The sequence below is a fragment of the Nicotiana tabacum genome, chromosome 18 (assembly GCF_000715075.1).
Source record: "Nicotiana tabacum cultivar K326 chromosome 18, ASM71507v2, whole genome shotgun sequence".
NCBI lineage: Eukaryota > Viridiplantae > Streptophyta > Magnoliopsida > Solanales > Solanaceae > Nicotiana > Nicotiana tabacum.
The window spans coordinates 64,423,893-64,495,981 of record NC_134097.1 but is presented as its reverse complement, the minus strand read 5'-3'; the positions used below and the strand labels follow the sequence as shown (position 1 = coordinate 64,495,981).

The 72,089-nt window shown below is 36.9% G+C and overlaps 1 protein-coding gene across 2 annotated transcripts; it reads left to right on the top strand.

The window, feature by feature from the left end:
* The first annotated feature begins 38,485 nt into the window (after positions 1–38,485).
* Positions 38,486–70,923, top strand: LOC107830936 (exocyst complex component SEC3A-like). Of its 2 annotated transcripts, XM_075236939.1 has the most exons (25): positions 38,486–38,803; positions 40,613–40,683; positions 41,102–41,182; positions 41,263–41,330; positions 41,419–41,521; positions 43,177–43,325; positions 49,539–49,656; positions 49,980–50,084; positions 50,558–50,659; positions 50,746–50,883; positions 51,346–51,474; positions 51,565–51,645; positions 51,727–51,801; positions 59,871–60,044; positions 60,154–60,304; positions 60,381–60,445; positions 66,744–66,914; positions 66,996–67,075; positions 67,919–68,000; positions 68,339–68,436; positions 68,521–68,629; positions 68,738–68,806; positions 70,136–70,201; positions 70,277–70,366; positions 70,649–70,923. In XM_075236939.1, exons 1-25 carry the CDS (start codon positions 38,626–38,628, stop codon positions 70,757–70,759), a joined length of 2,664 nt encoding a protein of 887 aa, XP_075093040.1. In that variant the 5' UTR covers positions 38,486–38,625; the 3' UTR covers positions 70,760–70,923. The 2 variants fall into 2 exon arrangements, with proteins under 2 accessions (XP_075093040.1, XP_075093041.1); XM_075236940.1 differs by lacking the exons at positions 68,738–68,806; positions 70,136–70,201; positions 70,277–70,366; positions 70,649–70,923 and having other exon boundaries at positions 68,514–68,629.
* The last annotated feature ends 1,166 nt before the right edge of the window (positions 70,924–72,089 follow it).

Sequence of the window (72,089 nt, the reverse complement as noted above, 5' to 3'; positions counted from 1 at the left end):
AACAAGAAAGAAATGAAAGTGAATATTGTGTTGTTTTTCTTATTCTTGTTGGCAATTGAATTATGGCTTTTCTTTACATTCCTCTATTGGTATTCTGTTGTTATCTGATATTCCCCGCAACATGTTTTTCCCTCCCATCTTTAATTGTAAATATCTGCTTTTATTTCCGTTAAATATGATTAAACTGCACAGGTTTATTTGGTAGTCTGGTCCTAGCCTCGTCACTACTTTGCCGAGGTTAGGCTGGGCACTTACCAGCACACGGGGTTGGTTGTGCTGATACTACACTCTGCACTGTGTGCAGATCCCGGTGCTGCAGCTTTTGGACCGCAGTGAGGTTGTTGACTTCAGCCCATTCAGGCGACCCGAGGTAGTCCTGGAGTGTCCGCAGGCCTTGGCGTCTCCTTCTATCTTTCCATTCTGTTTCTTTTATGTATTTCAGAGACAACATTGTATTTATCTTTCGGACCCTTATTTGTAATATTCCTAGATAGTCTGTGATATTGTGACACTAGTTCTGGGTAGTTTATGTTATGGATTAGCATTGGTATCATTGTTAAATTGTTACGTCTCAGTCTTCCGCTTTATATATTTGTTGTTTATATGATGTTTGTTCACCATCGTTAAAGAATTAAAATATATGAAAAATGTTAAGCAATTAGAACAATTCACTTGCCTAGCTTTCACTAGTAGGCGCCATCACGGCTCCCGAGGGTGGGAAATCTAGGTCATGACAAGTTGATATCAGAGCTCTAGGTTACTTAGGTCTCACAATTCACGGACAAGCTTAGTAGAGTCTGAGGGATCGGTACGGAGACGTCTGTATTTATCCCCCAAAGGCTACAGAGTTAGGAAAAACTTCACATCTATCCTTTCCTATCGTACGACTTGATTTCTCAATGCTAATTGAACTTCTATTCTGTTCTCACGCAGATGGTGAGAACACATACCGTTTCATCAGCTGACCAGCAACTCGAGCCCCTAGTAGCAGCTCTTGAGATGGGCAGAGGCAGAAGCCATGCTAGGGACCGAGGTAGAGGCAGAGCTCAGCCCAAAGCTCGAGCAGCAGCACCAGTAGCAGAGCCCCAGGTTGAGTTTGACCAGGAGGTTCCAGCCCAGTCAGTTCTAGTGAGGCCAGCTTAGGTCCCAAAGGGGTTCATCGCCACCCCAGTACTTTATGATGCTCTGGTTGGTCTAGTGGGCCTTATGGAGAGTGTCGCCCAGGCAGGCTTGCTTCCTGTAGCACCAGCCGACTCTCAGGCTAGAGGAGGATCCCAAACTCCTGCTACTCGCACTTTGGAGCAGATGGCTCCCCAGTTTCAGACTCCAGCAGCTCAGCCAGTTAGGGTAGTTCAGCTGGTATTGTGGCACAGACCGGAGAGGGGCCATCTATGTATGCTGATGCCTTATGGAGATTGGACAGGTTTACCAAGCTCTTCACTACCACTTACAGCGGTGCATCTTCTGAGGATCCCCAGGATTATTTAGATAGATGTCATGAGGTTCTCAGGAACGTGGGGATAGTGGAGACCAATGGGGTCGACTTTGCTGCTTTTTGCTTGTGTGGATCTGCCAAGACTTGGTAGAGATATTATTGTTTGGCTAGGCTAGCTGGGTCACCAGCTTTGACTTGGGATCAGTTTTCTTAGTTATTTCTGGAGAAGTTTCTTCCTATCACTCAGAGGGAGTACTATCGGAGGTAGTTTGAGCGTCTCCAGTAGGGTTCTATGACCGTTACTTAGCACGAGAATAGATTTACTGACTTGGCCCGTCATGCTCTTATTATACTTCCCACTAAGAGAGAGTGAGGAAATTCATTGAGGGACTCGTTCAGCCTATTCAATTGCAGATGGATACGGAGACGGGAAGCGAGATTTCTTTTCAGGATGCAGCCAATGTGGCCAATAGAGTTGAGATGGTTCTATCACAGGAGGGTGGTCAGGGGTCTGACAAGAAACCTCGTCATTTTGGTAGGTTCAGTGGTGCCTCGTCTGGGGGCAGGGATTCTTTTGGTAGGGGCCATCCTCCCAGGCCATTTCATTCAGCACTTCAGGCTTCTCACAGTGCCCCAGGTGGTCGTGGTTCTCACATGCAGTATTCTGATCAGCAGTCCTATAGTGCATCGTCAGTTCTATCAGTACACCTATGCTCCAGAGTTTTCGGGGTCGACAGTTCCAGCAGCCGAGGGCTTGTTTTACTTGTGGCAACACGAGGCATATTGCTAAACTTTGCCTTCAAGCACCGAGCAGTTCTCAGCATCAGGGTTCCTGTGTCATGGTTTAGGCATCGAGTGTTCCACCTCCCGCTCAACCAGCTAGAGGTGGAGGTAGAGGTGTTAGAGGTGGAGGTCAAGCCGCTAGAGGTGGAGGCCAGCCAGCAGGAGGCCATCCCAGAGATGTATTATAGAGTGGTAGGGCCCAGCCCCGATGTTATGCTCTTCCAGGTAGGCCTCAGGCTAAGGCTTCCGATGCAACTATCACAGGTACTCTTTCGGTTTGTAGTAAGGATGCTTTAGTACTATTTGATCTAGGGTCTACATACTATGTGTCCTCTTATTTTGCACCGTATTTGATCATGCCTAGTGATTTTTTGAGTGCTCCTGTATATGTGTCTACACTGGTGGGTGATTCTATTGTGTTAGATCGTGTCCATCGTTCTTGTATAGTGATGATTGGGGGTCTTGAGACCCGAGTAGACTTATTACTTTTGGACATGGTTGATTTTGATGTCATATTGGGGATGGACTGATTATCACCTTACCACTCTATCTTGGACTGTCATGCCAAGACTGTGACCTTAGCCTTGCCGGGGTTGCCTTATTAGAGTGGAGAGGGACTCCTGGTCATTCTACCCGTAGTGTTATCTCATATATGAAGGCTCGGCAAATGGTTGAGAAGGGATGTTTGGCCTATTTGGCATATGTTCATGATTCTAGTGTTGAGGTTCCTTCTATAGATTATGTGCCTGTCATTCATGTGTTTCCTAAGGTGTTTCCTTCAGACCTGTCGGGCATGCCACCCGACAGGGATATTGACTTCTGCATTTATTTGGCTCCGGGAACCCAGCCCATTTCTATCCTACTGTATCGTATGGCCCCGCCTGAGTTGAAAGAATTGAAGGAGCAGTTGCAAGACTTGCTTGATAAGGGCTTTATTAGGCCTAGTGTCTCGCCTTGGGGTGCGCCAGTGTTGTTTGTTAAGAAGAAGTATGGATCGATGAAGATGTGTATAGATTACTGACAGTTGAACAAGGTTACAATCAAGAATAAGTATCCATTGCCGAGGATTGATGATTTGTTTGATCAGCTTCAAGGTGCTGAAGTATTTTCGAAGATTGACTTGAGATCTGGCTACCATCAGTTGAGGATTAAGGCATCCGATGTCCTTAATACAGCTTTCTACATTCGGTACGGGCATTATGAGTTCTTGATGATGTCATTTGGGTTAACAAATGCCCCAGTAGCTTTTATGGATTTGATGAACTAAGTACTCAAGCCTTACTTGGATTCATTTGTGATAGTCTTCATTGATGATATTTTGATTTATTCCCACAGCCAGGAGGAGCATGAGCAACATCTGAGAGTTGTTCTTCAGACTCTGAGATATAATCAGTTGTATACTAAGTTTTCGAAGTGTGAGTTCTAGTTGAGTTCAGTTGCATTCTTGGGTCACGTTGTTTCAGCAGAGGGTATTCAGGTGGACCCGAAAAAGATAGAGGAAGTTAAGAACTGGCCTAGACCCGCGTCAGCTACGGAGATCCGAAGTTTCTTGGGTTTGGAGGGTTATTACCATTGGTTTGTGGAGGGGTTTTAGTCTATTGCAGCCCCGATGACTAGGTTGACCCGGAAGGGTGCCCAGTTTAGGTGGTCAGGCGAGTGTGAGGTGAGCTTTCAGAGGCTCAAGAGAGCTTTGACTACGGCACCAGTGTTGGTTTTGCCCACAGGTTCAGGGCCATATACAATTTATTGTGATGCATCTCGTATTGGACTTGGTACGGTGTTGATGCAGAATGGCAAGATCATTGCTTATGCTTCGCGGCAGTTGACGATTCTTAATAAGAACTATCCGGTTCATGATTTGGAGTTAGCAACCATTGTTCACGCGTTGAAGATTTGGAGGCACTATTTGTATGGGGTGTCATGTGAGGTTTTCACGGATCACAAGAGTTTGCAATACTTGTTCAAGAAGAAGGAGCTAAATTTGAGGCAGAGAAGGTGGTTGAAGCTATTGAAAGACTATGATATCACCATCTTATATCATCCGGGAAAGGCCAATGTGGTGGCTAATGTTTTGAGTAGGAAGTCAGCCAGTATGGGCAGTCTTGCGTATATTCTGGTCGGTGAGAGACCGCTTGCTTTGGATGTTCAGGCTTTGGCCAATCAGTTCGTAAGGTTGGATGTTTCTAAGCCTAGCCGTGTGTTAGCTTTCACAGTCGCTCGTTCTTCATTATTTAAGCGTATCTGAGATCGGCAGTATGATGATCCTCATTTGTGTGTCCTTAGAGACACAGTGCGGCACGGTGGTGCCAAGCAGTTTGCAGTTGGGGAGGATGGAGTTTTGAGGATGCAGGGTTGTATTTGTGCGCCTAATGTGGATAGACTCCGGGAGTTAATTCTAGAGGAGGCCTATAGTTCCCGGTACTCTATTCATCTGGGCGCCACTAAGATGTATCAGGATTTGCGACAGCATTATTGGTGGAAGAGGATAAAGAAGGATATTGTTGCGTGTGGCTCGGTGTTTGAATTATCAACAGGTAAAGTACGAGCAAAAAAAACCTGGTGGTTTGTTCCAGAAGATAGAGATTCTTGAGTGGAAGTGGGAGCGTATCGCTATGAACTTCATTGTTGGACTCCCACGGACTCAAAGGAATACGATGCAGTATGGGTTATTGTTGATAGGCTGACCAAATCAGCACATTTCATTTTTGTGGCAGTCTCCTATTCTTCTGAGAGGTTAGCTGAGATCTATATCCGGGAGGTTGTTCGTGTTCATGGTGTGCCCGTGTCTATCATTTCTGACTGAGGTACATAGTTTACCTTATATTTCTGGAGTGCAGTTTAGCGTGAGTTGGGCACATGGGTCGAGTTGAGCACAACATTTCATCCTCAGACGGATGGATAGTCCAAGCGTACTATTCAAATTTTGGAAGATATGCTCTGAGCTTGTGTTATTAACTTTGGAGGCTCGTGGGATCAGTTTTTGCCTTTAGCTGAGTTTGCCTACAACAATAGTTACCAGTCGAGCATCTAGATGTCTCCTTATGAGGCTTTATATGGTAGGCGGTGTCGGTCGCCGGTTGGATGGTTTGAGCTGGGAGAGGCTCGGTTGTTGGGTACAGATCTAGTACAGGAGGCCTTGGACAAGGTCAGGATCATTCAAGATAGGCTTCGTAAAGCTCAATCTAGGCAAAAGAGTTATGCCGACCGTAAGGTTCGTGATGTGGCATTCATGGTCAGCGAGCGGGTGTTGTTTCGGGGGTCACCTATGAAGCGCGTAATGAGATTTAAGAAGAGGGGCAAGCTTAGCCCTAGATTCATTGGCCAGTTTGAAATTCTTGATCGAGTGGGAGAGGTGGCTTACAGACTTGTGTTGCCGCCGAGTTTATCAGTCGTGCATCAAGTGTTTCATGTGTCCATGCTTCAGAAATATCACGGTGATCCATCCCACGTGTTAGACTTCAGCACTATCCACTTGGACAAGGACTTGTCCTATGAGGAGGAGCCGATAGCTATTCTAGACCGGCAGGTTCATCAGTTAAGATCGAAGAGTTTCCCTTCTGTTCGTGTTCAGTGGAGAGGTCAGCCTGTTGAGGCAGCGACCTGGGAGTCTGAATCCGATATGCGGAGCCGATATCCTCATCTTTTCTCCGACTCAAGTACTTCCTTCTCATATCCGTCCGAGGACGAACGGTTATTTTAGAGGTGGAGAATGTAATGACCCAAAAGGTCATCACTTGTTTTGGAAATAAATTCTGTGTTCCAAGGCCTTAAAACCTCCTTTTTGTCTCACCTCGATTTGCATGCATAATTCGGGTGTGTATCCGGAAAGCTATTATGTGAAAATCTGGGAAAATGATGAATTTTGCTTTTAAAATGAATTTAAGTTGACTTTGGTCAATATTCTTGGTAAACGGACCCGGACCCGTGATCTGACAGTCTCGTAGGAGTCCGTAGTAAAATTTGGGACTTGGGCATATGCCCGGAATCGAATTTCGAGGTCCCAAGCCATAGAAATGAATTTTTTTTAAAATTATTTTTTGGAAAATATAAAGATTTTTAGAAGTGAATTGATGTAATTCTTGATGTTATCGGGCCCATATCCTTGTTCCGGAGCCCGGTACAAGCTTGAAATAATAATTAAGTTGCTTTTCTTGAATTTGGTAAGAATCAGAAGTGGTTTGGTATAAAACGGACCTATAGTTGAGAGAAAATGAAAAATTCAATGTTTTTGCGGTCTTCGCGACCGCGGTGGGATTTTTGTCCCTAATAGCATAAACAATTAGTGACAATCATCGTATCATCGTTATTTCACGTATGAGATTATTAGGTACCATAGAAAGTTCATCGCTAATTATTGACTTTTTAGGACAAAAGTTACAATCATACTTAAATGCACAAGTCACATACTTTAGCGACGAAATACATATTTCGTAGCAAAATTTTTATCTACTAAGGTTTTCATCAAAAAGATGGATTATCGGTACTTATTTAGTAACATTAGCCACAATATCATTATAAATTTTTCAGGATCTACAGCTAACCAACTCATTGCAAATTTGTTGCAGGAATTATTTTTATAGATTCATTTATTAGCAATAATTTCAAAAAGTCCGTAGTATATTTTCTTGTTAATTTCATCGTGGTTTGAATAATATATCTATACTATTATAAAAATAAAAAAATTAAAATAAAATATTGATCGACTTCTTGCTATTTCATAACTAAATTTTATGTTCTTAAAGTTGTAATTATATCGATTTATTTCTTTACTTATGTCAGGAATTGTTATGAATGCATTTGTATCTTAAACACAATTTTATTCCTTCAAAAAAAGATATTTTCCTTTTCTATTTTTGTTTAGGTATATTTTTAGGAGAAAAAGTTTTAATTTCTCTTTTTGCAAAATATGTGTTCCTTTTTTTTTTTTTTCATTTACATCTAGAATATTTGCAACTAGAAATAAATTGATCATCCTCTAGAAAAAGTGATATTGAATTATTGGTATCGGGTTAGATGATTTAATATTATTTAACTATTGGGTTATTGTTTTAAACTTTTTGATTTCTCATCTTCATTCTTCAGTTCATATTTCTAGTTTAAAACTTTTAAGGAATTAGTTTTTCAGATTTTTAGTTAAACATATTTAAGCCAAATCTTATCCAATAGTTGTGCATATTTAATAGCAAGTCATAAAATACTTTCCGCATCACTTGACATAATGACAAGCATTAATTTTATGTTAAAGTCATTAATGTGCTTATAATTTTAAAACATTGGATCCGTCTCTGTTTCCACTATAATAAAAGTATGAATTGACTATGTTAAATATTTTACACAATGTAAGATAATAATTTTTTGTAGGTTTTAATAAATGGCAGCAGTTTGGTTTAATTATTGGTATAAATACTTTTAATAATGAATTGCTACTTGTTAACAAAAAAATTACTCATGTGGTATTTTGTGGTAATACAATAAATTCAAAGTGTTAATAAATTTGGCAACAATATTTTTGCAGTTGGTACAGTAAAACTATTTTATCATTGACAAAATACTTAATTTTCTTTCATCATAAAATAAAATACTTAATTTTTGGAAAAAAAAATTGTTTCTATTTTTTCTTCAGTTTCACAAAAAGTAGCGGCAAGTTTCCCTCCTTTCCCACCCAAATCTCTCTTTTAATTGACTATTGCCGCCTATTTTTAGTTCCTCCCTATTTTTCCTCCTCATATCACGTTAAGTATCACTTCATCCTCCAAATCAAACCGCTTCCCTAGTAAAATCTGCAATTTCACCATCGATTTATCACCTCTCTCCCATGTGTCTGTTTTCCAAAACTATTTGTTGATTTAAAAGCATAGAAGATCAAATCTAGGATGATGGGCGTTTTAAGACAAGGTATATTACCTACTTTACTTTCTTTCAATATGTATTTAGGGCATTACAAATTAGGTATGTATTTATTAGGGTGTTCTTATTATTATTTTTTAATTAATTGTAAGCATATGAAGAAATTTTGACTACTCTTGTTTAATTTTTCAGAGATTAACTGCTCAAAAGTTTACCGTCCAGTCTGAATTCTTGTGGTAATGATTAAAGAACAATTGGAGAAGTGTCTCTATCAATACTTATTTCTCATTCTATAATTTCAATTAATATTTAATTTGTAATTATACGTTTACAATGTATTTTTTCTAATTCATGTGATAAAAAAGTATGTATTAAATTTATAACTTCTTTAACTTTTCGCAAGTACATGAAGATTGAAATTTATTCAAGAGTGAAGCTATTAGACATGCACTAGCATTTGGGGAAGCAACTTACTTCTTTTTTTTCAATAATCAATATTCATGTATTTCGATTAGATAAATTTTATTTATTTTATTTATGTGTTTTAATTTAGGGATTTGTAATGAGATATTATTTTAATATTGTTCTTGATTTTATGATCACGGCTGCAGATTTTTGTTATTACCTTGTATGTTTTATTATGTAAGTATTCCAATTGATGCAATGATAAATTTTTGGATTAACAAAAAAAATAGTAAAATACTAATTATAAGTAGTACCATTACGGATCGATACATAATCAAATGTTTGTAATTAGTAACCAAAATTTTTACCTTTAGTAGCCCTTTTTTATGAACGACTACATCATAATTCGACTATGAATTGCTTAGTTTTATGACAATTGTAATTGTCACTAATCATATGAAAATAATATTTTTTGTGATGAAATAATAGTTTTCAACTACAAAATTGTAAATCAGTTTTACAAAAGCAAAGTTGTCAGTAATTTTTAGGGACAATATACTTTTTTGTATATAAAAGGTAGTATTTAGTGACAAAATTGTGTTTGTTCAACTACGAAATACATATAGTTTTAGAGACGATCGATGTGGTCACTAATTAAAGTAAATAGTTAGTGACGAGGTAATTTCGTCCGCATTAACTTTTTTAGGGATGAAATCACACTATTATGTATGACTTTTTTATACTTTTTATGACAAACAAGTTCGTCATAAATACTACATATTTAGGGAAGAAAATAAATTTCGTAGTTAATATAATTTTATTTAGTGACGAAACACAAAGTTGTCTGTGTATACTATTAGTGACGGTGTTTTAGCGACAAAAATTTGACAAAAAAAAAAACTCGTCACAAAACTTCTTTGGTGACGAAAAATGTATTTTAGGTGACAAAATAATTTATCACTGATAATAGAATTTGTTGTAGTGCATGCACGCGAACCCTAATACAAAAACTTTTGTTGAGCCTATCCCTATGTGACATGCCATTGTTTTACATGGAGAACTTTTTGTCAAGTTTACAGAAGTTGAGGTTGATCATATGAATGTAACTGAAGGTTTACAATATGCAGTTGTTGGCAAACTATCATATGGTTGGCCAGAACTTCAAGAGTTACGTAGAATCATACCAAGTCAATGTGGAATTAAAGGATAATGTAGTGTTGGTTTCCTTAGAGATCGACATGTCTTGATAATATTGACGTTATGGGAAGATTTCATTAACTTTATGTCGAAAAATGCTTATTATTCAAAGACAAGGCTGGATATGAATATCAGTTGCGACTACTAATTTACGATGCAAAATTCAAGGCCGGGAAGAAACACCAATGCCTATGGCGTGGATTTCCTTTCCTGGTTTGCTGCCTAGCTTCTTTGTAAAGGAATGCTTGTTTTCATGATTAGCCTCAACTGTGGGGAAGTCATTGCATCTTGACATGGCTACAATTAACAAAACTAGGCCTAGTTGTGCAAGAGTTAAGTCCTAGTTGACTTGTTAGTAAATTTACCTAAGAAGGTTCGTATGGATATCGAGAATGAGGCTACAGGAGAGGTAAGGACTGAATGGGTGAAGATCAATTATGATTTTCTACCTAAGTATTGTAAGCAATGCAAAATACAAGGTCATGATCAGTTTGAATATTGGCGAATTCATCCAGAACTAATGGAGTCTAATAACAAAGTGAAGCAAACAGTTGCGGGAAAATAGGAACAAAATAAGGGTCCATTAATGATCCTTTCAAGTAGAAAAGTTGTTGGTAATGTTGATGATAATGGAAGGAAGTGCGAGATAATCGTGCCAAGAAACATGTTCAACAGGAACAAGCACAAGGCAACTGTGGAAAAGAAATTGTTCCTGTTGATGGTGTTCAAACGACTAAAAAGTTTGCTGCTTTGGTGGAGGATGCAGATGATAATGAAGAGAACAATCAGCTAGCTTTGGTGGAGCAAAATCAGGTCAATCGCAGCAATAGAAATCCTTTTGCTTGGGTTGAAGGAGAAAGAAAGAAAAAAATCCTAGCTTTAGGGGAAAGAGATTGAGGATAGTTTGACATAAGCAGGCATCCATTGTCACGAGTGAGCAGCTGCTTCTCCTAAAGACTGGGTTCCCAAGGCATAAGAAAAAGAGAAAGCGGATTAGGAAAGATTCAAAGGATTGCTATACTCATAGACAGGGTTCAGGTTAAGTACGCAACAAAGAAAAAGGAGAAAAAAAATTCATACTAAGGAGGTGGGAAAGGGCCCGAATCGGAGGGCTCTTCTTTCTTTGATTTGAAAAGAATAAATCTACTCCTACTGAAACTTGGAGAACCTTGAATCCAACTGCACCAATTTATAATCCTTCGTCACCTGGGATTGCAGCTCGTAAGGATATTGTCAAAGAATGTATAAACCAAAAGGATAAGGAGAAAGAACAAGCAATGTTAAAGGAATCCACAGCACAATGGGTCAATAGAGCCTTTGGAGGCAACAATGTTATTACTAATAATTCAGGCCAAGAGATCCCTTCACAAACATTGAACACTAAAGAAGATACTGTCAATCCAAGGAATGTCTCAAAGGGAATTGATGCTAGTGTGACTAATGAACAAGGAGGAGCATATGTGAAACAAATTGATAAGGCTGCTCAGTCGAACAAAAAAAAAGAATTTTCCTTTAGGAAGTCCACTGATGGGGAGATTATGGAGTCAACAGGTAGAGGATGATTCAGAAGAAGAAGAATGGAAATTACAATCAGATGACGAGCTAGACAAGGAGGTAGTTGATGGTCAGGAGTCTGAAGCTGGATTTCATTTCTTAGAGGAAGATCACGAACTGATGCGAGTAGATGCTGATGGAGATAAGCAGGAGGAAGCTAGTAATCTGATGCCTAAACTTCCTGATATCCAAAATTTATGTCCTAAACCAGTTGTTCTTGATGTAATCCTCAATCACAATGACCAAATCTTCACCCCATAAAATCCTAATCCTAACACTAACTCCAATCCTATCACTAGCATCTAAAGCAAAGAATTACAGGAAAATAAAGAACTGCAGTCATCTCCTTGTCGCGCCCTCCTTTTTTCTCGCGAAAATCGGGTTTGTGACATTTGGGAGACAACCCGTTCCCTTTCGAGAATTGGGTTTGAATTGAAGAGTCGCTACCTAATGATTTAAGTGAATTAGGACACTAAGAAAGGTTTGATTTGAACAACCAGAGATTGGGTAAGGGCTTGAAATTATCCCAAGGGGAAGGTGTTAGGCACCCCTCAGGATCCACTAGTGTGGTTCCCGGCCAAGCTATTATTGTGACTTAAGTGCAAATAACACATAGGCAAATAAAGACTTCAAATAAGAGGGAATTTTCACGTAATGGTTACAAATAAACAAAAGTAAGAAAAAGGAACTAAAAGGAGTTGATTTTCTTGAAAGAAATGGTTTTAAAAGATTTAAAAGAAACAAAGAAAACAAAGGGAAGGGGGGGCCTAGGTTTATTAATAATATGGATCACCCCACACAACATCCGGTAATCACTCCTCAATGAGGGGCTACACGAGATATTATCGCGTGGTCATCATATCCATATCTACCCTTTCCCACCCCGTTGAGGTATTAAAGTGCAGAATGGTCTCGTTTACTTATTGCATGCTATTATCCGTCCCCATCTTATCAGCCCCGGAGACACTTGGGACTACTAATCCTAAAGAGAGGAGGTATTGGGCTTATTTGTGGTTTCAAAAGGTAAAATACTAAGGCGACAATCAAAACACGTATGGCAAGTATGGAGAAGCATATAAACAAATGAAAAGGCTCAAATAGACCTCCTTTAAGCAGAGAAAACCAAGTAGTTAACATGACTTACACATACTGTTTAGGGTATGATTAAACTTAAAGGATCGAGACAGTCTGTTTTATTACATAGTTCAGATAAGAAGTCTGAGTCAGGCCTGCCTGCTGGTTGTAGCATATAAAATCTGATTCAGTTTATAAACTTTCACCCTATGGCTTGCCTAAGTGTTAGACGAAGACCCCTATAGGCATGATATCTACTAATTCTAGAAACAATGAAACAATTATGAATACATACTGATTTAAGAAAATCGTCTGTTATTAAAGAAAGGCGAGTTTTAGCAAAAGAGCATCCGTCATTGTTACTGGTTTTAGACCCATAAACGAGTGAAATGATTCAGATTCGATTAAAGCTCCTATAGGCATGCTTTCTATGTGTTGTCGATTTTGGACACTTTTATAAACGTAGTAAAAAATGCAGAAATCCTATAGGCATGACATCTAGATGTTTAATTTCGTTTAAAGCCTATGAACATGATATCTAATTGCAGTTAATTATTGAAGACCTACGAACGTGTTTGCCTGATGAGAAATGCATATGCAAGATTCAGAAAGAACCTATAGGTAGGATATCTACATGATGTGCAGAAATTCAGAAATTCCTATAGGCAGGATATCTATATGCTATGTAGAAATTCAGAAATAATCTATAGGCATGGTACCTATATGAGAATGCAAGATTCCTATAGGCATGATATCTATATGAGAATGCAAGATTCATATAGACATGGTATATATGCATGAGAATGCAGAAATTCTTATAGACATGGTACCTATATGAGAAATGCAAGATTCCTATAGACATGGTATCTATACATGAAAATGCAGAAATTCTTATAGACATGGTATCTAGACGCGAATGCAAGATTCCTATAGACATGGTATCTGTATGAGAATGCAGAAATTCGTAAACTCCTATAGGCAGGTTATCTACCCCTTTTGCATACATAGTTACCCCTCCATTTTCACTAGCCATCCCCGAGAGTTTTATTACAAAGTTATTACAACCCAGAAAAAGTAAAGTGAAGGAAAAATATATCAGAAATTAAAAAGTACAACCAAGGAGAGCCTGATTCAGACTTCCTGCCTGAAGTATGAAGTAAATCAACTCCAAGAGATCATATTTCAAAGCCTTTCTCCTATTTGGGGTGTGTCAGAGTTTCCTAAGAGTCTCATATGAACTCCGGACAGTGCTTACACCCAAATGTATCAAGGATTAAGCCATGGTGCAGTGTGGAAGGGCCATCCCTCAGGTGTCCAAGTTCAAATGGAGCTCGAGGTCCCAAGGCAAGGCTCACAAGAGGGGGGCAAAACTTAGAGACTAAGAGAGAGTGTAAGTGCAGAAGTAGGATTCTGAAAGGGGAAAAGGGAAAAGGGAAACAGCTCAAATCATTACACATAAGGGTATAGGGGAATGGGAAGTTGCAAGAGGAAATAGAAAAGCAGGCTGAAGGGCATACCCAGCAATGGGAGATGCTGGCACACCCTCTGGCATGTTTGCTTAGAGGTCAAGACCCCAGCGGTTCAAACTTAATTCATGGACAATAACTTACATTGCCATGCCTTAAGTCACCACTCAAAACACATAGGGGTGATAGAGGAATGGGGGTTTATAGCAAAACACGCATAAGGAAATCAGCATGCTAATTTAAGTGCTGAGATATATAGAAATAGCAGATGAACATGGATACAAAAGCAGTAACTACACATTGTTGTGGTGCTAAGAATTAAATCAGGACATACCAATTTTCAGGGAAACAAGTAAAGGAAAGCAGTAAGTCTTGTAAAACAGGCCACAGTGCAGTCAAGAAGAGAATATTATTATGGGAGAGTATGAGTTCAGAAGGATTCTGATGTTGAAGTGTCCGTTTGTGAAGAAAGGTCATGCCTTTTATAGTGTTAAAGTCATGAGGAAACAAGGTAAGAAAATATTTGAAGAACTGATTGTCAATCAATTACACAAGACTTCCCTTAATTAAGGGATACAGATTCAAACGGGTATAAACCAATTAAGAAAAGAAATTAATAAAACACTTTGTGCAAAGTAGGCAATTAGGATGAATACATAAAAGTTATTTAAGGACATGGCTTTAAAATACACTGTGCGTGCAAATAAGGTAAGAAGATCAGTTAACAACCAGTAAATCAAAAGGGTCTGAGATTTTGTATGAATGAACCAAATCAGAAAAGATGAAGAAGGGTTTCACTTAGGCCGCGTCACAGAGAAAATCAGTAAACAATGGAAAGAAATCAATCAGGCTATATTCAGAAGGAAACTTGAACTAATTGCAAATTTGAAAACCATTTAAAGGGAAATTCATCATATATAAAGAGCATGTGAGCATGTTAAGTATGAAAGAAAACTTTCATGTCACTGTAAAATCAATAGGAAAAACCAGTGTAGAAGAGTTTTAGTAAAAAGGTTAGAATCATATGAAAACAAAGAAGTTCAAACACAATTCAATGACTCGAATAGTTAGGGGTTCCAAAATAAAACCCTAGTTCAATCAAATATATGATCAAACCTGGTAGAACCCCCAAATTTTAGGGTTTCCGCCTAGAATCAAGTACAGGGATGAGAAGACAAGTGGTCGAAGCAGGCTCAGAGGTTTCAGAGAAGAACTGAAACCTCTTGCATGCTTCTATCAACAGCATAACTCATGAGAAAGCATGATATCAAAGTAACAGGCAGAACACAGTAGAAGCACTCAAAGAAAAAATAGAGGAGAAATACTGGTAGGAACAGTGAACATGCTTAAGAAGTTTTGCAGAAGAAACTTAAACAGGGCTTAGTAGAAGGAAAGTAAGGAAGCTTAAGAACTTAGCAGGAAAGTACAGTAGGAAAAACATGCTGGAACATAGTAGAAGAAAAATACAAGAACATAATAGAAAAGCATATGAGAACACAGTACGAAAAATATGGTAAAAGAACATACAAGCATGGAGTATATAAAACACAGTAAAAAGAACATACAAGAATGGAGTATAAAAACTCAGTAGAAGAACATACAAGAAGAGAACACAGTAGGAGAACATACGAGAACGTGGTAGATAAAAAACATAAGAGCACAGTAGAGGTAAATACATAAAATAAAAGGGAAAGAAAGTCAAAGAAATACTTAAACATTTTTTCGAAAGAAAAGTTAGGGAAATCGTTTGAAAACTTGAGGAGAGCACAGATACACAACAGATCTAAAGAAATCGGAGAAAAACCTCGAAGGGTTAGGGCTTCAGAAGAAACCTAGAAATGAGAAAGGCTTTGAAAGGCCACCGATCTGAGTCGGAGAGGTCAGAAATAGGCTCAGATAACCTTGGTACGCCGGAGTAAGGCCGGAGATGACCCTGGAACCTCGAATCGACAGAGGTCTGTGTTCAACCCTTCATGGTTAGGCCTCAAATCTTTAGGTATCAGGCACGTGGGAGCAAGAGGAGGTAGCTATAAGACTTCCATAGCCTGAGAAGCCATGGATCCGGGTGGGTTTCAAGGTAGAAGTGATGGGAGGCGGCTAGGGTTAGAGAAGGTTCGAGAGCGTTTTGAGAGAGGGGAGGGTTTCAGAGGCGGTTGGTTAGGTGAAATGATTTTGGGTTAAGGGGTGTTGGTGGATTAATAAAGAAAAGGAGGGATTGTGGTCGTTGATCATTTTGATCAACGACCTAGATTTAATGGGGGGTCGGGCGTGTTGAACTTAATTGGATCAGGGGCGGGTAGTTTAGGAATTGGACCGATTCAAATAGGGATTGGGTCACGGTAATTGGGTTTAAAATTGGGTTCAATTGGAGGTTCAAATAAGGCTAAAATTGAAATAAACGGGGCTAGCATTTAAATAGATATTTTCCCTTATTTATTTTATAAAAATAGTAAACTAATTTCTGAAAATAAATTAAAGGTACTAAAATAATTAATAATATGTAATTATTAAATTAAAAATACTGGAGTCAATTTTATAATTATGAAAATAATTAAATCTTAAAATAGGCTAATATCGCAATTATACTCAATTTAGCTTTAAAAATATAAATAAATTTATAAAAAATATGCAAAAATTATGACAGCTATATTTTAATATAAATATAAGAATCCGATAAGTGAATCACCCAAAATGATGATTTTGGGGATAATTATTGGGTTTTTCTCGGTAAAATAGGGCAATAAATAGATTTTAAAATCTATAAAAATTAAGAGAAAAAATAGTAAAACGTTGGTACATACTTATATATGCATATACATGCTATTTTGAAAGTATTTTGCATATAAAAATATACAGAAAAAATTGGGTATCAACACTCCTAAGATGCAGAATTTGGCTATGGAATCTACTAGCAGGGCAGTAGTTCCTAAACCTGTTAAAACTAAGCTAGCCAAACAATCTCCAGCAGTAGATGATGAAGAGAATGGAGAAGGAAAAGGAACAGACATGGATGAGGAATCCACATCTCAGATTTTCAGAAATATTGCTCGACAGGGTGACTTATCTCTTAGGCATATGGATAGAGTAAAATCCGCAGGCAGAGGTAGGAAGAAACAGTAAAAAGAAACTTCTAATGCTCTTGTCCTTGGTATAGGAATTCAAATAAAAAGGACACTCTCCAAATCTGCCAATTCATGATGAATGCATTAATTTGGAACATTAGATCAGTAAATACACAGCAAGCCTTTGAAAGGCTAATTACAATGCGTAGACAACAACACTTCACATTTGTGGGATTAATGGATCCAATGCAGCAATCTAGAAAATTAGAGAGATACATAAGAAGGACAGGATTTGCTCAGGCTTTTGTAAATATTTCTAACAAGATATGGGCATTTGTGGATGAAGATTATGAAGTCACAGTAATATTTGATATGGAGCATCAGATGACCTTAAGACTAGTGGATTCTAATTCTCAATAGGAGGTAATTTTTACCTTAGTTTATGCCAAGTGCGATGCTATTCAGAGGATTAAACTGTGGGACACATTATACGCTTTGGCTTCTAATATGGCATCCCATGGATAGTTGGGGGTGATTTCAATGTGATTTGGGATAAGGAGGAGAAGTTTGGAGGACTACCAGTACATCTTAATGAGATTGATGATTTTAGGCATTGTGTAACTACATGCAACTTGCATGATCTTGGTTTTAAAGGTAGTATCTTCACTTGGTGGAATGGAATGGCTGAAGAAGATTGCATTTTTAAGAGGTTGGATAGAGTATTAGCAAACATGGAGTTTCAACAAATGTACCCAAGTGTGGAAATTATTCATTTGTCCAAAATAGAATCGGATAACAATCCCTTACTAATCACGTGCATTCCAGATTTTATACTTGTGAAGAAGAAATTTTGATTCCTTAATTTTTGGACAGAACATGACACATTTCAAGATGTTGTGAAGGAAAACTGGACGATAGACGTTAGTAGTAATCCATTCATAATTTTCAACCACAAATTGAAAGAGTTGATGCGAGCATTATCAGTATGGAGCAAGGCTACATATGGGGATATTTTCCAAAAGATTTCTAGCTTATAAGAGGTGGTACTTGTTCATGAAGCACAGTTTGAAATCAATTCAACAAAGCTTAACAGGGAAAGGCTTAACAAAGTTTAGGTTGAACTTATTAGATTTTTGTCTCTAAAAGAAGAATTTTGGAAGCAAAAGTTTGGCATGTTATGGTTTAAGGATGGGGATCGCAACACTAAACTCTTTTCATGCACAAGTGAATGATAGGAGAAGAATATTACAATCAAAAAGAATTCAGAATAGTGAAGGTAACTGGATGGAGGGCAATGAACAAATGGCAGCTGAAGCAGTCAATTTTCTCCAGAATCAATTCCATGAGGATGTCATTCCTACAACTTTTGGGATCATTGATCATGTTCCTAACATGGTAACTTTTGATCAAAATTAAAAACTGGTGAAACAACCTACGAAAGATGAAGTCAAGAGGGTCGTCTTTGGCTTAAATAGGAATAGTACTGGAGGACTTGATGCATTTACTGGGAAATTCTTCCATAGCTATTGGGACATAATAGGGGATGATGTATTTAACATGATGAGGCAGTAATTTAATGGTCATGAACTACCAAGATTTATTACTCACACAAATCTGGTGCTATTTCCTAAGAAAAAGGAAGTTGCTACTTTTTTTAATGTGCGACCTATTAGTTTGAGCAACGTCGTTAACAAAGTTTTTTCAAGAGTTACTCATTAAAGATGTTACACCCCATTTTTTCGTACGTGAGAGTATATCGTAAGTCAATTGATGTAAGCTCATAAATAAGATTATATTTGGAAGAAAATAAAGAAAGTTAATCATGTTACTTTGGAGGTTACAAATATTTAAGATCATGAATAATGAGTACCAAGAGGGTTGGAAGCTAAACCAATTGAAGAAAATAAGTTTCCTCGAAAGTAGACAAGCTTAAAATATTATAACATGTACTTTAGGGTGATACTAGGGTTATTAACATTATAAGAAGGTTATTTTATGAGTTATTTTAGTCGTATGATAGTCATTTGCTACGTTTTGAAGGCAAGCAAGTTGTGGAACAAAAGTTGGCAAAGGTCATCACAAGTTACATTCATAAATATGCTGAAAATTATGTCAAATATAGCTGAGTTTTTATCCAAATATACTTAGAATTATGGGGTGATCTACCTACCAAATTGAAGATCTACGAGTCTAGTTTCTAACACATTAAATCATTTATTGATACGACATCGGAGTAGAGAGATATTTGTATTTTTGCGAGACCGCGCAAGCAGCTCCCAATGGGACCCACTTAGGCGGCGATCGACCTACTTCACTTTATAAACGATTTGGACGCCTAATTTTAATTCGTTTTCAACTCAACTTCGTCTCCAAACTTCTCCTAATCCTTCTAAACAGATACCACAAGGGTTTGAAGTGATTGCACCATATTTCAACATCAAAACTTAGTTATAGTGAAGAATAACACCTCTTTGAGGTTGTGTTGTCATTAAGGATTGTTTTGGGCTGTGTTTGGCTGAAATTCCAAGTTATTGCTACTGGCTAAGGTGAGTATAACAGCCTACTAATTGTGCTTAAGCTTTCTTGTATGTTGGTTAAGTTGTTAGGATGATAAACTACAAGATAATACTTGGATTAGCTTAAGTCACTTCTATGGTGTTGTATTGCCATTGAGGGTTGTTGTAAGCTGAATATAACTTGGATTTTGACTTGAAGTTATTTTAGGAGGTACGTGAATTGTGTTCTTGCATGTGCTTAAGGTTACTTGATATTGATTAAGTTAAATGGATGGAGTAGACATGAACTAGTGAATAAAGTTACTAATTGAGGTTGGAGTTGAGTATTGTTTCCTTTGTTATAAATATATGGAATAAGGATGGAACAATTGATGAATGACTTTGTTATCATGTTAATGATACTATTAAGTTAATGTAAGAAGTCTATAAGGGGTGATATGGGCTATACAGATTACAATCAGAGCGTGCAGCTCGTCGTGAAGTAGTTGTGACTTGTTGTTGTTATATGGTGTCTTGTTATTGATATTTATATGTTGATGGATTTCTTTGGTTGTTGTTGTTGGTATATGGTATTGGGGGAGGCCCTTGTTACAGGGGAGATGCTGCCCGAATTTACGTAAATGAGCTACTAGCTTAAGTTACAGACTTAGCCTTTGCTCAGCACTGATTTTGAATCTCCTTATACTATGATAGATTGAGTTGACTTGTTTGAAGAGTTGCTTGGAAGGTATTAACGACTCAACGGGTTTAAGGTATATTAAGTCACTTCCTTCTTTCTTTTGGCATGATCTAAAATGAAATGAACATAAACGATATGCTATTTCATAACGGATCTACTCCTAGCAACTAAAGTTGCCCAGGTTGTTCTTTACTTATAAAGTTATTCTAATCAAGTATGTATGATCCTTGAATCCTATTGAGGTTCATATTGATAGTATGGATGTCAATAATGTTAATCGAGGGTGCGACGACCTTATGTCACTCCAAAAGGTTTAGAACGTGATTTCATAAGTCTAGCATGCATTATATATTGTATCTATTTATGTATCAATTTTACTCTACTGAGCCGTGCTATAGTCGGCTGGGTATGGCACCTATTGTGCAACAACTGATCAGTTGGATTTACCGAGCTCCACGTGGCCGGGTACAATTCTACTAAGCCTTATGATGGCCGGGTACATTTTTACCGAGTCCTCTTTGAGGCCGGGTACGATATGATGATGATGATGCCCACAGAGGCAAATGTTTTTAAAAGTTTATGTATATATATGTATTATGCATTTCATGTCAGTAGCCCCCAGAAGCACTAAGATGTTACATGTTGTATCTCCTCTATCTCTCTTTACATTACTGTTCTTGTTTATGCTTTCCTGCCTTACATACTCGGTACTTTATTCATACTGACGTCCATTTTGCCTGGGGATGCTGTGTTTCATGCCCGCAGGTCTCGATAGACAGGTTGACATTCCTCCTAGTAAGCTATCAGCTCAGCGGAAGGTGTTGGTGCACTCCACTTGCTCCGGAGTTGCCTAGTTGGTCAGTATGATTTGGACATGTATTGATTGGTATGGCGGAGCCCTATCATGACTTTTATGATGTGTATGTACTCTTAGAGGCTTGTAGACATATGTAATGTATATGAAAGATTGTTGGCCTTGTCAGCCTATGTTCAGTGTACGCGTGTTCATGTTGGTCTTATAGGACCGTATGCCACATGTATAAGTTTGTATTACATGTTTGGTCGTCGTATGTCAAGTATTGCCTTATGTTTTATTCTGGTTATATCATGACGGCCCTTATGGACCATTTGCCCATGATGGTATGACAAGAAAGATATATTACGTTACTCGGTTGGGTAAGGCATTGTGTGCCCGTTGCGGCCCTCCGATTTGGGTCGTGACAAAAGTGGTATCAGAGTAGTTCTTTCCTAGGGAGTCTACAAGTCGTGTCTAGTAGAGTCTTGTTTATGGGTGTGTTGTGCACCACACTTATAAACATGAGGCTACAGGGCATTTAGGACTGTCACTCTTTCTTCTTATTCTTAATCGTGTGGTAGAGCTCGGTTGTAAGAATTCAAACTCCTAAATTTGACTTTAGTCATAATACAATGATACCTACATCCATAAATACATTTGGTAAGAGATTGAATGTGGCTCTGGAAGAGCTGAGTTAGAGGAACTCGATTTTGCATCATGCTTATGATGAGTAAATGTAAGGTCTTCAGTAGATTATGTGTTTACTAATCTCCCCCCTTTGGAACATTCATCGTCGAATGTTGACTGATGCACTAATCCATCTCTTAACCAATAGCTCTTACGAAAACTTTTACATTGTCTTTGCCATCTAGGGAGCTATTCGGCGAACAAATCCAAAGGCTAGGTCATTCCCCCTTCAGGCATCTTTCTCACACCACGACTTGTGGTCGAAATTCTTCTAATCTCGTAACTGTTTCTACCTTCTTTCATGCAGCCTGTACGATTCTAACCTTGTATGTCACCTATGCAACTCTTCTCTCCTTCCCCCCAGCTTTTATCCAATCTCTAGGCCTCACTTTGTGAACATATATAGTACTATGACAAGTTGTCCCTCTGGGCATCTATAGGTGTACTAAAGTTCTTCGCTCGGTACTTTGTCGAACTTACGACTTTTGCTATATCTTGTTTCATAGCCTCAGTTATCTGTGCTTATGGATTTACTACAACTAGGTAGGTCATACTACACCATAACTCTTACTTCGGTTTATTATTACCGATGTCTACCACCCAACTCCAGGTTACTCTCTCACCGCTTATCATGTATGTATAAATCTATGTCCATTAATACTTCCTCATTATTGTTCATCTTAAGAATGACAACCTAATCTTCTATCATACTTTTTAACTTTTATCTATCCATTGTTGATCCAGCTTAATGTTGATCTTAATATACCACTCATAACTTGAAACCTCTTACGTAATACATTGTTACTGGGGCTCGCGTCTCATCGAGGAACATCTTAAGTGATTTGCTTGATCCATTTAGGGACGATACTATACTTCAATAACCGTATTTCATAGCATCCAATATGATTCATCTTATGGGGATATTCTAATCCTGTGCAATTCATGAAATCCATTCTCTTTAAATCATTACTCAATCAAAGGCCTAAATGTTATTCTTTATCATTTATCACAATTAAACCCTTATTCTACTACTAGGGCAGCATTCCATCTCTTTTAAATGCACCTAGTCTTAGACTCCTCTGAGTTCATTCAGGCTGTACCGAGCTTTTAATAACTTACGGAAGCCATCAGCTCTCTTATTGTGATGGGTTTAATCCCGAGGATTCACCTGTTCTTGTTACCTTCTCACTCGCCTTTTCTTATCCTTACTCCTTTCTACCTAAAACCTTGTCACTCTACGATACTTTATCTTGTGACCTACATTGATCTATTTATACTATTCGTAACCCTTCTTTAACTTGCTAGCACCATAGATTTCCTTTCATGCCTTCTCAGTTGCCTTTAAACATAGGCAATTACTTTTTCTTGTCGTTCTTCCACTTGTTGCATGAATGCTTGGCTTATATTAGTGCCCGCGAATACTGAAATTTCCTATAACTCATATGATCTCAAATACTTACTTCCCGTTCATCATCCACGATAGGTACCACTTTCTTATATAGTGTATACAATGTTGTAGTGAGACTATTGTTACAAGATCATTTCTTCTTCAAGTTACTATGCTTAGGTTGAAGCCTTCTTCCTTTTTCCTCAGCTAGTCTTTCATTGTATTACTTAAGGGAGATCCTCTGACTCCTATAAAGCTGCAAGCTGATCACATGGTATACCCGAAGGAATTTTTGATGTTGTTACTTGCCTATTATTATCCCTAGTTACCTACCTCCGCGCCCTTGTGCTCGTAGAGTTGCTTCTGAACTGAAATTTTGGCAATCTCCCTGGTGGCACTTTCCTTTATCTCTATAGCACTTATACGATACTTTTAACTACCCTAAATCCTATCCAAATATTTCTCAAGGATCACGATGTCATTATATCTGCGAGACCGAATTCACTATGTTGGGGTTCACTACGTTTACCTTGCACAATCTGCATGATTTGTCTGTATTCTCTTGTCTAGCCATAACTAGGCTCTTCCCGAATCAACTTCTAACTACTCGTTGGTCCATTGTCATATCTATATTCCGCATAATCTCTCTTGAGTTATTTTCTTTGTCTTAACTTACCACTCGTACTGGCTCCTTATGTATCAAGTGTTCACTCACACTTATTTATCAATAACATCTGGTGTAGGAACCCTTATTGCCTCTCCTCGACGGCGTGCTGGCATAATGTTCTGAAGTCGTAACATATCTGTAGGGTCTAAACAAATACAATCTCATTCATTTCTCCTTTCTACCACATTCTTCCTTTATTATTCCATAGTTACCTTAACTAATAACCCCGACTTAATACCATATCACACCATCTTCCCCCCTTTCGGAGAGTACTAAGACTTAGTGCTACGAATATCTACCTATAGATGTTTTCCCTCTTCATCTTTGGCATCTTTTCACATCATTAATGACCCTTACTCGCCTTATGGTAACCCTTATGTACCAGGAATAACTGAATTTCTTATGCACGAAGGTGACACCTAGTGTAACTAGCACACTTAGTCCCTTAAGATTAACATTGCTCAGAGTACTTCCTTTAGGGAAGCGTCTTCCTAAATGACCTTTAAAGGCTGATCTCTGAAATTCTCATGATGCCGACTATTACCAATTCTTTCGATCCCTAATTCATGTTCGATTTTATTTTTATCTTGTTTACTATCTCATACTAAATTCTGTTACTATGGGGGTCTAATTTTTCTTTCTAGTAATCATGTTCGAGTCACCAACTCAATTCTCGAATGAGGATACGACCTTTGGCCTATACTTTATTATTTTCTCAAGGCCTGTCACCTCTTGTCTTTTCCTTGATCAAACTTTAGCGACCAAAGTTGGTCTGTCAAGAAAAGCGACCAAAGTTGGTCGCTAAATTGGCGAAAATAATAAAATAATTATTTGATATACATTAGCGACCAAGGTTGGTCGCTACTTGGTCGCTAATTTTGTCAAAATATTGACCGGACTGGTCAGACTTGCTTGGTCAAAGGTATACTGAGATTAGCGACCAACGTTGGTCGCTACAGGGGGACCCACTTATATAATTATAATAATTATAATATTATTTTAAAAAAATTATAAAATATAAATAAATATAACTTAAATTAGCGACCAAAGTTGGTCGCTAATTAAGGGGTAAGCAGATAGCGACCAACTTTGGTCGCTAAAATGGGACCCAATTATAAAATTTTAATAATTATATTTTTATTTAAAAAAATTTATAAAATATAAAAAAATATAATTCAAATTTAGCGACCAAAGTTGGTCGCTTACGAAAATAGAGACCAACTTTGGTCGCTAATCTGGGACCGAGTTCTAACGTTTAACAATTATATTATTATTTTAAATATTATATAAAATATAAATAAATTTGATTTAAATTTAGCGACCAACTTTGGTCGCTAATTTAAATTTATGTATATTTAGCGACCAAAGTTGGTCTCTTTTCAGGTCAACAATGGTCAAAATTAAAAATCACTTTTGTATTTACTATCTAAATAATATAAATGTAACCCGCTAACACTTTTGTAATACAAAGGATGAATAGACTAAAATATACTCTAACATGCTATATATGCAGTTAAGCAGTACTACAAAGCGTGCGTGTGTGTCTATATATATATATATATATATATATATATATATATATATATATATATATATATATATATATATATATATATATAGAACATGAAACGCTCGGAACACAGGGACATGTTCTTTTGGATATTGATACACTTGTAATTTGATTCATCGACTTATAACCTATATATATACATATATATATATATATATATATTAACAATAAATTAAAATGTCTCGACTTATATCAATTAATATATGTATGTATGTATGTATGTATATATGTATATATATATATATATATATATATATATATATATATATATATATATATATATATATATAAGCTATATTCGATATAATATTAGCTAATGCACTAATACTTAGTGCATAGTATAGTATAGTATAGTATAGTATAGTATAGTATAGTATATATACTAAGTGTATTATATATCAAGGTATATTCGATATATATAGTATAATATAGTATATAGTATATAAGCTATATATATATATATATATATATATATATATATATATATATATATATATATATATATATATACATATATTAATTGATACAAGTCGAGACGTTTTAATTTATTGTTAATATATATATAAGCTATATTCGATATAATATTAACTAATGCACTAATACTTAGTGCATAGTATAGTATAGTATAGTATAGTATAGTATAGTATAGTATAGTATAGTATAGTATAAGAACATGAAGCGCTCGGAACACAGGGACGAGTTCTTTTAGGTATTGATACACTTGTAAATTGATTCATCGACTTATAACCTACTCATATGCATGTATATATATTAACAATAAATTAAAACGTCTTGACTTATATCAATTAATATATATATATATATATATATATATATATATATATATATATATATATATTATATATATATAGCTTAAATTGAATTAAAATCCTAAATTTATACTACATATGTACATAATTTTAAATTGAATTAAAAGTAATTTAATTTTTTTTTGGTCGCTATTTTGGTCAAAAAGTCAAAACTTATTTTGCTACCAAAATAGCGACCAAAGTTGGTCGCTATTTTTAATTCCAGTGTCAAAATCGGGTTTCCCCTCCCATTCTTTCAAAAAAATTCCCCAAAATTTCTCTTTTCTCTCTCACACTCAAACCCCCCTCCCACCCGACTTCCGACTCCCAGCAGCAGCGGCACCACCCACGCCACCGACGACCACCGACGGTAGCAGCTCCACCGCCGGCGACCTCCATTCCCAAGGTAGGTTTCTTTCTCCTTTCTTTGTTTTTTTCGAAATACAGTGATTTTGTTTAATTTATCCATGTTAGGGTTCAAAGTTATATATTATTTGTTCAACCATGTTAGGGTTCAAAGTTAATTTCTCCATATTAGGGTTTAATTTCTCCATGTTAGGGTTCAAAGTTAGCTCAACCATATTAGGGTTCAAAGTTATATATTATTTGCATTTTTTAGGGTTCTTATTAATACATTTAGTCCAAAATATTTAGTTTTACCTACTAATTTGGGGAAGAAATTGTTTGAAGAGAAGAAACCCTAAGAGTTGCACCTTTAGGATTATGTATTGGAATTTTAGTTTATAAATTAAAATTTTAGGATATGACTTGAATTTTGTGGATATGAATTGAACCTTTAGGATATGAGTTGGACTTTTAGTTTATGTATTGAAATTTTAGTTTATAAATTAAAATTTTAGGATATGACTTGAACTTTTGTGGATTTGAGTTGAACCTTTAGGATATGAATTGAACATTTAGGATATGAATTGGACTTTTAGTTTATGTATTGGAATTTTAGTTTATAAATTGAAACTTTAGGATATGACTTGAACTTTTGTAGATATGAGTTGAACCTTTAGGATATGAATTGAACCTTTAGGATATTAGTTTATGTATTGGAATTTTAGTTTATAAATTAAAATTTTAGGATATGACTTGAACTTTTGTGGATATGAGTTGAACCTTTAGGATATGAATTGGACTTTTAGTTTATGTATTGGAATTTTAGTTTATAAATTGAAATTTTAGGATATGACTTGAACTTTTATGGATATGAGTTGAACCTTTAGGATATGAATTGAACCTTTAGGATATGAATTGGATTTTTAGTTTATGTATTGGAATTTTAGTTTATAAATTGAAATTTTAGGATATGACTTGAACTTTTGTAGATATGAGTTGAACCTTTAGGATATGAATTGAACCTTTAGGATATTAGTTTATGTATTGGAATTTTAATTTATAAATTGAAATTTTAGGATATGACTTGAACGTTTGTGGATATGCGTTGAACCTTTAGGATATGAATTGAACTTTTAGGATATGAATTGAAAGTTTTGGTTTATGTATTGGAATTTTAGTTTATAAATTGAAATTTTAGGATATGACTTGAACTTTTGTGGATATGAGTTGAATCTTTAGGATATGAATTGAATCTTTAGGATATGAATTGGACTTTTAGTTATGTATTGGAATTTTAGTTTATAAATTGAAATTTTAGGATTTGACTTGAACTTTTGTGATATGAGTTGAACCTTTAGGATATGAATTGAACCTTTAGGATATGAATTGAAAGTTTTGGCTTATGTATTGGAATTTTAGTTTATAAATTGAAATTTTAGGATATGACTTGAACTTTTGTGGATATGAGTTGAACCTTTAGGATATTAGTTTATGAATTGGACTTTTAGTTTATATATGGGAATTTTAGTTTATAAATTAAAATTTTAGGATATGACTTGAACTTTTGTGGATATGAGTTGAACCTTTAGGATATTAGTTTATGTATTGGAATTTTAGTTTATAAATTGAAATTTTAGGATATGACTTGAACTTTTGTGGATATGAGTTGAACCTTTAGGATATGAAATTGAACCTTTAGGATATTAGTTTATGTATTGGAATTTTAGTTTATAAATTGAAATTTTAGGATATGACTTGAACTTTTGTGGATATGCGTTGAACCTTTAGGATATGAATTGAACCTTTAGGGTATGAATTGAAAGTTTTGGTTTATGTATTGGAATTTTAGTTTATAAATTGAAATTTTAGGATATGACTTGAACTTTTATGGATATGAGTTGAATCTTTAGGATATGAATTGAATCTTTAGGATATGAATTGGACTTTTAGTTTAGGCATTGGAATTTTAGTTTATAAATTGAAATTTTAGGATATGACTTGAACTTTTGTGGATATGAGTTGAACCTTTAGAATATGAATTGAACCTTTAGGATATTAGTTTATGTATTGGAATTTTAGTTTATAAATTGAAATTTTAAGATATGACTTGAACTTTTGTGGATATGCGTTGAACCTTTAGGATATGAATTGAACCTTTAGGATATGAATTGAAAGTTTTGGTTTATGTATTGGAATTTTAGTTTATAAATTGAAATTTTAGGATATGACTTGAACTTTTGTGGATATGCGTTGAACCTTTAGGATATGAATTGAACCTTTAGGATATGAATTGAAAGTTTTGGTTTATGTATTAGAATTTTAGTTTATAAATTGAAATTTTAGGATTTGACTTGAACTTTTGTGGATATGAGTTAAACCTTTAGGATATGAATTGAACCTTTTGGATATTAGTTTATGTATTGGAATTTTAGTTTATAAATTGAAATTTTAGGATATGACTTGAACTTTTGTGGATATGCGTTGAACTTTTAGGATATGAATTGAACCTTTAGGATATGAATTGAAAGTTTTGGTTTATGTATTGGAATTTTAGTTTATAAATTGAAATTTTAGGATATGACTTGAACTTTTGTGGATATGAGTTGAATCTTTAGGATATGAATTAAAATTTTTGTGTATGAATTGATCTTTTAGGATATGAATTGAAATTTTTGTGTATGAATTGAACTTTTATGATATGAATTGAGCCTTTAGGATATGAATTGAACTTTTGTGGATATGAATTGAAATTTAGGATTGCGGGAGGATTTTGTAGAAGGGGTTGATGACTTTATTAGACATGCAATGCAACTTCCACAAAGAATAACTTAGACACAGTACCTGGCATAGTGTGCCTTTAATTGTTGTTCTCATTAGCGACAATGATGATGAGAAGGCAATGGCATGTGTTTCAAACAGTGATGGTGTAGGTAGGAATTTAACATTTCCTAAATTGATAAAAGAAAAGGTTATAGAGGAATTCTCTACTTCATTTTCCAAGAGGAAGTAGAGAATTCCTCTATAACCTCTTCTTTTATCTGCTTAGGAAATGTTAAATTCTTACCTACACCATCACTGTTTGAAACACATGCCATTGCCTTCTCATCATCATTGTCGCTAATGAGAATAACAATTGATCAAAGACACACCATGTCGGGTACTGTATCCAAGTTACTCTCTATATCTAAGTTTATCCCGAGTAATAGTACCACGAGGATAATCACCAAAGTCACCAGACAACTTTATGATGCCAATGAAGTAAGATGAGTTATTCAATGAGACTCGTATTGTAAAGAAGAAGAAAAAGACTGATCCAGAAAGGTGGGTTGAGGGTCGAGCCTCGACTATACATGTAAGTTTTTTACTTTTCATTAAGTATTTTGATATACTTTTATATAAATTTTGAAATACTAATTCAATATAATTATTCTTATAGGTTCGCTTCACAGCTGTTGTGGGGGAATTCATACGCAGTCAGCCACCTAATGAGTCAGGCGAGGCAATCCAACTTTCGGATGAGGATGCTGAAAGAACACTCCTTGAGTACTTTATATACTTTGAACTAGACAATAGAACCAGTTTTCGAATGTGCTTGTAATAAGCGTTAACTTAGTTTTGTTAGCTTAATGTGTTAGTTCTATTGAACTTTATACTTTGTTGCTTTTTATTGTTGTTGTTGTTGTTGTTGTTGTTGTTGTTATTGTTGTTTATTGTTGTTGTTGTTGTTGTTGGCATAAAATGCATGTTTAGGATTTTTGGTAAGCTGGCAGGTGGTGTAGCTGCCAAAACAGGCATTTTCTGGCAAAAATATACCAAGAAAAGCGACCAACTTTGGTCGCTAATTGGTCGCTTTTCCCTTAAAAAAAAAAACAATTTTCTGGGCAATAGCGACCAACCTTGGTCTCTATTTAACCCAGATTTCTCAAAAGCGACCAACTTTGGTCGCTATTCTATTTTAAAAAAATAATTTCTGGAAATATAGCGACCAAAGTTGGTCGCTTATAATTAAAAAAAATTATTTCTTGAAGTTAGCGACCAATTTTGGTCGCTTATTTTTAAAAAAAAAATAAAAAATAAATAAAAAAGCGACCAATCTTGGTCTCTATTTTTTAGATTTTAAAATATAATATTTGGATTAGAGACCAAAGTTGGTCGCTTTTTTATGATTAATAATAAATAAATAAATAAATAACGTATTTTACATTTAGAGACCAACTTTGGTCGCCAAAATTATATTATTAAAATAATAAAGCGACCAAAGTTGGTCGTTATAGTCTTTACCCGGAATATTTGGTCTTTTTACCTTAGAGACCAAAGTTGGTCGCTAATTAGCGACCAACTTTGGTCCCTAAAATAAAGGGACCAGCAATATTGCGACCATGCATGTTTGGTCGCTTTTAGGCCTATAAGCGGCCAACTTTGGTCGCTTTTTGTGGTCGCTTTTTACCGGATTTCTAGTAGTGAATGTCACTCTATCACCGTGTCATATTTTGATTTACTGTTATCACCTATTTATCACATCTTACTCATAATACTTTATTTACTCTCTTCTTATTCTCATGTTAATATTTCTGTTTATTACCTTATTCTAAAAACTTCAACAAAATATTCTTTTGATTTTATCTCCCCTTGCTCCATCCACTGGCTCTTTGGGTCACCTAACATTCTCTCTTTACTAGGGACGGGAGCCATACAAAGGTAAATATTTATCCCTTCTAGGATTCCAGTGCCAATCTTCTAAATTTTTCCAGATATTATAGTATTCAAATCTAAATGTACTATTCTAGATTGCACCATCGGGGTGTCTCACAAGGAGAACTATTATCACATTTGCAACATCTTTCGAAAATATTAGCTAATGATAATAATCCATCTACCATTTTGGGTTACTCTAACCCCAACTGGATCTTGCTATCCCTTTCTTCTCTTAAACTATATCTGTCAACTCCTATAGGGCATAACTGAGATGGGCGTGGCCAATTGTACATAACTCTGTTACTGTTGAAGGTAACTTAAAATGTTTATATTTCTCTGCTTGAATTGCAAATATTGATAATCTTCATTAGTTGGGTACCTCGTACTCTTTTTCAAGTTGCTTCATTTACTTATTGAAACTCGTATCCACCTCATAATTTTCTTATCTCTTGTTACCATATGGATGGATAGATATTCATGCCTTGGGGCTCCTTATCAAGAAGCTCACACATCATAGTACACATATAATCTACTGAAGACCTTACATTTACTCATCATAAGCATGATGCAAAATCGATTTGCTCCAACTCAGCTCTTCTAGAGCCACATTCAATCTCTTACCAACTGTCTTTGAGGATGTAGGTATCATTGTATTATGACTAAAGTCAAATTTAGGAGTTTGAATTCTTACAACTGAGCTCTACCACACAATCTAGAATAAGAAAAAAGAGGGACAGTCCTAAATGCCCTGTAGCCTCCTGTTTATAAGTGTGATGCATAACACACCTATAAACAAGACTCTACTAGACACGGCTTGTAGACTCCCTAGGAAAGAACTGCTCTGATACCATTTTTGTCACGACCCAAATCGGAGGGCCGCAACGGGCACCCGATGCCTTACCCAATCGAGTACCAACGTAACATATCTTTCTTGTCATACCATCATGGGTAAATGAGCCGGAAGGTCCGTCATGATATAAACAGAATAAAACATAAGGGAATACTTGACATAGGACGACCCAACATGTAATACAAACTTATACATGTGACATACAGTCCTATAAGACCAACATGAACACTCGTACACTGAACATAGGCCGATAAGGCCAACAATCTTTCATATACATTACATATGTCTACAAGCCTCTAAGAGTACATACACATCATAAAAGTCATGATAGGGCTCCGCCATACCAATCAATACATGTCCAAATCATACTGACCAACTAGGCAACTCCGGAGCAAGTGGAGTGCACCAACACCTTCCGCTGAGCTGATAGCTTACTAGGAGGAATGTCAACCTGTCTATCGAGACCTGCGGGCATGAAACACAGCATCCCCAGGCAAAATGGACGTCAGTATGAATAAAGTACCGAGTATGTAAGGCAGGAAAGCATAAACAAGAACAGTAATGTAAAGAGAGATTGAGGAGATGCAACTTGTAACATCTTAGTGCCTCTGGGGGCTACTGACATGAAATGCATAATACATATATATACATAAACTTTTAAAAACATTTGCCTCTGTGGGCATCATCATCATCATATCGTACCCGGCCTCAAAGAGGACTCGGTAAAATGTACCCGGCCATCATAAGACTTGATAGAATCATACCCAGCCACGTAGAGCTCGGTTAACCCAACTGATCAGTGGTTGCACAATAGGTGCCATACCTGGCCGACTATAGCGCGGATCGTTAGAGTAAAATAGATACTATATATAATGCATGCTAGACTCATGGAATAACGTTCTAAACCTTTCGGAGTGACATAAGGTCGTCGCACCCTTGATTAACATTATTGACATCCATACCATCAATATGAACCTCAATAGGATTCAAGGATTATACATACTTGCTTAGAATAACTTTATAAGGAAAGAATAACACGGGCAACCTTAGTTGCTAGGAGTAGATTCGTTATGAAATAGTGTATCGTTTATATTCATTTCATTTTAGATCATGCCAAAAGAAAGAAGGAAGTGCTTAACATACCTTAAACCCATTGAGTCCTTAATACCTTCCAAGAAACTCTTCAAACAAGTCAACTCAATCTATCGCAGTATAAGGAGATTCAAAATTAGTGCTGAGCAAAGTCTAAGTCTGTAACTTAAGCTAGTAGCTCATTATGTAAATTCGGGCAGCATCTTCCATGTAACAAGGGTCTCCTCCAATACCATATACCAACAACAACAACTAGAGAAATACATCAACATATAAATATCAATAACAAGACACCATATACAACAACAAGTCACAACTACTTCACGGAGAGCGGCAAGCTCCGATTGGAATCCGTATAACCCATATCACCCTTATAGACTTCTTACATTAACTTAAAAGTATCACTAACATGATATTGAAGTCATTCATCAATTATTCCATCCTTATACCATATATTTATAACAAAGGAAACAATCCTCAACTCCAACTATCTTCAATTAGTAACTTTATTCACAAGTTCATGTCTACTCCATCCATTTAACTTAATCAACATCAAGATAACTTTAAGCACATGCAATAACACAATACACATACCTCCTATAGTAACTTCAAGTTGAAATCCAAGTTATATTCAGCTTGAAACAACCCTCAATGGCAATACAACACCATAGAAGTGACTTAAGCTAATCCAAGTATTATCTTGTAGTTTATCATCCTAACAACTTAACCAACATACAATCAAGCTTAAGCACAATTAGTAGACTGTTATACTCACCTTAGCCAGTAGCAACAACTTGGAATTCCAGCCAAACACAGCCCACAACAATCCTTTATGACAACACAACCTCAAAGAGGTGTTGTTCTTCAATATAACTAAGTTTTGATGTTGAAATATGGTGTAATCACTTCAAACCCTTGTGGTATCTGTTTAGAAGGGTTAGGAGAAGTTCGGAGACGAAATTGAGTTGAAAATGACTTAAAAATAGGCGTCCAAATTGTTTATAAAGTGAAGTAGGCCGACCACTGCCTAAGTGGGTCCCATTGGGAGCTGCTTGTGCAGTCTCGCAAAAATGCGAATATCTCTCTACTCTGATGTCGTATTAACAAATGGTTTAATTTGTTAGAAACTAGACTCGTAGATATTCAATCTGGTAGGTAGATCACCCCATAATTCCAAGTATATTTGGAGAAAAGCTCATCTAAATTTGACCTAATTTTCAGCACATTTATGAATGTAACTTGTGATGACCTTTGTCAACTTTTGTTCCAAAATTTGCTTGCCTTCAAAATGTAGCAAATGACTATCATACGACTAAAATAAATCATAGAATAACCTCCTTATAATGTTAATAACCCTAGTCTCACCCCAAAGTACATGTTATAATGTTCCAAACTTGTCGACTTTCGACAAAACTTATTTTCTTCAATTGGTTTAGCTTCTAAGCTTTCCAACCCTCTTACTACTCGTTATTCATTATCTTAAATATTTGTAACCTCCAAGGTAACATGATTAACTTACTTTATTTTCTTCCAAATATAATCTTATTTCTGAGCTTATATCAATCGACTTACGACGCACTCTCACGTACGAAAAAATGGGGTGTAACAAAAGACTTGCTCCTCTATTGCCTAATCTCATCTCCGATGAACAAGCAGGATTTATTAAAGGAAGGAGCATTGTAGAAAATGTGTTGTTAACTCAAGAAATCATTACTGACATTAGGTTAAGGACAAGGGCAGGACCTAATGTGGTAATGAAATTAGACATGACCAAAGATTACGATAGGCTTTCCTGGATATTCATGACTAAAGTGTTAAGGAAAATGGGCTTTTGTGAAAGGTTCATTGATGTAGTGTTTGGGATTGTGTCTAATAATTGGTATTCAATTTTAATTAATGGCCACCAGAGGAGTTAAGAAAGGGGAACCGTTATCACCTACATTATTCATTTTAGTTGTTGAAGCTATGTATAGAGGTTTGAATGCTCTTCATTTAAACTTATACTTTTGAGGATTTGGCTTGCCAAAGTGGAGCCCTAAGGTTAATCATCTAGTGTATGCTGATGATACTATCATCTTCTCATCGTCTCACGCTACTTCATTACAACTAATTATGGAGGTGTTGAGTTCCTATGAGGTAGCTGGTAGACAATTAATTAGCAAGGCAAAATCAACAATCTATATGCATCATTCAACAAGTTTAGAGGTTTTGAACAAGGTGAAAAGAGTGACTGGAATTGGCGAGCAGGAATTTTCTTTCACTTACCTAGGCTGTCCAATCTTTTATGCTAGAAGGAAAATGGACTACTATGAGGGGCTTGTTAAAAAAGTGATTGACAAGCTTCAATCATGGAAAGGTAAACTTCTATCGTGGTGGCCGGGCTGTATTGATTTCACATGTTCTTCAAAGCATGCCAATACATTTGTTGTCAGCTGTGAATCCGCCAGCCTCTGTTATTAATAAACTTCATAAATTATTTGCTCGTTGTTTTGGAGTAATTTAGTACGAGGAAGAGCTAAACATTGGGCATCATGGGACACATTATGCTTTCCACAAGAAGGAGGGGTTGGATTTAGATCGTTACATGATATGTATAAAGCCTTATTTTGTAAATTATGGTGAAACTTTAGAACAAAGCCTACTTTGTGGAGTGCATTTATGAGTCAAAAATATTGCAAAAAATTGAATGCATGGGTGGTTCCTTGGAGAAATGGATCTTATATGTGGAGAAAGATGATTGAATGTAGGGATGAGATTGAACACAAAATAATATGCAGCTAAGGATAGGTTCTTCACTGTTTTGGTTTGATAACTGGATAGGCTTGGGATCATTGTACTTTGTTACTCCTCCAGATTTCTACTGTGCTGAATCTGTCCACAACGTATATGATGTGATAGTATATGGCTCTGGGATAAAGGTAGGTTACTGGATATTCTTCCTCAAGAGTTAGCACTTCATGTAATTGAGAACATCAAACCTCCTGTACTACATAATGAATTGGATAGACCATACTGGACGTTGGATACTAGGGGCAACTTCGCTGTTAAAACTGCCAGGGACTATATTAGAAGGAGAAGAGATTCTAGTGTTGCTTACAAAAACATATGGGTGAGAGGTTTGCCTTTTAAGATTGCTTTCTTCATGTGGAAGGTTTGGAAAGGCAAGTTACCTTTTGATGACTATTTTAGAAGACTGGGATATTTCATGCCATCCAAATGTTAGTGTTGTATTAATCCGTCAGTGGAAACAATTTCACATGTACTATTTAGATCATATGCAGCTAAGACAGTGTGGCAGTACTTTCTCTCAAATGCAGGCATTAATATTGAAGGATTGTCGATGCAGCAAATAGTCCTAAAATGTTGGGCAGCTCAGGTGGTACCTAGGTTAGAGCCTATACTCTAGGCTTTACCTTCGATTATAATGTGGGAACTTTGAAAAAAAAAGGAATAGTTATAAGTATGGGGAGGCAGTGACAGTAAGTAGGGTGATTTATCAGATCTCATCTAAACTACAAGATTTGATAAGAATAAGGAAACCAAGTTTACAAAATATTTCTCATAAATGGCCAGATTTGTTATATGTAATGGACCACTACATACCAAAGTTGAAGGTGACGAAGGTCTTATGGGAATTACCTGTACAAGGTTGAGTGAAGGTGAATACTGATGGGGCATCAAGGGGAAATCCAGGAAGGAGTCTTTTTGGTTTTGTGTTGAGAGAGGAATATGGTGATATCCTGCATGCACAACAAGGAGATCAATGAAGGGACGACACTGAAGCTGAAGCTGTGGCTATGCTAGAAGCACTGAAGTACTGTGTGCAACATGGTTACACACACGTTAAGCTCCAAACTAATTCCATGATGTTGAAGAATGTGGTGGAGGGAATTTGGTTGTACCATGGATAATTGCAACACAGGTAGAGGAGATCAAAGACATTATGGGGAGATGCAGCATCAGGATATTAAATATTATGAGAGAGGGTAATAAACTCGCTGATTACTTAGCCAACTATGCTTTGGATAAAGGCAATTTTGAGGCTGACAATTTCACACAATGGGAGGTACAAGGTCAAAGATTGGTAAATGGCGATAAATTACAATGTCCCTATTTGAGAATGAAGGTTGCGAAGAACTAGGAGGAATGGAGGATAGGAGTATAAGAAGAAGGGAAAGCACCCATGATCATCATCCTCAAATCTGTACAGAGGAGAGGGTGATGATTCTGTTTTTCACAAACTCTGTTTTTCTTTTTTCTTTTTTTTGCAGGAAATGTTGCTGTATCCATGCCTTACTACTTAATATAAATTCAACGGGTGGTAGTAGCACCTAGTGCTCATTCCCTTGAAAGAGTAGTAGAGTAGGCATAAGCATGGAAGCAAGGAGGAACTCCAGTATACTAGGGTCGACCTACTGTCATCGAAAGATGGCTTTTGACATCCAACATTCTAGTGATTCAATTCTTCATCTGAACACCAATAATTTCACCATGAAGTTACAAGTAAAGAATTTACAATACTAGAGTTATAACACAAGAATATGCATGAGTTTAATCGCGACAATCATGTCATTTATGCGTGACTTGGACTTTTGGCAGTCAAAAATGGGATCAATGGTTGCATTGTGGAGTAAAACCCCAATGCATTTCATTCATTCTATATCACAGGAATGGTGCCAAACAAATGGTTCGATAGATCACTGCTGGAGTCCACACGATTTCCTCACCAACCAGTGCATGCCCATTCTCGTGCACAATTACTGGGCACTTGAAGCAATGAGCAATGCGTGTGATTTTACTAATCCTTATAATAATGCAGGTAATATACTGGATTCTAGACATCAAGAGGCAGGAATTATAGGGTGTGTTTGGGCTGTAAAATGCAAAATTATGCAAGGAGGAGAAGAAACGCATCAAGGATACGACAAGACAGTGAAGGATACGCTACTAGACGGTACACGATTTGGGGATGATCACATGAGCTCCATACACAAGGAAGATACATCTAGAGCTGTAGAAGGAAAACTAATGGCTACACAACTGGATTCATTCTCGTATCCAATTCTGAATAAGGAGTATGAACGAAATTCAAACATGCGATTTGGTATAGCATGGCTAGTTTATTACCTTTTTAGATTACAATTTGTACTATCACTGTTGAGTTCTATACTCGACTTTGATAATAGGAGCTTTGTTACTGTAAAAGTTTATGTCTTTCATCTTGTAAGACCTCCTACCATTTTGTTCACTTTATTTTTAGATATATATAAAAATTAACCCTAGACACCTTACTTAGTGGATTTGCTTGAAAAAAGAAATCTTGTATAATAATTTATATAACTGATTTGCGAACCAAACCCATTAGGAAGTGAGAACCATTTATGCCCAAGGTATTTTTATTCAAAACTAGTACTCTAACCCCATTAGGATGTATGGACCATTTATGTCCAAGATAATTCTCTGGAAAGAAGTATGGTGCTACTCGTGTCCTTACTGCTTAAAAAGAAAAAAGAAAAAGAAAAAAAAAAGAAAGAAAGAGTAAATAGGAAAGAAGCAAATGCCGGGGAGTGTAACATTTTCATCCGGAAAAAAAGGAAGCCATGAACGAGAGGTCTCTAAATATAAATACTTGAAAAACAAGGCGACTACATTCCCGATTATCATTTTCGTTGGCATCTCCAACAGAGTCCGTCGAGAGAGATAAAAAGCATGGCGAAATCCAGCGCCGACGATGAGGAGCTGCGAAGAGCTTGCGAGGCCGCCATTGAAGGCACAAAGCAGAAAGTTGAATTGTCGATCCGTGTAGCCAAAACCAGCGGCATCTTAGGCATTTCCGGAAAATTGAGCCGGGGTGCTATGGCTAAACCGCGAGTTCTCGCTATCTCCAGTACGTAAAATAATCTAATTATGATGTGTTTTAAATGTTTGGATTGTGTATAACTGTCTTCAACTAATTTGGAATGGAGGCCTAGTAGATTTATTGATTAATTTTTTATTTTATACTGCTGACGTCAACAGAAAATAATCTAGTACAATGAAACTCTGAAGGATATATATTATCAATATAACTGACTCAGCTAATTTGGACCCAAGGCATAGTTAATTATTGATTATTCCTTTTTATATTGCTGACACCAGCTTAATAGTATAAGTATAATGATGCTTTGAACTCTGAAGGATATAGATTATTCCCATAAAACTGACGGTAACTATTGGCGGTGCCAGGAATTCTGATGAGGGATTCAAAAAAAATTCGAGTATGTCGCACCTAGGATTTTAACTTGTATTTCTCTTTTAAGGGAATTCAAAATCATATATCTATAAATTTGTTTTTACCATATTTATACAGTATAATTATCCCATTGAATTCCATTCATTGCGCGTGACTCCCGGCATCAACTATTTTGGAATTGACGAGAAGTTGATTGATTGTTTTTTTCTTGGTACTACTAGCACCGGTGTGATAATAGTCTAATTATAATAAATTTACAAAGGATATAGATTATTTACATAACTGAACTCAACTAATTTGGAAAAGAGATGTAGTTGATTTATTGGTGATTTCTTTTATACTCTTGATGCCAGTGTAAAAATAGTCTAATTAAAATGAATGTCAAAATGATACAAATGGATCACCTATACTAATTTGGAATTGAAGCTAACTTGGTTGATTGATTGATTGTTTCTCTTAATGGAGTATGAAAAATTGTCTATTTATTAGAATTTTTGAAGTTTAGAGGTTATTAAAGAAAAAGAAAAAGAATCTGTAAGTTTTGAACCGAGGGGATTGGGGTGAAGTTAATTGATTGACTGTTTCTATTGAATTTCTCCACTCCCTCTTTCTGGCATTTCTCTAATCTATTAATGCGTGATCTGATCCAAATTCCAATTATGCTCATTGGAAAAAGAAGACATGTTATATAAGTATTTTTATGTTTGTTCTAACCTACCATTCGTGGGACGGAATTCTTGGTGGTCATTTGGGCAATTTTGAATTGAAGTTGAAAAACAGTACTTGAAGCTGAAAAAAAGTTTGTGGAAGTTAATAGTATCGTGTTTCACTTTTTCTGGTGATGTTACGCGAGCTTCTCCACCCATGTTTTACTTATTTTTCTTAGTAAATTTAGAGCACAAGTAACAATGATTTAACTCATGTTGCACTTATATTGCTGAGTAAATGTAGCTAGGCTATGCTTACTATAGTCTTACCATTGTCTCGGATGATAAACGAAACCGATCGTCTATTAGTAGATCACATCTTTTAACTTAAGATCAGATTTGACGTGTCAAACACTAACTTTAGGCAGCCTCTATCTTCATTTGACCCAATTATACATGCAGAGTCAGAATTCTTTTTGGACAATGGATTATTCAATAAAGTTGTTTGGTACTTCAACATTTTGATGTTGTGGTAGTAGTTCCTTTATTCTAAACAAAAAGCGTCATCTACTTATTCAAAAAAGATGTTTCATAAAATAATCTCATAAATCTACAAATTCAGGTGGAAATTTTGGTTAACATTTGGATATCTAGCCTCATAACTTAAATGGTGCATTCTTTCTGGGATGAGGAGTAACATCCGAAAAATTAGATGTACTGCAGTAATTTCAGAGTTTCTCCTATGAAATAGTTGTGTTGCCAACTAGAATAGGTCATTTCCATTTGTGCAGACAATCATAACATGTGGTTTATGCAGCAAAAGCTAAAGGCCAACGGACTAAAGCTTTTCTTCGTGTCTTAAAATATTCTAATGGAGGAGTCCTTGAGGTAATACTTCTAATAAATCTTTTTAATGTTAAACTTCTCTTCTTCGATTCAGATACCTTTTCAGTACTCCAGATTATTTAGAGGATGAAGATAATACCTTTATAAGTTAGTGTAGCTTGTCTACCAACATGAAGCTATGAATCTATAACTTCATTAAGCTGTGGATAGTATTCATATGTTATATGACATCTACTTTATGAAACTTTTAATTTTGGTTGTGCATAAGGAATCTGTAGTATCTCTGAACTTGCTGATAAAACTGTTTAGAAGGATTATTTTACTTATTGTCATAGATAGACTCATGAAACCGCACTGCATCTCACAAAATCCATATTTTTGTGCTCGTGAGTTTCCTTTAGAGCAAATTGTGCTGAAGTCCCTTGTTAACCTAACAACAATATAATGCTTGCACCTGTAGCCTGCAAAATTGTACAAGCTTAAGCATCTTTCAAAGGTGGAGCTGGTAACTAATGATCCAAGTGGTTGTACGTTCATGCTGGTAAAACTCACAGCAAATTATTTTGCCATTCTACCTGCAGCTATTATTTGGAGCTTATTCTTGATGATCTTGTTACACAGGGTTTTGATAATCTCAGAAGTCAAAGTGTTACTCCACCTCAGTGGACAATGCGTAATGTTGACGATAGGTATTTGTTTAAATTTTAGTGTGTAAATATCTGAGTGCTTTTTCTCATGTAAGCATTTTTATCATGACCTTTTGTTTTAACTATGTAGGAACCGTCTTTTGCTTTGCATCCTAAACATCTGTAAGGATGTCTTGGGTCGTCTCCCCAAGGTTGTTGGCATAGATGTGGTGGAGATGGCTCTTTGGGCAAAGGTGCATTATAAAAGTTCCACAATTGCTTTCAACATATTATAGCACACTCTTAGGCGTGGCTCTGGAAAGTAGGCATGCTTCATTTAGTTATGGCATCAAGGATTTGCTCTAGTTGGTTGCTGTCTATTTGTTTGTGTTAATTTTCTATCAGGCTTGAGTAAAATCATCCTTGATGATGATAACCGCTTAATCACATGTCGTTGGAAGGTGAATCTCAAAAATGTCTAACAGGTTTGAAATGGTTGGCAAAGTCTTGAGGGGGACTTTTGGTTTATTCAATGTGGGTGTTATCCATTTGCCTAATTCTCTGATTTCCCATCCATTTAATCCACACACAGTGACTCTTTTCAAGAAAAAGAGTATTTATTTTTGTCATTTTCTGTATGATAGCCTAATTTAATATATTATAAAAATAGTTCTCTGGCTAATCGTTAATTTCTTTGTGATGTAAATTATTTTAATATTAATTTTATAAAAATTTAATACATGCAGGCGAAGTATATCTTTGTTGTAAAAATTCAATCCCACCTTCAATTCTACCTACCAGTAACTTTTATTTATTCCCAATGCCATGACTATATCAGTGATATTTCAATCTCACTTTATCCTGTCATGAACCAGAGGGCCCTAAATGGTGGCATTGATCATGTCACATTGAGAAACTTCTTGCCTCGTCTTCCTGTTAAAACCCAAATGTTTCAGCTTTTGTCAATCCTATCCCCTGATTTCAACTGCAAAATAAGCATGTGAATGATGTAATAGAATTGCTCTAAATGCGCTTAAGATAGTATAGTCATTCTTTTTGTCTCTTCTTTTGATGAGTGAAAGGATAATCATTCCTGTTCTCATATAAAATACACAATAGTCGCTGAAGATGGACTCTGTTAGTGACAATTTTTTCTTTTGATCTAATACTATCATAGTATCAGTTACATATATTGGTAAAGCTAGTTATCTTCGCTCTTGTGCCTTATATCAGTGGGAATCCTTAAAGGAGGATCTCAATGTGTCTGTTAAAGTTGAAAAAGATACTAGTTACTTATCTAAAAAAGGTCTTTTAAGTTGAAATGAATGGGAAAGTCTTTGCGAAAGGTCACTACACCTGGAACATAACCTTTTGCATCTAATGCCCTATAAAGTTCAACAACTACAGTTTTTGTCTGTTGGTATTCTTACCTGACTCTAGATATGCGGTAAGCATGTAGGAAGTTCTATTAATCTGCTTAAGGATACAGAGTCATTTATGTTCTCTTATAAATACGCAGTTGGAAACTCTCTACTAGTTAAAGACGAAAACTGCCTTTACATACAATGGTAAGCTGATAGTCCTCTTTGTCACAAATAAAATGTTCACACTTTTTCTCCTGTTTCTTTAGTTATAGTGTCTTTGAGGGTCATATGTACGTTCACTATTTAATTGAAGATAAACACTTACCTGTTGACATCAGAAATAGCTGTTTGATTGCAATATGTTTCTAAAAATGAACTAAAACAAAAGCTGGTGCTTGATAAATTTTATGTAAATCTAATTTATCTGATCTACACTTACCTGTTGACATTAGAAATAGCTATTTGATTGCAACATGTTTCTAAAAATGAACTAAAACAAAATCTATAAATTTTTATGTAATTCTAATTTATATGATCTAATGCAGGAAAATACTCCAACAATTACCAAGCAACAAGCAAATCCTCAAGATGGGCCTCTTCCTGCTGTAGCAGAAGAAGGTGAGATGACAGTAACTGTTGAAAGAGAACTTGTATCTCAAGCAGAGGAAGAGGACATGGAGGCTCTTTTAGGCATGTATGTAACGTCTTTCACCTTCTCGGGACATTGCATTATGCCCATTTTTGCTCGAAATATGAACTGCTTATGTCTACTTCTTTTATGTTGTCCTCTTGCCACTACTTTATATGTCATGGGGAAATGTCAAGTATTCTCACTTTTCTTTTCCTTAAAAAGCTAGTATACTAGTTCAACTAGGTGATGTGGGAGTGTTACTGTTAACTACTTAAAAAAGACAGCCCCCTTTCTATTTATAAAGCTAGGAGTTTTATAAAACTTCAAGTTGGCTACCTGCTTACAATTTTAAATGGAATAATGATCGAGAAACCCGTCTAAAAGCACTCTACTATTTCTGAAAACAAATAACTATCTCGTGTCACTACCTTGTTTGTGTGTAGTGTCCTCGAGGCTCTCTCGTGCTTTATTCCTCATGGTGAACTACCAGTCTCATCTGAAAGACCGTACAAGCAGCAATCCCGTGTCTAATCTCTGTATTAGTTATAGACTTAAAAAATTTTGGTAGGTTCAGTTTTGTCCTGAAATAATTAGGAAACAATTCTGGAAGATTGTGAATTTTTCTGGAAACGAGTACAAAGGATTAATGTTTTGGTCAAGAAAGTGTGTATATGATTAGGAATGCAAGACTAGGGAGTTGCAACTTAAGTGTGCAATCTTGTGGTTACAATTGGTTTGGCTGACGTAGCTTCTTGCTGAATTTACAAAAGAATGCAGTAATTTTATATGCCAGTACTCTTTCCAGATTTTGTGTCAGCAGTTGAGCCTTCATCCTGGTTGTCCTGCCAACTGCTTTACTGCTGAACTTATTTTGTATCAGGCAAGCTATTGCTGATACAAATTACCTCGTGATGCTTTTGTGCTCTTAATTCTATGGAGAATGATGAATCATCTACTATTTATGCATATAAAATACCTTTTCATCTATTGTTTATATATAAGACCATATTGTTGCGGAAGCCAAATGTATAGAGTGTGAATAAGTCACAACTACTATACCAAAAATTATGACAGCCACCAAATAATAGATAAGACAATAAAGCAATAATAAAGGGAACACCAGAATTTACGAGGTTCGGCTAATTCTGCCTACTCCTCGGACACAACCAAATATTTTATTCCACTCCAAAATACAAGTGAAATAATACTAAAGAGAGAAGATACAAATGCCTTAAACAGATGAGAAGGCAAATGAGAGGTGTGTTTCAATCCTAAACATTAGGCCTTCTTTTATAGGGGAAAAATCCCCCCAAACTTAACTCCCAACCAATGTGGGACTTTGGCATTTTGCCAAACATCAACAAATCTCCACCTTGGCAAAATTCCACATTTTCAATTCTCTCTCAATAACAAATTTTGGTTGTGTCTTCATCTTCAATCTTCAGTGTTCAACAATGTTGATCAAATCCAAACAATGTTGAAACTTGACCGCAGTCACCACCTTTGTCAGCATATCAGCAGGATTCTCTGTAGTATGAATTTTCTTCACCGTGACTCCACCTTCTTCTATGATTTCTCGTACGAAATGATACCGAACATCAATGTGCTTCGTCCTTGCATGATAAACTTGGTTCTTCGCTAATTGAATAGCACTTTGACTATCACAAAAAATTGTGATACCTTTTTGTTCAACACCAAGCTCCTTTAGCAATCCTTGAAGCCAAATTGCCTCTTTCACAGCATCTGTAATAGCCATGTACTCTGCCTCTGTTGTAGACAAAGCAACTGTTGACTACAAAGTAGACTTCCAACTAACTGGTGCCTTTGCAAAAGTAAACACATAACCAGTAGTTGATCTTCGTTTGTCCATATCACCCGCAAAATCTGAGTCACAATATCCAACTACAAACTGATTGTCTTCCTGCTCAAAAACTAACCCGACATCTACAGTATTATGAATATACCGTAGAATCCACTTTACAGCTTGCCAATGCTCCTTCCCTGGATTGTGCATATATCTGCTAATAACTCCAACAGCTTGTGAAATGTCAGGCCTTGTGCAAACCATTGCATACATCAAGCTACCAACAGCATTTGCGTATGGTACCTTTGACATATACTCTCGTTCAGCTTCATCCACTGGCGACATAGTAGTACTTAGCTTAAAATGGGAAGCAAGTGGAGTACTAACTGGCTTAGTCTTGTCATCTATGCCAAAACGTTGAAGTACTCTCTTCAAATATTCCTTTTGAGATAAACGGAGTTTCTTTGAACGTCTATCTCTAATTATCTCCATGCCAAGAATTTTCTTTGCCTCACCCAAATCCTTCATCTCGAACTCCTTCTTCAGTTGAATCTTCAACTTATCAATTTCTTCCGAATTCTTGGAAGCTATCAACATATCATCAACATATAGGAGAAGATATACAAAGGAACCATCTTTAAGCTTGTGCAAATACACACAATGATCGTATTTGCTTCTCTTGTACCCTTGCCGCAACATAAACTCGTCAAATCGCTTGTACCATTGTCTAGAAGATTGTTTCAATCCGTACAACGATTTTTCAAGTTTGCACACCATATTTTCTTTTCCAGCAACTTTGAATCCTTCTGGCTGAGTCATGTAGATTTCCTCCTCCAAGTTTCCATGTAAAAACGCAGTTTTTACATCCATCTGAACTAGTTCCAAATCCAATTGTGCTACCAAAGCCAACATAATTCTAATGGAGGAATGTTTTACAACTGGAGAAAACACTTCATTGTAATCGATTCCCTCCTTTTGAGCATATCCTTTGGCCACCAATCTTGCTTGTAGCGAACATCTACTTGGTTAGGAAATCCTTCCTTCTTTGCAAATACCCATTTGCACCCAATTGCTTTCTTTCCCTTCGGGAGATTGGCCAATCTCCATGTATGATTCTGATGAAGGGACTGTATCTCATCATTCATGGCAATCCTCCACTTATCTTCTTCTGAACTTTGAACAGCGTCTTTATAAGTAGTAGGAACATCATCAGCTACAATTGAGGTTGCACAAGCAACCGTCTCTATGAGACGAACATGTTTCGTTATTGTTCTTTTTGGCCTGCTGGTTGCTATTGATTCAAGTTGTTGTTGAGATTCCTGAGTTGGAATCTCCTCTACTGGCTCTCCTTCCAGAGGGTAATCTTCATTTGTTTCCTCCTCTGCTTCTTGTGTAGGAAAAATAAATTTTCCCTCAAACTCCACCTGCTTAGAAGCACCTTCATTTTGTTTGGTATCTTCTGTTACCTTATTTACCATAGCAAATTCATCAAAGGTAACATCTCTGCTGAATATTACTTTCTTTGTCATAGGGCACCATAAGCGATATCCTTTGACTCCAGAAGTAATTCCCATAAAAATAGCCTTCTTTGCCCTTGGATCCAATTTTGACTCCGTCACATGATAATATGCAGTTAAGCCAAACACGTGCAAAGAGTTATAATCTACATCAGGTTTTCCATACCATTTTTCAAATGGTGTCTTGCCATCAATAGCAGCAGATGGTAGACGATTAATGAGGTGGCATGCATATGTAATTGCCTCAACCCAAAATTCTTTGCCCAAGCCAGCATTGGACAACATACACCGTACCTTCTCCAGCAAGGTCCGGTTCATACGTTCTGCCACTCCATTCTGTTGTGGTGTATGTCTAACAGTGAAGTGTCGGACGATGCCATCATTTTCACAGACCTTATTGAAATGATCATTTTTGTATTCACCTCCATTGTCTGTGCGAATACACTTGATCCTCCTGCCTGTTTGATTCTCCACCATCGTCTTCCATTTGAGAAAAATTCCCAGCACTTCATCTTTGTTTTTCATTGTATACACCCACACTCTTCGAGAAAAATCATCAACAAAGGTTACAAAATAGTGCTTCCCACCCAATGAAGGTGTTTTGGAAGGACCCCAAACATCAGAGTGTACATAATCCAAAATGCCTTTAGTATTATGGATCGCTGTACCAAATTTAACCCTTGTCTGTTTCCCTTTGACACAATGCTCACAAAACTCCAAGTTGCAAGCCTTTACTCCTTTTAACAATCCTTGATCTGATAGAGTTTTCAAGGATTTTCCTCCAGCATGTCCCAAGCGCATGTGCCATAGCTTGGTTGCTTCTGCCTCTTTGTCGTCACTGGATGTCACTGTCGCTGTCCCAATAACTGTACTGCCACGATAGCGGTACATATTATTATTCTTCCGATTAGCCTTCATTACCACTAGTGCACCGGAGCATACTCTCATCACTCCATTTTCTGCAATGATTTTGAACCCTTTTGATTCTAGGGCTCCCACAGAGATGAGATTCTTCTTCAAATCCGGTACATATCGAACATCTATCAATGTTCTGATCATTCCATCATGGTTCCTTAATCGTATTGAACCAATGCCATATGAGGTAAGAGGGCTGTTATCCGCTGTGTGGACGACTCCATATTCTCCTTCTTGAAATTCCACGAACCAGTCCCTGTTGGGACACATATGATAGCTACAAGCCGAGTCCATCAACCATATGTCTGAAGATGTTGATGACTCTGTTGTAACTAATGAGAAGTCTGAATCATCACAATCAGCTACATTTGAATCCATAATGGCCTTTCCATTGTTATGTTTGGCCTTATTCTTCAACTTCGGACAGTCTTTCTTCCAGTGCCCTTTTTCTCGACAAAAGGCACATTCATCTTTGCTGGGTCTGGATCTTGACTTGGATCTTCCCTTCTTTGTCCTCGTTTGATTTTGAGGACGACCTCTCACAAACAGTGCTTCTCCTTCTCCGCCCTTCTGTTTTTCTCGCTTTCTTTGTTCATAGCTGTACAAAGCCGAACAAACTTCTCTGAGAGAAACTTCGTCATTTCCATGGAGTAGAGTAGTTTCAAGGTGCTCGTACTCATCAGGAAGTGACGCCAACAACATCAAGGCCAAGTCACCATCATCATAAGTTGTATCCATATTTTGCAAATCTGTAACCAACTTATTGAAACTGGTGATATGTTCATTCATCGTGGTACCAGGAACATAGGTGAAGTGAAACAGTCTCTTCTTCATGTACAATTTATTTTGACTGTTTTTCTTCAAAAATTTATCCTCCAGTGCTTTCCATAATTTACTTGCAGAAGTTTCCTTTGTGTATGGATATTTCTGCTCTCTAGCAAGGTAGGATCGAATGGTACCGCAAGCAACACGGTTGATAATTCTCCAATCTTCTTCTCCAATAACATCTGGTTTCTTTTCTTCAATGGCCAGATCTAGCCCTTGTTGAAAAAGGACATCTAGAACCTCGCCTTGCCACATCCCAAAATGTCCGGACCCGTCAAATATTTCGACCGCAAATTTCGCATTTGACACAATTCTTGTCATAAGCGAAGATGCCAATGATGACGTATTGTTGACACTTGATGTAGATTCTTCTTGTTTATTGTCTCCCATCTTTGACACAAATATTATTTAATAGCTGACGACACAAATCAAGATTATTTCCTTTCTGGTGTGGAAGATCAGACTAAGCTGCAACCACAGAGCATACTCAGACAGAACCTTGACTCAGTTATCAAGATAAATCTTTTCTGATGTGGAAGATCAGACTATGCTGCAACCACAGAGCATACTTAGACAGTACCTTGGCTCTGATACCAATTGTTGCGGAAGCCAAATGTATAGAGTGTGAATAAGTCACAACTACTATACCAAAAATTATGACAGCCACCAAATAATAAATAAGACAATAAAGCAATAATAAAGGGAACACCAGAATTTACGAGGTTCGGCTAATTCTGCCTACTTCTCGGACACAACCAAATATTTTATTCCACTCCAAAATACAAGTAAAATAATACTAAAGAGAGAAGATACAAATGCCTTAAACAGATGAGAAGGCAAATGAGAGGTGTGTTTCAATCCTAAACATTAGGCCTTCTTTTATAGGGGAAAAATCCCCCCAAACTTAACTCTCAACCAATGTGGGACTTTGGCATTTTGCCAAACATCAACACATATAACTTAAGTCTAGTTAGGCACTTTTTCAACCTTGATAAGGCATCTAGTGCTGAGTCTGATATCGCATAACATGGGTTTTAAGAATCATTTAACATATTCTAGATAACCGTGTTGGCTGTGGTTGTTTTTCTTAATTGGAGAATAGAAGTTGTAGACAGCACTATTAGCAGACACTTAGTTTGCTCTCTGTTCCCCCTTTTGTTTCACCCTAGCGCTGTTTTGGTTTGTCTCCTGACTTTGGTTTCCAAATTCCTACAGTTATGTAATGGGTATTGGTGAGGCTGAGGCATTCTCTGAGCGGCTGAAGCGAGAGCTTCAAGCTTTGGAAGCTGCTAATGTGCATGCCATTTTGGAGAATGAGCCATTAATAGATGAGGTGACCCATTTTCTTGTGAAGAGTTCTTGTTGCTTTGATGCCAGTGTCAAAGCAGAGTATGGTTTCTATTTGCAGGAGTTGCTACATTTTTCCTATTTCCGACAATTTAGCCTTTTTCTTGATAAAACTATGTGTCTCTTTCATTATGAACATCTTCTCTGCCAAGTGCAATAGCACAGGCAAAGTTTTCCTTGTTCTCTGCTCCTCTGATGCAGCTTATACTATTTCCCTGATATGTATGCTCTCGCACTTGATATGTCTAACATAAATATTTTCCGTATAGATAAACTTATGCTTCTGTATCTAAATTCTTGTTTCTGCAGGTCTTGCAGGGGCTTGAATCTGCTACCAACTGTGTTGAAGATATGGATGAATGGTTAGGCATCTTCAATGTAAAACTTAGACACATGAGAGAAGACATTGAATCAGTAAGAATTTCTGCATAGTGCTTCTGTGTGATGCTGATGCTTACCAGTAATGATTATTGTTAGAGAAGACATTGGTGAATCACTTGAATGTGAAACTTATTTTTGAATCATTGTTCTTTGTTCTCATAAACAGTTGTGTATAGTTCCTTTTTCAGACTTTATGGATTTTATCATCGTACTAGCTAATTTATCTACAAAGAACATGATTCCCTTCCTGATTCAAACCGAGGTTGGATATGCAAAAGTGTGAGCTTTTTGTGTATAATATGGTGGGGGTGGATTGAGCTTTTCGGGAGCACCGCAGTGCGATTGGATGGCCGATTTCATGAATCTGAATGATTCTAGTGTGTAATTTCTACAAGGCCAAGTTTTCCACAATACAGATATCTCCAATCATGTAGAATGTCAGGACTCTATTATTTGAATGTAGACCTCCTTTGCTAATGCAGTATTGGTTCATTCACAATATCCAGATAGAAACCCGCAACAACAAGCTGGAAATGCAGTCAGTAAACAACAAGGCATTGATTGAGGAACTTGATAAGCTTCTTGAAAGACTGCGTATCCCTTCTGAGGTGTTTCTCTTTCTTTCTTGGAGCTGATTAGTGGGCGGCATTTAATAATTTAATTTTTCTTCACTTCATTCATTCTTGGTCTATAGTATGCAGCGAGTTTAACAGGTGGTTCGTTTGATGAGGCAAGAATGCCTCAGAACATTGAGGCATGTGAGTGGCTAACTAATGCTCTACATGGCCTTGGATCGCGTAACTTGGATCCTAGCTTTGCAAACATGAGAGCTGTATGTCCACTTGGTTATTCTTTTCTGTCTTTTCTTTTGATCATTTCCTTTTTGATGTTGTGCTTCAGCATGTAACGTAGGTAGACAAGGTTAATGTAGGTAAGCATGCATATGTTAAGGCACACTACAAATTTGCCCAGACAGGGCTTGGATGACCGATTCGTTTAAAGTAATCTGAGTAAATAAAAATGGTAGAACTATTTTGAAATCCACAGTAGGACCTCATATAAAAATGGTTGAGTTATTGCAAAATACACAGTCATGACCTAGCTAGTGCTGGATCCAAATTCCTGCTAGTATTTTCTGGGGAAATCAAAAATGTCCTATCATTACATTTACCAAGTTGTCCTGCCTTTGATATTCTAACAGTCTGTCATATAGACAGTGGGTCATCTCTGCACTTGTACAGAAAAAGTTACTTAACAAAAAATTAAGACATTGATGTCTGTGAATATCTTGCAGGTGAAAGAAAAACGAGCAGAAGTCGACAAGTTAAAAACGACATTTGTTAGAAGAGCATCTGAATTCTTGAGAAACTATTTTTCCAGTTTGGTGGATTTTATGATGAGTGATAAAAGTTATTTTTCTCAGGTATACGACCAATCAGTTTTACTTGAATTAATTGTCATTAGTCTTCTATAAATAGTCACTTAGAGGCTGCTTATAATATTAATTAAACAGCGTGGGCAATTGAAGAGGCCTGACCATGCTGATCTCCGATACAAGTGCAGAACATATGCTCGTCTATTGCAGCATTTGAAGGTCGGATTTCTCCAACTTGTTAAATTTTATCATTGTTTTAATATTTCCTGATGTCTTTCTCTCAATCCTTTGCATTTGCAGAGTCTTGACAAGAATAGCTTGGGCCCTTTAAGAAAAGCTTACTGTACCTCCCTCAACTTGCTTTTGCGCCGAGAGGTCAGAAAGCTTTGTCTTTTTAGTTTTTTTTTTTTTTCTTTTTCTTTTCCCTTTGTAGCTTCTTTCTGTTGAGGGGGTTACTTAAGTCCCCATTAAGTTCACTGCAGCTATGTGCACTTTTAAGCCAACAGAATCTGTTTTCTTCATCTCAGAACTCCCAAAGGCATGTATCACTTGTTTGTCTATAGAATCTTTCCCATCAAAGAGTTGCTGAATGAACCTGCTTTTTAAGTGAATAAATAATCTAAGCAGCAGTTCTGTTGGGTAGTTTAGCTGGGCGAAACTATTAAGTGCAGTAACTTCTCAGAAAGAAGTCCGGGAGCAGGCTGTTCTGTTTGAAAAATAACAAGCTGAGAGAGGGGGGGGGGGGGGAAAGGCACAAAGGTTTTCGGTGGAGTAGCAGCATTGGAAAGAAGAATGGAAACAGTTGGAAGGGACCAGAAAAATATGGAATGATAGATTACAAAATTGAACAAGGGAAACACAGCAAAGTCAGTTAAAAAAATCCTTCATAATCAGATTTAAAGAGCTTAGTACAATTAGGGTAATCACTTCATGACTAACAAATACTGACTACCAGTGGGAGAGTTGTTCTTTAAACAACAAGAATCTTTGCTGCCAAGCAACTTGGAGCTCAAGTCTGCATGACTTTGACGAAGTGCCTTTAACTAAGATAACTGGACCACGTAACTCTTACTCTTGAAAGTTATGGAGTAAATTCCGGAAATTTATTTTATTCCAAGTAGGGTGTTCAAATCAAGGTTAGGGATAGGGTTAATTGTCTGGTGGGACCTAAATCAAAGATTTGAATTATATTTTAACTCATGTAACATAAATAGGACTTTTATATTGCTTTAGGACCCTGTTTCCCTTTTAGAAGGAGTAAATCTTAATTCACCTAAGAAAAAGGTTGTCATACTTTCTCTTTCCGTACTAGTGGGGCCATTACAAGTGGTATCACAGCATGATCTTGGCACCTAGACCTCTTCAACAGCCATAGCAGAAAGAATTCAATTAACAGGATCTGAGGAGAGCCCAAAGAGAACGGAGGATCAATATAGTCTTCTCTGACAAGGAACAGAGCTGTTGCGGAAGCCAAATGTATATAGTGTGAATAAGTCACAACTACTATACCAAAAATTATGACAACCACCAAATAATAAATAAGACAATAAAGCAACAATAAAGAGAACACCAGAATTTACGAGGTTCGGCTAATTTTGCCTACTCCTCGGACACAACCAATATTTTATTTCACTCCAAAAATACAAGTGAAATAATACTAAAGAGAGAAGATACAAATGTCTTAAACAGATGAGAAGGCAAATGAGAGGTGTATAGAAATCCTAAACATTAAGCCTTCTTTTATAGGGGGAAAATCCCCCCAACTTTTGTTTTCCCACCGATGTGGGACAAACATTTTGTCAAATTCAACAAATCTCCACCTTGGCAAAATTCCACATCTTCAATTTTCTCTCAATAACAAATTTGGTTGTGTCTTCATCTTCAATCTTCAGTGTTCAACAATGTTGATCAAATCCAAACAATGTTGAAACTTGATCGCAGTCACCACCTTTGTCAGCATATCAGCAGGATTCTCCGTAGTATGAATTTTCTTCACTGTGACTCCACCTTCTTCTATGATTTCTCGTACAAAATGATACCGAACATCAATGTGCTTCGTCCTTGCATGATAAACTTGGTTCTTCGCTAATTGAATAGCACTTTGACTATCACAAAAAATTGTGATACCTTTTTGTTCAACACCAAGCTCCTTTAGCAATCCTTGAAGCCAAATTGCCTCTTTCACAGCCTCCGTAATAGCCATGTACTCTGCCTCTGTTGTAGACAAAGCAACTGTTGACTACAAAGTAGACTTCCAACTAACTGGTGCCTTTGCAAAAGTAAACACATAACTAGTAGTTGATCTTCGTTTGTCCAGATCACCCGCAAAATCTGAGTCACAATATCCAACTACAGACTGATTGTCTTCCTGCTCAAAAACTAACTCGACATCTACAATATTATGAATATACCGTAGAATCCACTTCACAGCTTGCCAATGCTCCTTCCCTAGATTGTGCATATATCTGCTAATAACTCCAACAGCTTGTGAAATGTCAGGCCTTATGCAAACCATTGCATACATCAAGCTACCAACAGCATTTGCGTATGGTACCTTTGACATATACTTTCGTTCAACTTCATCCATTGGCGACATAGTAGTACTTAGCTTAAAATGGGAAGCAAGTGGAGTACTAACTGGCTTAGTCTTGTCATCTATGCCAAAACGTTGAAGTACTCTCTTCAAATATTCCTTTTGAGATAAACAGAGTTTCTTTGAACCGTCTATCTCTAATTATCTCCATGCCAAGAATTTTCTTTGCCTCACCCAAATCCTTCATCTCGAACTCCTTCTTCAGTTGAATCTTCAACTTATCAATTTCTTCCAAATTCTTGGAAGCTATCAACATATCATCAACATATATGAGAAGATATACAAAGGAACCATCTTTAAGCTTGTGCAAATACACACAATGATCGTATTTGCTTCTCTTGTACCCTTGCCGCAACATAAACTCGTCAAATCGCTTGTACCATTGTCTACAAGATTGTTTCAATCCGTACAACGATTTTTCAAGTTTGCACACCATATTTTCTTTTCCAGCAACTTTGAATCCTTCTGGCTGAGTCATGTAGATTTCCTCCTCCAAGTTTCCATGTAAAAACGCAGTTTTTACATCCATCTGAACTAGTTCCAAATCCAATTATGCTACCAAAGCCAACATAATTCTAATGGAGGAATGTTTTACAACTGGAGAAAACACTTCATTGTAATCAATTCCCTCCTTTTGAGCATATCCTTTGGCCACCAATCTTGCTTTGTAGCGAACATCTACTTGGTTAGGAAATCCTTCCTTCTTTGCAAATACCCATTTGCACCCAATTGCTTTCTTTCCCTTCGGGAGATTGGCCAATCTCCATGTATGATTCTGATGAAGGGACTGTATTTCATCATTCATGGCAATCCTCCACTTATCTTCTTCTGAACTTTGGACAACGTCTTTATAAGTAGTAGGAACATCATCAGCTACAATTGAGGTTGCACAAGCAACCGTCTCTATGAGACGAACAGGTTTCGTTATTGCTCTTTTTGTCCTGCTGGTTGCTATTGATTCAAGTTGTTGTTGAGGTTCCTGAGTTGGAATCTCCTCTACTGGCTCTCCTTCTAGAGGATAATCTTCATTTGTTTCCTCCTCTGCTTCTTGTGTAGGAAAAATAAATTTTCCCTCAAACTCCACCTGCTAGAAGCACCTTCATTTTGTTTGGTATCTTCTGTTACCTTATTTACCATAGCAGATTCATCAAAGGTAACATCCCTGCTGAATATTACTTTCTTTGTCATAGGACACCATAAGCGATATCCTTTGACTCCAGAAGTAATTCCCATAAAAATAGCCTTCTTTGCCCTTGGATCCAATTTTGACTCCGTCACATGATAATATGCAGTTGAGCCAAACACGTGCAAAGAGTTATAATCTATAGCAGGTTTTCCATGCCATTTTTCAAATGGTGTCTTGCCATCAATAGCAGCAGATGGTAGACGATTAATGAGGTGGCATGCATATGTAATTGCCTCAGCCCAAAATTCTTTGCCCAAGCCAGCATTGGACAACATACACCGTACCTTCTCCAGCAAGGTCCGGTTCATACGTTCTGCCACTCCATTCTGTTGTGGTGTATGTCTAACAGTGAAGTGTCGGACGATGCCATCATTTTCACAGACCTTATTGAAATGATCATTTTTGTATTCACCTCCATTGTCTGTGCGAATACACTTGATCCTCCTGCCTGTCTGATTCTCCACCATCGTCTTCCATTTGAGAAAAATTCCCAACACTTCATCTTTGCTCTTCATTGTATACACCCATACTCTTCGGGAAAAATCATCAACAAAGGTTACAAAATAGTGCTTCCCACCCAATGAAGGTGTTTTGGAAGGACCCCAAACATCAGAGTGTACATAATCCAAAATGCCTTTAGTATTATGGATCGCTGTACCAAATTTAACCCTTGTCTGTTTCCCTTTAACACAATGCTCACAAAACTCCAAGTTGCAAGCCTTGACTCCTTTTAACAATCCTTGATCTGATAGAGTTTTCAAGGATTTTCCTCTAGCATGTCCCAAGCGCATGTGCCATAGCTTGGTTGCTTCTGCCTCTTTGTCGTCACTGGATGTCACTGTCGCTGTCCCAATAACTGTATTGCCACAATAGCGGTACATATTATTATTCTTCCGATTAGCCTTCATTACCACTAGTGCACCGGAACATACTCTCATCACTCCATTTTCTGCAATGATTTTAAACCCTTTTGATTCCAGGGCTCCCACAGAGATGAGATTCTTCTTCAAATCCGGTACATATCGAACATCTGTTAATGTTCTGATCATTCCATCACGGTTCCTTAATCGTATTGAACCAATGCTATATGAGGTAAGAGGGCTGTTATCCGCTGTGTGGACGACTCCATATTCTCCTTCTTGAAATTCCACGAACCAGTCCCTGTTGGGACACATATGATAGCTACAAGCCGAGTCCATCAACCATATGTCTGATGATGTTGATGACTCTGTTGTAACTAATGAGAAGTCTGAATCATCACAATCAGCTACATTTGAATCCATAATAGCCTTTCCATTGTTATGTTTGGCCTTATTCTTCAACTTCGGACAGTCTTTCTTCCAGTGCCCTTTTTCTCGACAAAAGGCACATTCATCTTTGCTGGGTCTGGATCTTGACTTGGATCTTCCCTTCTTTGTCCTCGTTTGATTTTGAGGACGACCTCTCACAAACAGTGCTTCTCCTTCTCCGCCCTTCTGTTTTTCTCGCTTTCTTTGTTCATAGGTGTACAAAGCCGAACAAACTTCTCTGAGAGAAATTTCGTCATTTCTATGGAGTAGAGTAGTTTCAAGGTGCTCGTACTCATCAGGAAGTGACGCCAACAACATTAAGGCCAAGTCACCATCATCATAAGTTGTATCCATATTTTGCAAATCTGTGACCAACTTATTGAAACTGGTGATATGTTCATTCATCGTGGTACCAGGAACATAGGTGAAGTGAAACAGTCTCTTCTTCATGTACAATTTATTTTGACTGTTTTTCTTCAAAAATTTATCCTCCAGTGCTTTCCATAATTTACTTGCAGAAGTTTCCTTTGTGTATGGATATTTCTGCTCTCTAGCAAGGTAGGATCGAATAGTACCGCAAGCAACACGGTTGATAATTCTCCAATCTTCTTCTCCAATAACATCTGGTTTCTTTTCTTCAATGGCCAGATCTAGCCCTTGTTGAAAAAGGACATCTAGAACCTCGCCTTGCCACATCCCAAAATGTCCGGACCCGTCAAATATTTCGACCGCAAATTTCGCATTTGACACAATTCTTGTCATAAGCGAAGATGCCAATGATGACGTATTGTTGACACTTGATGTAGATTCTTCTTGTTTATTGTCTCCCATCTTTGACACAAATATTATTTAATAGCTGACGACACAAATCAAGATTATTTCCTTTCTGGTGTGGAAGATCAGACTATGCTGCAACCACAGAGCATACTTAGACAGTACCTTGGCTCTGATACCAATTGTTGCGGAAGCCAAATGTATATAGTGTGAATAAGTCACAACTACTATACCAAAAATTATGACAGCCACCAAATAATAAATAAGACAATAAAGCAACAATAAAGAGAACACCAGAATTTACGATGTTCGGCTAATTTTGCCTACTCCTCGGACACAACCAATATTTTATTTCACTCCAAAAAATACAAGTGAAATAATACTAAAGAGAGAAGATACAAATGCCTTAAACAGATGAGAAGGCAAATGAGAGGTGTATAGAAATCCTAAACATTAAGCCTTTTTTTATAGGGGGAAAATCCCCCCAACTTTTGTTTTCTCACCGATGTGGGACAAACATTTTGTCAAATTCAACAAGAGCAAGCTTTGACAGATCATACAGAGAAATGAATCAACTGAGCTGGATAACAAAATCTGCTACTACACAAAAATGACAAAATAATGGAGAAGCTTCCTTATAGAAAAAATGGAGAAGCTTGGAATCAATCTTGAGACTGGGAACCCAAAGTTACAGGAGTGGAAATTGAAGATGCAACAGAGGAATCAAGGAAGGATAAGCCTGCCCTGCCAGAGTTAACTAGATCTTCAGGGGAAGTGACAAAAAGCAAAGAGTAAAGGTTGGGGCCAGATGTTACTGGAGAAAGGTTTGAACAGGATTGCGAGGATGGAACAATTGCCACTGATGAAATATGGTCGGCTGAGTTGGAGTTGGTCTTGGTCCATAGAACACATCCACAAATGATGATTTTCTTCTTAAATCTAAAAAAGATGAAACGAAGGGACAAGAGTTGCCAATAATGAATTCAGTTTGATTCTGTTAAATGGACCTTGGGGCTAACTCAACCCGATAAGCCAGCTCATGGGGTGAGGGTTGCCCAAGCCATATTAAGGAGTCCACCCATCCACCGATGTGGGACCCCCCTCCCCACGCCCGGGCTGGACATCTGGAGCATGTACAATTTAATATGGGGGCCCAACATTACAAAACGAGAATTGGGATGGGTCGTGCTATGATATCATGTTAAATGGAGATAAAACGAGAATTGGGATGGGTCGTGCTATAATATCATGTTAAATGGACCTTAGGACTAACTCAACACCAAAAGTTAGCCCATGAAGTGAGAATTACCCAAGCCATATTAAGGAGATCACCCATCCCTTAAAGGACCGATGTGGGACTCTTCAGATGCCATAGTCGGGTCAAAGATATACAATTTTGAGAGTTTCTTGCAAGATGATTCGGCTTCTGAAGATGACGTGCAAGCTGCTACTAAAATCATTAGCTTGTGGTTGGCCAAATGTCTGAGCAGTACAGTTGTTAGAAGGAGATGTTGCAAAGTTGAGGCAAGATTTCGACTTATACTCTGGGAAAAAAACACCTTGATTGGGATGAATATCTATACCATCATGCCCTTGTTGCATCAAGAGAAATTAAAAGGAGAAAAAATCTTGCTGTCCATGAATTCTCTGCGTGGATGTAGAATTGCGAAGGTAAGATGAGAGTTGGAAGATTTTAGGAACCTCTGGATTTTCCATATATAGCAAGAATAGCTGAACATGATATGTCAGAGGTTAGTGCTATGTGTGTAAAGTCATTTACCGGTGGAGTTTGTGGCATTCTTCTTGAAGCAGGAAAGCAAGAAACTTGGACCATCTTACCAGAGTTACTGAGATCACTATGCCATTTTATCGGCACTGTTGTAGACTGTACATAATGGTTTTAGACAGTGTCTCTGTGTTGCTTCTTGTTTTCTTATTGAGGTTGCTAGCCTTCTTACTGGTGTTCCATGTGGTTTTTTCCTTGCTCCAATTCAAGCAGCTACGTGGATGCCTAGAATGAAGATTGTTTCAAGGACTTAGTTGCCAGATTGTCATTGAGGGTATGCAGCAAGGAAGATCTTCGACGGAGCAGCTCACTCATTGGGATTTGTGTGATTGACATTGGCTCTTCTGCGGCTCAACCCTGTCTGCCAGAAACAAGTGAACAACCAATTTCAAACATAATGACACCATACTGACCTTAAGGACAAGCTCAGTCTTCAGGAGTTTGGGAATGTTATGAATCAGTGTTAAAAGGTAGCTGAAAATCAATGTTGGTTGCAAAAAGTAAAGGTGGTTAGGGAAGTTGATTGGGGAATACGACTGCTTCATCAATCAATATATAACTGTGGGTCACGGTTGAAAGAAAACGAGGAAGAATTCAAGAATTGTATCAATCCTATTTCTCCTTTTCTCCCTTTTTCCTTTTTGGTTCCTCTTTTCTGTTGGTACAAGGCACCCTTACATTATGCCATCTGAATCTCTATCTCCTCGGTTTTAAATTCAAACGCTAACAGAAATGCTCTTAGTGTTTCTAGTGAATCCTTGAATAAGAAATTTGTCAAGTTTAAAGTATGATGCTTATGTTTTCTATTCTTTGTAGGCTCGTGAGTTTGCAAATGAGCTCCGTGCCAGTACAAAGGCATCAAAAAATCCTATTGTATGGTTTGAAGGTTTGACAGGTTTGAATCAGAGTGTGAACAATGCAGACACTTCTGCAGCCTCGGAGGCATATGCTAAAATGCTGACAATATTTATTCCACTCCTTGTTGATGAGGTGTTCTTCTAGTTTCTTTTTGTTTTTCCTAGTATATATGTATATAAGTGTCTTTGTTGCTTTCTCTGCCCAAAGTTTATCTTCAACGTTTTTCTATTCCATATTGCAGAGTTCTTTCTTTGCACACTTTTTGTGCTTTGAAGTTCCTGCACTGCTTCCACCAGAAGGTGTTGCTAATGGCAAAAAAGTTGGAGATGATAAGGATGACGCGGATGATGATTTAGGCATCATGGATATAGATGAGAATGACAATAAAGCTGGTACATTCTCCTATTTTCTGCACTTGCCTAGTCCTGTTCAGAGTTTATGAAGGAGCACCATCTTGCTATTTTGCAGGACAAAATTCTGCAGATCTAGAGGCACTAAATGAATCACTACACGATTTACTTGAAGGGATCCAAGTAATGTTATAGTTTTTCCTTGCAATAGCCTTGTTGTCTATTAACAACAGCTGTTATGTTGATTTTTTGTTAAATGTCAATTCTTTCTTATTTAATTTATTTTTGGGTGCAAAGAGGACAATCCTTAGTGCATAGTTAGTTGGTTTAATTTTTGAGATGCTTAATATAAACTTGTATCAAATGCTTCTTATACTCAAACACAAATATTATTTAACCAAAATAAAAAAGAAACACAGTGACAGTAGGTTAAGTTAATACTGCAAGATGGACCTCTCAAATTTCAGTTAATATGTATTGCTCTCAGATGGGATGCTGAATATGAAAGTACATCTGAGTCTTGGCTGTGTTTCCTTCTTTTATCATTCTTTTGGATATTCATTGTATGTTATATACATGTTTATATCATTGCCGCATTGATAATTTATCTGGTGGACTATATCTATGTTACTATCAGTTCAATGCTACCTTGGTAAAAGTTATTTTCGTCAATTGGAAAATGAATATCGATTTTGCTTCATCAAGCAGGCTGCTTGACATTTTTTTCTTTTCTTGTGACAAATGCCTTCGTTACCTGCTGTTAGTGGGCAGATCGTGGAGCTCTATGCTGCACCACTGCTTCCATATGTACCGTATACCACCAGCTCTTGAGTAAATCAAGTCTGCTGATCTTGTGGTTGGATTGTCTAACATACTTTGTTGTCCTTATCCTGAGGAATTAGAACTGCACTCTTTTTTCCAAGTTTTATCTTCTTTTGGTACTTATGGCTTTCTTTGGTCTTTTTATTCCCCTACCCCATATCTCATACTGTAGTTTGAAAGTTATGATTCTCACAATTGTCTGGTTCTTCTTCGTGGGCATACTTGTTGATTGGATTGTTGTTTCACATAAGTTAATGAAATCTCTTTCATAGGGTTAATTTCATAGATGGTCACTCAACTTCAGCTCTTCCATAGAATTAATCTCATGGATGATCGCTCAATTTTCACTTTATTGCACAAAAGTCACTAAACTATTTTTTTGTAGTGAAAAAGTAACTAGGAACAAACAAAGAGGCATTTTCTATGATACGTAGGCTAAGTTAAGTGACTTTTTAGTTGCAATAAATAGTAGTGACTTTCGCGATAATTCGGTAATGTTGAGTGACTTCTTCGTTTCAAAAAATAGTTGAGTGACTTTGGTGAATAAAATAAAAGTTGAATGACTATCCATGAAATTACCCCTCTTTGATATAGTTTTGACAAAATGAAACTATCAAAAAATGTATTTTTGTGTTGAATTTGGCAAAGTCCCACATCGGTGGGTTAGCCATTTGGTTGGGAAATTTTTCTTATAAACGAAGGCCTAATGTTTAGGATTTAAACACACCTCTCATTTGCCTTCTCATCTGTTTAAGGCATTTGTATCTTCTCTCTTTAGTATTATTTCACTTGTATTTTTGGAGTGAAATAAAATATTGGTTGTGTCCGAGGAGTAGGCAAAATTAGCCGAACCTCGTAAATTCTGGTATTCCCTTTATTGTTGCTTTATTGTCTTATTTATTATTTGATGGCTGTCATAATTTTTGGTATAGTAGTTGTGACTTATTCACACTATATACATTTGGCTTCCGCAACAATTGGTATCAGAGCCAAGGTACTGTCTAAGTATGATCTGTGGTTGCAGCATAGTCTGATCTTCCACATCAGAAAAGATTTATCTTGGTAACTGAGTCAAGGTTCTGTCTGAGTATGCTCTGTGGTTGCAGCTTAGTCTGATCTTCTACATCAGAAAGGAAATAATCTTGATTTGTGTCGTCGGCTATTAAATAATATTTGTGTCAAATATGAGAGACAATAAACAAGAAGAATCTACATCAAGTGTCAACAACACGTCATCATTGACATCTTCGCTTATGACAAGAATTGTGTCAAATGCGAAATTTACGGTAGAAATATTTGACGGGTCCGGACATTTTGGGATGTGGCAAAGCGAGGTTCTAGATGTCCTTTTTCAACAAGGGCTAGATCTGGCCATTGAAGAAAAGAAACCAGATGTTATTGGAGAAGAAGATTGGAGAATTATCAACCGTGTTGCTTGCGGTACCATTCGATCCTACCTTGCTAGAGAGCAGAAATATCCATACACAAAGGAAACTTCTGCAAGTAAATTATGGAAAGCACTGGAGGATAAATTTTTGAAGAAAAACAGTCAAAATAAATTGTACATGAAGAAGAGACTGTTTCACTTCACCTATGTTCCTGGTACCACGATGAATGAACATATCACCAGTTTCAATAAGTTGGTCACAGATTTGCAAAATATGGATACAACCTATGATGATGGTGACTTGGCCTTGATGTTGTTGGCGTCACTTCCTGATGAGTACGAGCACCTTGAAACTACTCTACTCCATGGAAATGACGAAGTTTCTCTCAGAGAAGTTTGTTCGGCTTTGTACAGCTATGAACAAAGAAAGCGAGAAAAACAGAAGGGCAGAGAAGGAGAAGCACTATTTGTGAGGGGTCGTCCTCAAAATCAAACGAGGACAAAGAAGGGAAGATCCAAGTCAAGATCAAGACCCAGCAAAGATGAATGTGCCTTTTGTCGAGAAAAAGGGCACTGGAAGAAAGACTGTCCGAAGTTGAATAAGGCCAAATATAATAATGGAAAGGCCATTATGGATTCAAATGTAGCTGATTGTGATGATTCAGACTTCTCATTAGTTACAACAGAGTCATCAACATCATCAGACATATGGTTGATGGACTCGGCTTGTAGCTATCATATGTGTCCCAACAGGGACTGGTTCGTGGATTTTCAAGAAGGAGAATATGGAATTATTCACACAGCGGATAACAGCCCTCTTACCTCATATGGGATTGGTTCAATACGATTAAGGAACCACGATGGAATGATCAGAACATTAACATTAACAGATGTTCGATATGTACCAGATTTGAAGAAGAATCTCATCTCTGTGGGAGCCCTTGAATCAAAAGGGTTCAAAATCATTGCAGAAAATGGAGTGATGAGAGTATGCTCTGGTGCACTAGTGGTAATGAAGGCTAATCGGAAGAATAATAATATGTACCGCTATCGTGGCAGTACATTTATTGGGACAGCGACAGTGACATCCAGTGACGACAAAGAGGCAGAAGCAACCAAGCTATGGCACATGCGCTTGGGACATGCTGGAGGAAAATCCTTGAAAACTCTATCAGATCAAGGATTGTTAAAAGGAGTAAAGGCTTGCAACTTGGAGTTTTGTGAGCATTGTGTCAAAGGAAAACAGACAAGGATTAAATTTGGTACATCGATCCATAATACTAAAGGCATTTTGGATTATGTACACTCTGATGTTTGGGGTCCTTCCAAAACACCTTCATTGGGTGGGAAGCACTATTTTGTAACCTTTGTTGATGATTTTTCCCGAAGAGTATGGGTGTATACAATGAAGAGCAAAGATGAAGTGTTGGGAATTTTTCTCAAATGGAAGACGATAGTGGAGAATCAAACAGGCAAGAGGATCAAGTTTATTCGCACAGACAATGGAGGTAAATACAAAAATGATCATTTCAATAAGGTTTGTGAAAATGATGGCATCGTCCGACACTTCACTGTTAGACATACACCACAACAGAATGGAGTGGCAGAACGTATGAACCGGACCTTGCTGTAGAAGGTACGATGTATGTTGTCTAATGCTGGCTTGGGCAAAGAATTTTGGGCTGAGGCAATTACATATGCATGCCACCTCATTAATCGTCTACCATCTGCTGCTATTAATGGCAAGACACCATTTGAAAAATGGTATGGAAAACCTGCTGTAGATTATAACTCTTTGCACGTGTTTGGCTCAACTGCATATTATCATGTGACGGAGTCAAAATTGGATCCAAGGGCAAAGAAGGCTATTTTTATGGGAATTACTTCTGGAGTCAAAGGATATCGCTTATGGTGTCCTATGACAAAGAAAGTAATATTCAGCAGGGATGTTACCTTTGATGAATCTTCTATGGTAAATAAGGTAACAGAAGATACCAAACAAAATAAAGGTGCTTCTAAGCAGGTGGAGTTTGAGGGAAAATTTATTTTTCCTACACAAGAAGCAGAGGAGGAAACAAATGAAGATTACCCTCTGGAAGGAGAGCCAGTAGAGGAGATTCCAACTCAGGAACCTCAACAACAACTTGAATCAATAGCAACCAGCAGGCCAAAAAGAACAATAACGAAACCTGTTCGTCTCATAGAGACGGTTGCTTGTGCAACCTCAATTGTAGCTGATGATGTTCCTACTACTTATAAAGACGCTGTCCAAAGTTCAGAAGAAGATAAGTGGAGGATTGCCATGAATGATGAAATACAGTCCCTTCATCAGAATCATACATGGAGATTGGCCAATCTCCCGAAGGGAAAGAAAGCAATTGGGTGCAAATGGGTATTTGCAAAGAAGGAAGGATTTCCTAACCAAGTAGATGTTCGCTACAAAGCAAGATTGGTAGCCAAAGGATATGCTCAAAAGGAGGGAATTGATTACAATGAAGTGTTTTCTCCGGTTGTAAAACATTCCTCCATTAGAATTATGTTGGCTTTGGTAGCACAATTGGATTTGGAACTAGTTCAGATGGATGTAAAAACTGCGTTTTTACATGGAAACTTGGAGGAGGAAATATACATGACTCAGCCAGAAGGATTCAAAGTTGCTGGAAAAGAAAATATGGTGTGCAAACTTGAAAAATCGTTGTACGGATTGAAACAATCTTCTAGACAATGGTACAAGCGATTTGACGAGTTTATGTTGCGGCAAGGGTACAAGAGAAGCAAATACGATCATTGTGTGTATTTGCACAAGCTTAAAGATGGTTCCTTTGTATATCTTCTCCTATATGTTGATGATATGTTGATAGCTTCCAAGAATTCGGAAGAAATTGATAAGTTGAAGATTCAACTGAAGAAGGAGTTCGAGATGAAGGATCTAGGTGAGGCAAAGAAAATTCTTGGCAAGGAGATAATAAGAGATAGACGTTCAAAGAAACTCTGTTTATCTCAAAAGGAATATTTGAAGAGAGTACTTCAACGTTTTGGCATAGATGACAAGACTAAGCTAGTTAGTACTCCACTTGCTCCCCATTTTAAGCTGAGTACTACTATGTCGCCAAAGGATGAAGTTGAACGAGAGTATATGTCAAAGGTACCATACGCAAATGCTGTTGGTAGCTTGATGTATGTAATGGTCTGTACGAGACCTGACATTTCACAAGCTGTTGGAGTTATTAGCAGATATATGCATAATCCAGGAAAGGAGCATTGACAAGCTGTGAAGTGGATTCTACGGTATATTCATAATACTGTAGATGTCGGGTTAGTTTTTGAGCAGGAAGATAATCAGTCTATAATTTGATATTGTGACTCATATTTTGCGGGTGATCTGGACAAACGAAGATCAACTACTGGTTATGTGTTTACTTTTGCAAAGGCACCAGTTAGTTGGAAGTCTACTTTGCAGTCAACAGTTGCTTTGTCTACAACAGAGGCAGAGTATATGGCTATTACAGAGGCTGTGAAGGAGGCAATTTGGCTTCAAGGATTGCTAAAGGAGCTTGGTGTTGAACAAAAAGGTATCACAATTTTTTGTGATAGTCAAAGTGCTATTCAATTAGCGAAGAACCAAGTTTATCATGCAAGGACGAAGCACATTGATGTTCGGTATCATTTTGTACGAGAAATCATAGAAGAAGGTGGAGTCACGATGAAGAAAATTCATACTACAGAGAATCCTGCTGATATGCTGACAAAAGTGGTGACTGCGGTCAAGTTTCAACATTGTTTGGATTTGATCAACATTGTTGAACACTGAAGATTGAAGATGAAGACACAACCAAAATTTGTTATTGAGAGAAGATTGAAGATGTGGAATTTTGCCAAGGTGGAGATTTGTTGAATTTGGCAAAGTCCCACATCGGTGGGTTAGCCATTTGGTTGGGAAATTTTCCCTATAAAAGAAGGCCTAATGTTTAGGATTTAAACACACCTCTCATTTGCCTTCTCATCTGTTTAAGGCATTTGTATCTTCTCTCTTTAGTATTATTTCACTTGTATTTTTGGAGTGAAATAAAATATTGGTTGTGTCCGAGGAGTAGGCAAAATTAGCCGAACCTCGTAAATTCTGGTGTTCCCTTTATTGTTGCTTTATTGTCTTATTTATTATTTGGTGGCTGTCATAATTTTTGGTATAGTAGTTGTGACTTATTCACACTATATACATTTGGCTTCCGCAACATTTTGATAATATTACCTTTACTCGTTTATGTGCTTTAGGAAGACTTCTTTGCTGTTGTGGATTGGGCAGGAAAGATTGATCCTATGTGCTGCATATCAATGCATGGAATCACAGAACGTTATATTCCTGGTCAGAAGGCTGATGCTGCAGGATTTGTGCGCATCTTGCTTGATGACTTGGAATCAAGAATTTCAATGCAGTTCAGCCGTGTGAGTTACTGTATCCCTCGTAGCTATGTCTTGCAGCTCATACGGGATAAAATTTTCTCAGTTTTTTCAACATTTCTGCAGTTTGTTGATGAAACATGTCATCAAATTGAAAGAAATGAGCGAAATGTTCGGCAGATGGGAGTCTTATCATTTATACCGAGGTAAACTGAGTTTCATGTTATGCTTTTGTAAACTTGCATAATTCTTATGATTTGATTTACTGTCAAATGCATAGTTAAATGGCTCAAATTGGTAATAGAGTTAAGTTAGTTCGAGATTGTTAAATACTAACTTGAGCCACTGCACTAAGAGCTTTTTCCTTTTATCTCTTCTCCCATCTCGAGTGTGATCTGATTAGGTGTAACAGGTTTAGACATGCTAGTATGCTACAGTATAAGCCCTGCTCTACTTTATTGTGGGTTGTCCTCACTATGAATGGTATATGTTGGTTTCTTTATTGAGGATATATTTTCTTTCCCCCTAGTATGGAAGGAAAAACAGATTTATTTTCTACAGCTTATTACTTTAATTGTTATTTATGAGTGATACACCTCTTTTACATAAAGAACTAATATTTCCTCCAAATTTGAAACTGAAAGTCTGCCCATCAATTTTTTGTTTCTGTAATTTTGCCGTTGATTTCTTTTTGTCAAATCGGAGTTAGAATATACCATTTTATATTTGATGTTTCGCAATTTGATAGTGCCTGAAATTTCCGTTAGTATTCATGAAGTGTGGGTTTTCTTCCTTATCTCAGTTACCTCTTTGTTATTGTTGATTAGCTTCATCATACCTTTATGCGGTGAGCTTATTGTATGTCTGAGCCTCCTAAAAATCCCTTCAACGATTCTTTTAATAACCTTATTTATAACTATAGGCTGTAAGCCTTTCTGTAATTCTACCTTGAAATCGATTTAGTATTTATTTTTCCTCAGAATGCTCTTAGTTGATCATTTTGGCTTAAATTATCAATCATTTCATTGGGTATGCAATTCTTCATGTAGATTTGCTACTCTTGCAACCCGTATGGAGCAGTACATTCAAGGACAATCCAGGGATTTGGTTGACCAGGCATATACGAAGTTTGTGAGTGTGCTTTTCTTGCATTTGCTTTCTTATGCATGCTGTGAGATTAACAGTTGAAACTATTAGAATGACGTAAGATACGTAGCTGTTTGGCTTGTATTACCCTTTATTTCTGATGTGAGTACTGTGATAGGTAATCAGCATGATCTTTTACCATTTTGATATCCAATATTAGAAATAAAAGTAAGCTGAAGTGTGAATTAGGAAATACTTGCAGAACCCTTATTCTTTCATGGTGCAGTGAGTTTAGAATTTCTGAATTTGTGGTGGTCAGTTATATTTGTTCCCTTATGTTTGTTGTATCTTGTGGCGCGACTGTTTTAAACATTATTTGGCAGGTAACTATAATGTTTGTTACTTTGGACAAAATTGCTCAAACAGACCTGAAATATCAAGACATCATGCTTTTAGAAAACTATGCAGCATTTCAGAATAGGTATTGTTCACCTTCGGATTCAGAAGTTTATTACATATTGTATTCCACAAAATCGCTTTTAGTGCTGAATGAAACAGTTTGCAGTCTGTATGACCTGGCTAATGTTGTGCCCACCTTAGCAAAATTCTATCACCAAGCAAGTGAATCTTATGAACAAGCTTGCACACGCCACATCAACATGATTATTTACTATGTAAGTTGTCTTTTTCATGATTGTGTAATTTTTCTTTACTCTGCTTGTACTCTCCTATTACTTTATTTATCTTTGATGAGATACCTTAGACCTGTGCTTTCTCCACAGCAATTTGAGCGACTTTTTCAATTTGCTCGAAGAATTGAGGATTTAATGTACACAATTACACCGGAAGAGGTTAGTTCCTTTTTCTTTTTCTCAACTGGCTATTGATATTTGCCGACTGTCCTTCACCCCCCGAGTATCTCAATTTTCCTCTTTATCAAGGACGGTGACTTGGTAATGCTCTGATACCAGATAACTGCTAATTTGTTAGTATATGATCTCAAATTTAAGGAGAGTTTTGTAATCTTAAATCTTTATTTGATTAATATCACTTCATGTTGAACTTCTCCGTCCAGCAACTGAAAGAAGATATAATCAAAACAAAATGCTAGATTGAAATATTAATTTTTGTTTGGACATTTCAACCTTTGTGATGAGTTGCACGTGAGAAATGATGCAAGCACGTAGTCAGTTTAAGGTTTCATATCTCTTCTTTTTTTTTTTCCGGATCTTTTCCTCTCTTTTCCTATTCGGTGGGAGGAGAGGTTAACCCATGTAGTCCAATTTTGAATGAACTGTGATCATGTAGTTATCTTTTACTAAAATTGAAGCTGAAAGCAACTAATGTCTCACAAAAATCTTGCGGGGTTGAATTTGGTATATAAAACAACTCCTGTCCTGCTATTATCTCTATTACATATGCTTAAATTAAAAATAAATAAAAAAACTGAGATAAAATTAGATTGGAATGATTGACTGATCTTAATTGGCAACTCTAGTATAGTCTATCGTTATTTATCAAGGAAAGAATAATGGGTATAGCCTATCGTTTGATTGATGTGAAAGTTTAGTTCAAGCACAGAAAGAATAAATGATTAAGGTATATATAAGTGCCTTATGGCACCACGTAGAATACTTCAGTATATCTTATAGAAGATATCTGATGTCAAGCTACACAAAGGTCAGTCGAACGTTCCTGTCAGACTTGTTCCTCGTTTATGGTTTGACTTCTGCTGTAGCCTGTCTAAGAGTGCATAAAGGTTGAAATAATGACAAATAAACAGCGTTTATGATTTTGCCATCATTTTAGTACCTTTGTCAGAACCAGAGGCTCGATGTTGCATCCCTTTTGCTTTAACTTAATGTTGCAATTACTGAAAGTGGAATCAGAAATTTCTTTCCTTAGTTGGACAGTGAACTTTTAGCTTGAACCCAACTGACTATGAGTTAGCATTTTGTTTTCCTCATTCATATCTAGGTGTTAAATGCTCTTTCTGCAAACAAGCAATAAAAGTTACGTTTTGTTTTATCTCCCTTTGCTTTGAGGAAGAAGGATTAAAATCCACAATTTGAACTTGCTTCCCGTTTCAATCTGTCTTTGGATGAGTATACCATCTTGTTTACGGCTTCTCCGACTGTGACGGTTATCTTCTGCTAAGTGATCAATGCCATTTTTATTAGATTCCATTCCAGATCGGATTGTCAAAAACGGATCTTAGGAAGGTGGTAAAGTACAGTTTATCTGGGGTAAGTCAATCAATTGCCTCAATTTATCTGCTAGATTAGGGTATCTTTCTAAAATATTAAATTTTGCTTCTACAGGTGGATAAGTCCATCACTGCAATGTACAAGAGATTGCAGAAGAACTTAACCTCAGAGGAGTTGTTGCCTTCTCTATGGGATAAATGCAAGGTATATCTAGCAGACTGGTATTGAATTAGTCACTTTGCAAATTCAATGAGCAGCTATACCTCTATCTATTTGGAGTACTTTATGTGTCTCGTGCGGCAAAAGCTGGTTGTGTTAGCTAATGTCTTCGTCTGATGTTTCGGATCACATTTTTCCATAACTGAAAATCTTTCCTTCCTCAATTCGATAATGGGGTGATATTTAAGTTATTTGTATATTTCATCTACTTTTTCCCCTTAGTTGATTTTCTGATCAAATCTTCCAACAACATTCATAAACTTGCAGAAAGAGTTCTTGGACAAGTATGAGAGTTTCGTCCAACTTATAAATAAGGTTTACCCCACCGAGACCATCCCTTCCATCTCAGAAATGCGCGGGCTTTTGGCATCGATGTAAAGCAGCTCCAGTTTTGATTCTTTTTCTTCTGGTGGGAGGACAGAGAGTTGTACAGTTGTCTTTGTGGTTAATATTCATTTTATTCTTTTACATCATAAATTGATTAATTCTAAGACTCACATTTATCAGATGAAAACAGGCTGGGTGGAGTATCTGCTTTATCATTCTTTGATTTGTTATATTTTCTCGTGGTACGAGGTAGTTTTAGTTTCAAGCTTGATTCCCACTTTAAAGGAAGAAAAGTTTCACTCTATTAAGTAATAAGTTAGTATTCATATTGCACTGGATTCTAAAGCTTCATGATCTTCAATATTAAGGCCTTGAAACCCCACCCCACCCCCCTCTTATCTTCCCCTCCATCTCTCCCAAAACGTAATATTTTGGAGTGAGGTTTGTGGTGCGTAAAGATAAGGAGTATGTTGCGGAAGCCAAATGTATATAGTGTGAATAAGTCATAACTACTATACCAAAAATTATGACAGCCACCAAATAATAAATAAGACAATAAAGCAACAATAAAAGGAATATCAGAATTTACGAGGTTCGGCTAATTTTGCCTACTCCTCGGACACAACCAATATTTTATTCCACTCCAAAAATACAAGTGAAATAATACTAAAGAGAGAAGATACAAATGCCTTAAGAAGATAAGAAGGCAAATGAGAGATGTGTTTAAATTCTAAACATTAGGTATTCTTTTATAGGGTGAAAATCCCAACCAATTTGGTCTTCCACCGATGTGGGAGTTTTGGCATTCAACAAATCTCCACCTTGGCAAAATTCCACATCTTCAATTTTCTCTCAATAACAAATTTTGATTATGTCTTCATCTTCAATATTCAGTGTTCAACAATGTTGATCAAATCCAAACAATGTTGAAACTTGATCGCAGTCACCACCTTTGTCAGCATATCAGCACGATTCTCTATAGTAGGAATTTTCTTTACCGTGACTCCACCTTCTTCTATGATTTCTCGTACGAAATGATATCGAACATTAATGTGCTTCATCCTTGCATGATAAACTTGGTTCTTCGCTAATTGAATAGCACTTTGACTATCACAAAAAATTGTGATACTTTTTTATTCAACACCAAGCTCTTTTAGCAACCCCTGAAGCTAAGTTGCCTCTTTCACAGCCTCTGTAATAGCCATGTACTCTGCCTCTGTTGTAGACAAAGCAACTGTTGACTGCAAAGTAGACTTCCAACTAACTGGTGCTTTTGCAAAAGTAAACACATAACCAGTAGTTGATCTTCGTTTGTCCAAATCACCGGCAAAATCTGAATAACAATATCCAACTACAGACTGATTGCATTTCTGCTCAAAAA

Coding starts and splice junctions, on each gene's coding strand:
- LOC107830936 (XM_075236939.1), top strand. CDS start 38,626: ATGGCGAAATCCAGCGCCGACGATGAGGAGCTGCGAAGAGCTTGCGAG. Junction 41,522..43,176: donor AGATGGCTCTTTGGGCAAAG/GTGCATTATAAA, acceptor GATCTAATGCAG/GAAAATACTCCAACAATTAC. Junction 51,646..51,726: donor GTCTATTGCAGCATTTGAAG/GTCGGATTTCTC, acceptor TTGCATTTGCAG/AGTCTTGACAAGAATAGCTT.